This window comes from Centropristis striata, chromosome 9, assembly GCF_030273125.1.
Source record: "Centropristis striata isolate RG_2023a ecotype Rhode Island chromosome 9, C.striata_1.0, whole genome shotgun sequence".
Taxonomy (NCBI): domain Eukaryota; kingdom Metazoa; phylum Chordata; class Actinopteri; order Perciformes; family Serranidae; genus Centropristis; species Centropristis striata.
Genome location: NC_081525.1, coordinates 39,581,517 through 39,653,605, shown reverse-complemented (window position 1 = coordinate 39,653,605; position 72,089 = coordinate 39,581,517). Strand labels below are relative to the sequence as shown.

The following is a 72,089-nucleotide window of genomic DNA, read 5'->3' as shown; positions in this document are numbered from 1 at the left end:
TGAGAAACACATCATGTGTAGCAGCTGTCACGGTTTCCAGCGGAGGTATTCCCCAGCCTCATCACCACCAGCAGCCTGCTGCTCTCCGCTCTGCTTCATTTGGTTGCAGAGAAAAAATGTTGTTGTTGTTTTTATAGCTGATCTCATCAAAGATTACTGAGGGAAAACTTTTGGCGTCGTGTCGGTGCCTGTTAGCTGTTAAATGGCCACAAACTGACAGACAGAAACAGTATGAAGAAGCTCTCTTTTCTCTTTTCTTTTCTCTGTTTTCCTCTTTTAATGAAACCGACTGATATGTTTGTGAACTTTCCCCCTCGTCCTCACCCAACCTCTCCTGTGTTGACTGTCACCCACCACCCAAATTGATTTAGCCACCCCTTCCAACAGACTCCCCCCTCCTCCCTCCTCCCTCCCCACCAGTCACATGGAGGTTAGCGGTGACCCGTCGCTCCCTCCGTGGTTTTGTGCCAGTCGCTCTCTAGTGCGCCTTGGAGACGAGACGAGAGGCGGAGCGCGCTGAACCGCCTGGGCGCGTCGTTTGTTTTTATATCTAACTGCGTTTTATTACATCTATTCTATTCCCACGGAAACATCTCCTCTCCGGAATCCGCTGAAGCCGCTGGTAACCGATCCTCTCTCTAACTAAACGGGTTATTTTTAGTCTCCCACCGCAGCGATGAGTGGCTGGAAGCCGGCCGTGAGACCGAGTCGTGCCGCGCTGTGGTAAGAAAAGCCCTCCGGGCTGGTGATCTGCGACGATGAAGTCAAGGCGAGATAAACTGAAGATCCCCTCTCTGACTCTGGAGTAAGTTCCGCTTTTATTCTCTTCTACTGCTGCAGCTGTCAAGCTGGCATGTGAAACTGTTTTTAAAGTTATAATAAGAGTGAAATGATAGCATGTATCATGTGGTCTTGATGTTTTTTTAAACACTAAAGCTGTTAGATCAAATCAAGAGTTGAGTCTAGTGGAAATGCAAATAGTCCATGTTTCCTCTGCAGTGTGCTGACATTAGCCTGAGGCTTCATTATCTAGTTAACAGCTCATGTTTGCAGGGCTGCATTGAGGAGATGAGAGATGTTACAGGTGGCCCATCATTCCCTGGTTCTTTTTATTATCAGCACTATCAGTAAAACTTGGGCTCAACTCCGGCTGTTTCCCTGCCTGCCTGTTAATCTTTAAACTAATTCACCTCACCGGAGGGAGAAAAATCCAGTTTCCCAGCCTCTTAAATGTAGCCTAACAGTGTTTGGACAATCCATGGCTGGTTAAACTTGTAAAACCAAACTACTGACTGAAACAACAGAGAACTTGAGTTATTTTGTCTAAAGTTTTTAGGCAGTTCATTGTGATTGCTGCTTCTGTTCTACAGATCTAATCTCTTAGTTTCAGAACAACAGCTTCATGCTTCAATGTGAATCCAGTCCTCATGTTTTGGTTTCCTGTAGCTCTGTTTTCTCCTTTTTTTAAACCTCACATGAAGCCCACAGTTCCTGCATGAATCACACGCTCCCCCTCACAGCACCAAGACAGAGAAATGGCTCTCAGTCTTCAGTTGAACAGATATTTGATTTCTATATAATTGCCAACCTGTGAATCCTCTCTCCATCAAAGGACATGGCTGCAGTCTTATATCCGCCCACTCTTCCTCTGGAGTGAATGCACACTCTTTTTTTTTTTTGTGGGGAAGGAGGGGGGGGGGGGGTACCTGCTGCCCACTTGATGCTGATCCATAAGGCGTAGGAGCTCCCTGCTCACATCCCCATTCTCTGATCCATCCATCTGCCTCCTCCGTGGATCATCTCAGCAGAGCATGCGCTGTTTTTTTGTTTCATTTTCATCTTACTGAGCTGCTCCCGCGCAGATATACAGAGGAGGTTTCACGCTCGGAGAGCAGGGAGGGGTCCAGGGTCTTACTGGAGCATCAGTCCAGACACACATCTGCTTGAAACAGATCTGGCCTTTTCATCACAAGTAGTGCAAAAATATCAAGCATGGCATACCATTTGTTGTGCTTTGCAAGTATTCAGGTGCACAATAAACTTTTTACAAGATGTTTGGACAGAGTTCTTGTTTAGAGATTTTTTCTTGACAATTTGACTCTCTGGTGCAAGAATATGACTAAAATATCTTGGCATATGCCGATTACTTCTCAAAATGTTTTGCAGTGATTGTTATTTTCGCTCTAAACACGGTGCTTTCCTGCCACTGCTCTTCATATCAGAGTCTACTTGAACGACCTGAACATCTGCACAAATCAGATCTGTAATTTTCACCAATGAGTCAGTCTGAGGTGTTCTCCTGAGTTCACACCCTGGACAGGAGTGTCCGTAAAGTGGCGACAAAATGGAAATGCGAAATGGAAATGACGGAGAGATTACTCACTCGAGCTCCGTGGAGAGCTTCGGTTCAGGGGACTGAAGGAGAAAATGTGTTTGAGATGAAACACACCGTAATGAGTTGTGCATGTGTGTGTAATTATGAGCCGACACTACAGGATGAGGAGTCTTTTTGTGCAAGGAGTTGTTTTTCCTACCATCCTCCCTGCATTACTATGACAACACGTTCATTAGTGCTTTGGTAGTCGCTGCTGTGTTTAGCAGTGAGAAGCCTCTGCAGCACTGAGACAATAGCAGCACGGTGGAGCCCGAGGCAGAGCTCACATCTGAGCAGCAAAATCAATAGAAAACAGCTCCAGCGCTGGGTCAGCATCAGGGAGACGTAGACCTCAGGATGGCTGAGCGTGCATATTTTGATGCAAAGATAGTGCATGAACATGGTAGACAATACAGGACTTATTTAAATAAGTTACGTCTGAGGATTTACTTTGTTGTTCTTGGGGGTTTAAAGTTACCAGTATGATTTATGGTGTGGTGCCAGATGTCAGACACTCCCTCACACTGTTCAAGGTTGCATCAGATCAGTGGCGGTTCTACACAGGGGCCTCCAGGGGCCACTACCCCTGTGAAGAAGCCTTTGGCCCCTGCTGTGGCCCCTGTGTCAAATTGTTCAAACAATATCTCATTGTACACAAAAGGAACCCAGAATGTTACATTGTATAATAGTTTAACTCTATGGAGTCTCATAGGGCTATTTTTATTTCCATTTTTGAATCCTTTTCATGTCTTTACTTGTCTTTGTATGTCATTTTGTGTCTTTTTTGGTCATTTGTGTCTTTTTGTGTCTTTTTTGTGTCTTTTTTTGGTCATTTTGTGTCTTTTTTCGTCATTTTTATGTCTTCTGTGGGGTTTTTTTGTTATTCTGTCTTCTCATTTTGTGTCTTTTTTGGTCATTTTGTGTCTTTTTTCGTAATTTTTATGTCTTCTGTGGGTTTTTTTTGTTATTCTGTCCTCTCATTTTGTGTCTTTTTTGGTCATTTTGTGTCTTTTTTGGTTATTTTTATGTCTTCTGTGGGTTTTTTTTGTTATTCTGTCCTCTCATTTTGTGTCTTTTTTGGTCATTTTGTGTCTTTTTTGGTCATTTTTATGTCTTCTGTGTTTTTTTTTTGTTATTCTGTCCTCTCATTTTGTGTCTTTTTTGGTCATTTTGTGTCTTTTTTGGTCATTTGTGTCTTTTTGTGTCTTTTTTGTGTCTTTTTTTGGTAATTTCGTGTCTTTTTTCGTCATTTTTATGTCTTCTGTGGGTTTTTTTGTTATTCTGTCCTCTCATTTTGTGTCTTTTTTGGTCATTTTGTGTCTTTTTTCGTCATTTTTATGTCTTCTGTGGTTTTTTTTTTTTGTTATTCTGTCCTCTCATTTTGTGTCTTTTTTGGTCATTTTGTGTCTTTTTTTGTCATTTTTATGTCTTTTCAAGACATTCAAAGATTTTGAATGCTAATGTGCCCCTCTGATTAAACACTGGCCCCTCCTTGGCCCCCACAGTAAAACTGGTCTAGAACCGCCACTGCATCAGATGTTCAGTAAACACATGTAGGACGCTATAACTTCCTTTCTCATGTGTTGACACCCAGCTGCCTCCTTCCTGTGGTGTAAGAGCTCATTAGAGGTTAGGAGCCGACTAATCACATGCACCCAGTGTTGCATCCAACCAGCCTGCAACAAACGCTGCTAACAGACGAGCAGCTTTATCACCCGGTCGGCGAGTGTCTGTCACCGTCGGCTGTTGATGTCTGCCCACCTCCAGCCCTCCACCGGAGCTCTGCTGGTGACTGATGACAGACGCTGTTGTGTTGAAGTGCTGTGCATTAATTTTATTTACAAAACCCTTGTTGGTCTCACACCCCCCTATCTGCATCACCTATTGCACCCTTTGTCTGTCACACACAATACCCGGTCCTCACTCTACATCAAATTAAAAATACCAAAAACCTCCACCTCCATTGGTCTCGCATCCTTTCAATTGGCTGCTGCCGTTGACTGGAATGCTCTGCAAAAAACCCTCAAACTGGACCAGCTCATGTCCATCCCTGCCTTCAAAGCTGCTCTCAGACCTTCTCACTGACTCCTGCAACTGTTTTTCTACCATGTAATACCACCTAGATAGATAGATAGATAGATAGATATACTTTATTTATCCCAAGCTGGGAAATTACAGTGTAGCAGCAGCATTACACACAGAGACAATAACAACACAATTAAATAAAAAGAACAACCTAGGCATACTACAAGCAATAAAATATAAAAATACAATAAAAATACAATAAAATATAAAGTGTCTAAAGAAGGAGTAGAATAGAATTCCAGTGCAGAATAAATATGAATATACAGTATAAAAATGTTGGTGCTATGAAACAAATAAGGTGCAATGAACAGTGTGCATAAAAACACATAAAGTGCATAGACAGTATGTAATGAACCAGATTATTATTTGTTATTGTACAGTGTGATGGCATGTGGCACCTCACCATTTTTTCTCCATATTTCTTTTGTTGACTGCTGTTCGTCTGTCTGTCTGTCTGTGATATTGTTGTAATTTTATATACATGTATGTGTGTGTGTATATATATTTTGTTATTTGTTATTGTTGTTACTGTTGTTGTTGTGTTTTTACGATCCTTACTGTGTTTTCCTCCCTAGCCCACCTCCCCTTCCCTCAAGTGGCCCTTGTCGCTTGTCAGGCCGCCATTGTAAATAAGAATTTGTTCTTAATGACCTGCCTGGTTAAATAAAGGTGAATGAATGAATGAATGAATGAATAATCCATGCCAATGTGTCTTGCCTTACAGTTTGTCGCCCACATGCCAGAGCCCCACTCTCCTGAGCCCCTGCAGCCCCTGCAGTCCCTGCAGCCCCTTACAAACCCTTCATCCCTGGAGGTAAGACACCCAGACCATTTCTATGGACTTATTATGCTCAGCGCCTCTAAAAAGAGTCTTTCGTCAATGAGTCAGTTCACCACAAAACCAATAATTAACTGATCCACATAACACCTATCGCCTGTGTAGCTAAAACTATTTTTGTCCAGAAACTATTAAAAACACATAAATGAGCCACACTTTTGTAATCGCTTGACAAGTCCATTCATTACCATGAATCCAGTCCCACATACACCATGCTGTTGTCGCACATACTCATTAGAGCTCCAATCGTGTATGAATTCGCTGCTGAAAATAGCCCTCAACAAATTAACTGTTTACTCCTGTTTGAGGGACGACAGTGCCCAGCTGTTTCACTTCCACATTATTTGCAATGTTGCAAAATATGAACGGAAGTTATAAGAATTTGGTCCTTCAAGTCCTCCAAACCATTCGAACACACATGTTGTTGTTGTTCCTGTTGTTGTTCATGTTGTTGTTGCTACCCTCCTACTGTCCTCATATAGAAATGTAGCAGTCACTGTTTTAAACATGTGGTTAACTAGTGAAATAGTTGCAGTTTTGTGAGGTTTAGGCCACAAAACTACTTCCTTAAGGTTAGGGAGGAAAAAGTATGTCATAGGTGTTACAAAAAATTGTTCAGAAAAATAAAAAGAGTGGACGTAACTGCCAAATGTGTAACACACAGAAGTTTAGTCATGTGACTTCACTTAACAACATAGACGTTTCAAACAGGAAAATTCATCATGAATATCATAGTTTTGAGTCACGGATCAGATCATTTTTGTAGATCAGAAAAAAAGGGACTCAATCTTTTTTCTTTCTTTCTTTTTAGGGTGAACGTTTATCTGCTTATTATTTTTGAATGTCTGTTTGGTATAAAAATCCTTAAATATTATTAAAAAAACATCAAACACTATATTCACGGTCGCTCATAAAGTTGGAATAAAATATATTTTTAACTCTTTCTTTTAAATTATTGTGAAAATGTGATTTATTGTTGAGAGATGAAGTGTATATTTTCTCAAAACTATATTAATTAATCTCCGACAAACATATCACAATTAAAACGAAACCACAATTAACAGAGGATTGTGTCAGAAAAACTAAATTATTCCAACTTAATGGGCGACCGTGTATATATGTGACCTCCTGGTTGCTGCCTACGTTCTATTCTTATTTTTTGCAAGAAATAGCCGCCTTCCACAACACTCTGCAACAGTGTGTGTGTGTGTGTGTGTTTGACAGTAATTGTGAGTTTGCACTTGTTAAACCCCCATATTATAAAATTATTATTATTCATTCTTTACTGATTACAGATCATACAGTATTGCTTCTTAAAAAGTATGAATTATGAATGGGATAACAATGGAAAGAAAGGAAATCTGCAATAAGTCAGAGTTGTTTTTGGTCTATTAAGGTGCTCCTGTTTCACCAGTGAACACCCATCATTTATTAGTTGTCTCTAAGTCTGTGTGGGTTGCTTGGCAACGGTGCTGGGTGCTGTGGAGGAAGGCAACACTGCAAACAGAGGCGGCTGCATCCAGCATGTTTCTGGATGTGTGAGCACTGCGAGGCTGTCACACCACACACCGTACAGTAATGAATCCCATTTTGCTCCGTTGAAAAATGAGCAAATGTTTAGTGGGAATGCAAAAAAAATCAAATGCTATAAACATGAATTCCCGAACACACAAACACAGTATGTGTTTGTGTTTACAAAATAATCTGATGCGACAGAACGGCAGATTGCACATTTGTTGGCATCATTCTTCACAGCGTTCAGCACTGGAGGCTGCCCCTGTGTTGTTCCACCATCCAGAAACATGTTCACTCTCTTGCATCAGATTCTATATTTGTGTGCAAGTAAATTGCTTCCCGGCATCAACCTTTGATTCTGACACACGGGATATGTTCAGGTTTGTGCTGCCTGGTGATTTTATTATCATGGCACCTTCATGTAGCAGATGTCTTAAATAAAAAAGGCATTAAATGCCCTTAAAAGACCCTTATGACGCGGTACCATGAAGAACGGTGTACCTCGCCCGGCAAGGGTAAACCAGGGCCCCCTCCTGGAGAAAGACCCGGGAGGGGAGCACGCAGACGAGCGCCTGGTGGCCGGGCCTTCATCCTCGGGGCTCGGATGGGCTCAGCCCGAAGGAACCACGTGGACCCGCCTGTGGAACCTGTGGGCCCACCACCTGCAGAGTCAGGCGTAAGGGTCGGGTGCGCAGAGAGTTGGGCGGCAAGAAAGGCAGGGACCTGGGCCTGCTGACCCCCGGCTCCAGAGGCTAGCTCTGGGGACGTGGAGCGTCACTTCGCTGGCGAGCTGCCTGAGCTTGTGCGGTAGGGGGACCGCTACAACTAGAAATAGTTGGGCTGGAGAGAGGCTGGACTCTCTCCTTGTCCGGAGTTGCCCAGGGTGAGAGGCGCTGGGCGGGTGTAGGGATACTCACAAGCCCCTGGCTGAGCTCCGCTGTGTTGGAGTTCTCCTCGAGGAACGAGAGGGTCGCCTCCTTGCGGCTGCAAGTCGCGAGGAGAAGGTCTCTGACTGTTGTCTGTGCCTATGCACCGAACAGCAGTTCGGAGTACCCGGCCTTCTTGGAGTCTCCTGCAAGAGGTACCACTCAGAGACTCTATAGTTCTTCTGGGAGACTTCAACGCTTACGTGGGTAACGTTGATGGTACCTTGAGGAGGTGATTGGGAGGAACGACCTGCCTGATCTAAACCCGAGTGGTGTTCTGTTATTGGACTTCTGTGCTAGTCAGGGATTGTCCATAACGAACACCATGTTCGAACACAGAGTTCTTCATAAGTGTACCTGGTACCAGAGTACTCTAGGCCAAAGATCGATGATCGATTTCATTATCGTATCGTCAGATCTATGGCCACATGTTCTGGACACTCGGGTGAAGAGAGGAGCAGAGCTGTCAACTGATCACCACCTGGTGGTGAGTTGGATCAGGTGGCGGGGGAGGATGCTGGACAGACCTGGCAACCCAAACGTGTAGTGAGGGTGAACTGGGAACGTCTATCGGAGGCCCCTGTCTGCAGGGTCTTCAACTCACACCTCCGGAAGAATTTCTCCAGCCTCCCGGGTGAGGCTGGGGACATGGAGTCCGAATGGGCCATGTTCAAAGCCTCAATTGTTGCAGCTGTTGCTGTCGCTGAAGCAAAAACTCGGGTACGGGAGGAATTCGGGGAGGCCATGGAGGAGGACTTTCGGTCGACCTCAAAGAGGTTCTGGAAAACCGTCAGGCGACTCAGGAAGGGAAAGCAGGGCTTGGCCCAAGCTGTGTTCAGCGGGGGAGGAGACCTGCTGACCTGACCCGGGGATGTCCTCAGACAGGTGGAAAGAACACTTTGAGGAACTCCTTAATCCAGCCAACACGTCCTCCGTAGAGGAGGCAGAGTCTGAAGACTCAGGGGAAGACTCACCAGTATCCCTGGCAGAAGTCACCAAGGTAGTTAAAAAGCTGCCCGGCGGCAAGGCGCCAGGGTTGGATGAGATTCGCCTTAAGATGCTGAAGGCTCTGGACACTGTTGGGCTGTCTTGTTGGCACGCCTCTTCAGTGTCGCGTGGGGGTCTGGGACAGTGCCAGTGGAGTGGCAGACTGGGGTGGTGGTTCCCATTTTCAAAAAGGGACTGGAGGGTGTGTTCCAATTACCGTGGAATCACACTGCTCAGCCTCCCCGGGAAAGTCTACTCCAGGGTGCTGGAAAGGAGGCTCTGGCCGATTGTCGAACCTCAGATTCAGGAGGAACAATGCGGCTTCCGTCCCGGCCGTGGAACAACGGACCAGCTCTTTACCCTTGCAAGACTCCTGGAGGGGTCATGGGAGTTTGCTCATCCAGTCTACATTTGTTTTGTGGACTTGGAGAAGGCTTATGACCGTGTCCCTCGGGGAGTCTTGTGGGGGGTACTGCGGGAATATGGGGTACCGGGCTCGTTGCTACCAGCTATCCGGTCCCTATATAACCAAAGTGAGAGCTGTGTCCGCATACTCAACGTCAAACACGTTCCCAGTGGGTGTTGGCCTCCGCCAGGGTTGCCCCTTGTCTCCGATTCTGTTCGTGGTTTTCATGGACAGGATCTCAAGGAGCAGCCGGGGGGAGGAAGGGATCCGGTTTGGTGACCTTAGAATTACATCTCTGCTTTTTGCAGATGATGTGGTTCTTTTGGCTTCATCAGACCGGGACCTCCAGCACTCAGTGGGGCGGTTTGCAGCTGAGTGCAAAGCGGTTGGGATGAGAGTTAGCACCTCCAAGTCTGAGGCCATGGTTCTCTGCCAGAAACAGTGGACTGCCCCCTCTGGGTGGAGAGAGGTACTGCCTCAAGAGAAGGAGTTCCAGTATCTGGGGGTCTTGTTCACGAGTGAGGGTAGAACAGAGCGTGAGATGGACAGGCGGTTTGGTGCGGCGTCGGCAGTAATAAGGCCATTGCACTGGACCGTCACCATTCAGGAAACATCATTTGACGGTAACAGATTTCAACACAACACCTGTATTTAGAAGTTTGGCCACACGAGTTAGTACTGTAGGTAAATATGGTTGTTTCTCCTGCTGTCCTAGTCATTCTCTGTAAAGTCGAGCCGTTTACACACGTTCTTTTGGGCTTTTTAGTAGTTTAGATATTTTAAATCCTGCTTAAAATGAACATTCAGCGTGCTGTTCACTGTTTGTTTACATCCCAGTACTTCCAATATGGCCGACATCCGGGTAACTGGCTACAATGCACTGTGTAAAACACTCTAAAAAGTGCCGATCAGAGCTGCTCTGATTTTCTTTTTTTAATAAAAGCCTCCTTCAAATAATAGCCTGCCCCTATTATTAGCCAGGTCCCAAACTGATTTTTTATTAAAAGAAGCCCCGGCTACTATTTGAGGAAATACGGTATTTTCATTTTCAGACACGATCCTCTGTTCATTCCTATTTAAATGCATTAGTAATCACTTTGAAGAGATTGATTGATACAGTTTTAAGAAGATATACACTTTATCCGTCAAGAATAAATCACATTGTCACAATCATTTCATGGAAAAATATTTTATTCCAACTTTGTGAGCAACAATGCAATAAGCAGTTATCTGATGGCCTCAGTGTACAGCTGGGCGATTATTCAAATCTTTTTTTCAATTCAAATTTTAACTTCCAACGATCAAGAAATCAATGTGTGAATCGTGCTAAAATTGTTATTATATTATTGATCTATAATTATCTATAATTTTATCTAATTTATTTTTATTTATTATTATTTATATGCTTTATTAAAATCTACATTCTTATATATTATTTATTATTTATTTTATTATTATTATTATGATTACAATTTTTTTTTACATTTATTCCTTATTTTTCTTTTTATTTTTCAGTCGAACTATATTTAAAGTTCAAGAAAGTCCACTGTGAAAAAGTAAATGCATTCTGTTTCCAAAGGGAATGAGTAATCGTGAACAAAATCAGATGAACATGAGTAATCCTTTCACTCTGGGTTTGAGATCACGATCAGTATGTTTGCAAAATAGGAGTGAACCAGACACTTAAAATGCCAGTCAAGGCCCGGTCAAAATAAACGTCTATAGTTAGAAGTGACCGAGGGCGAGGAGACTATATTCTTTCACCTTTGAACAAACAAACAAACAAACAAACAAACAAACAAGTCTGACTAGGGTAGAGGTTCTGTTTATGTTGGTTTTTTTTTTGTCTTTTTGTAGTTGTTACACATCTCTTTTTGGTTTTATGCTTCTTTCTGGTCGTTTTGTTTTGTGTGACTTTGTAATTCTTTTGGTCTTTTATTTCTTTTGTTTTTTTATATGTTTGTGTTGCTCTTTTTTGCAATTATTTTGAGTTCCTTTGGAGTTGTTTTGAGTCTCGTTGTTGTGGTGGGCACATTCAGTTATCTATTTACTTGTGAGAGTAATGCAGATAGTATCAAATAAAAGGCGTTCTGAGGGAGCAATGCTTTTTCTTGCAATGTTAGCAAAAGAGAAAAATAATAAGTGTATCCACCCCGTGGTTCAGACCTGCTCCAAAATGTAATGTGCTGAAAAATCTGTAGTTTTTACAATCCTGCTGACTAACAAATAAAGACAAAGAACTGAAAACATGACATCCTCTGTGAATAATGAATGTTACAGTGTTTTTAAAAGGAAAGTGAACTCCACAAATGTGTTGCTTTCTCATAAAAATCATCACCCAAAGCACACATACAGGTTATATGCATAAAGGTAGACGACATAATGTATACTACCTTTAGTTGTAAGTATTACAATTACATTATTATTATATCTACATTAATTCCAAAAGCATAACTATGAGAATAGACTCCTTGCAACTTATTAACAGCTAACACTAACTCTAACTCTAACTTTATCAAATCTACATCACTTGAAGATTATTAGTCTCAATTAAATATGTAAATGAAACATATTTTTTTAGCTGTAACAGACAGATTTGAAATTGAAATACTATACATGCACTCTGGTTATAAATAGGCTGCATACAGTGTGAACATGAACACTAGCGGTACTATGTGCAGTGGAATGTACCACTGTTTAAAAGTTTGGCTGATCCTCCCTCCACCAGACTCCTCATGGTATCACCCAACAACATCTTAAGCTGCTTTCAGGTGCTGTAGGAAACTGCAGCAATGCTCTGAATTCACACCAAAGAAGAGAACGTTAAAATAGTGTTTCTATGGCAATGGTTCAGACTATTATTAACTTTGACTAGTTAGTCTACAGGTTTACAGCAGAGCCAAACATTACATCAGGAATCACATTTTAAAAAGTGTATAAATTGCTTTTAACACATTCGTCAGGGTCAAACAAACATTTTAATGTCAAGTAAAAAAATATGAAAAGTGAAAAGTTATTATTTATATATTATCTTTGTAATCGTTTTTAGTTATCAACTTTTTAAATGTCTAAGATGAATGTTTTAACAGTTGTATAAATGTGTATTTCCTTATTAATAACCCGTGTGGTGACCTTTATCGTCAAACTAATGCAGCTTAAACATAATCAAGGTGTTAACTAGAGAAAATGCTTCATTAAAGGCTCGGTATGTTCAGCTTTTAGTAGTTTCTTACTTGTAGCACTGGAGCAACGTAGGAGTCTGTGGTGTGGAGTTTAGTTTCACACCTACAAACCTTCACAGCCTACAGTTTTTTGGTCTGCTCTCTTTTACTGTGTAACAAATTCTGTTACTGTCTTTAGAAACGACTTCGCTGCTGCTTTAGATCAATGAGGGATAGCACTCATACACTCAATATATTAAACAAAACTGAAACGATCAGTTGATTAATCCATGGAGAGAAAAAAATTGTGTGAACTGCACTATTTTTGAGTGTTTTTTTTGTTAATCACTGAGTATTGTCCTAATAAAAACTCATTTATAAAGTAAGGCTGGGAGATATAGAGAAAATAACTTAATATCAATACTGACATGAGGCTAATAATAATTAATAATTAATAATAATAATTAAGGCAACAACACTTACCTGTAATGTGGCCTTTAAAAACAGGAAAAGACAACACCTATGCTATGCTACAATATTACAATATCCAAAATCTGAGTCTCATATCATGAGAATAGATACATCAATGTATCAATATATCATAACAATGCTAACGACTACATGCTACAGAAACATCCTCTCTGCATCTGTCCAAATTTAATAACTTCTATTACGTGGGATATATTCAACCAAAACTCAAAATTGTGCTTTCTGGGCAAGGCAACACTGATGATTTTTGATATTCAATTCAAGTCATTTATCAAGCAGAAATGCCAGAAATTGCCAGAAGTATTGCTGTTTTTGTTGTTGCTGCTGTTGTTGGAAATTTCAATTGTTATAGAGTAAAAAAAATGGAGAAAAAAAAGGATGATAAATTGAAATAAAACAAGACAAAAATGAAAACAAACTGAGATTCTGGTACTTAATCCTCCAAAAAAGAAAGAAACAGAAATAAAACAAGACAAGACAAGACATAAATATAAATAAAAAAAAATTAAATGGCTATATAAAAAAGACAAAAATAAAATAAAATGGTTTAATACACTATATACAAGATAAAAACAAGACAAAAATAGAATTAAAATAAAATAAAATAAAGTATGTACACTATAAAAAAGACAAAAATAAAATAAAATGTATATATACACTCTTTACAAGAAAAAAACAAGACAAAAGCATAAAATAAAATGTATATATACACTCTTTACAAGAAAAAACAAGACAAAAATAAAATAAATACAAATAAGATAAAATAAGATGGCTATATACACTATAAAAAGACAAAAATAAAATAAAATGGTTTAGTTCATTATATACAAGATAAAAACAAGACAAAAATAGAAATAACATAAAAATAAAAAGTATATATACACTATAAAAAGGACAAAATTAAAATAAATTGGCTATATACACTCTATGTAAGATTAAAATAAGACATAAATAGAAATGAAATAAAATCTATATGTATACACTTTTAAAAAGACAAAAATAAAATAATAAAAAATATACACTACAAGAAAAAAGCTAGACACATTTGGCTAACTGTATCATGAGACTGATGATATAATATTGTTTTTCTTTTGCAAAAGGAAAGTCAGTGAAACCAAACAGCATATGTTCAAAGCACAGGGACAAATGAGGTTCATCAAACAAGAAATCAGGTTACAAATATCGGTAACGCTTTATAATAAGGTCCTTAATAACCATTAATTAACAAGTAATAAGGCATTGTTCTCGCTTTAGATCCGGTAGTTGCAAAAAGCATAGTTAACTTATAATAGATGAGCAAGAAATGATATTTGAATATCAATAAGCAAACAAAATAAGATTAATAAAGGCATGGCAAAGACATAATGGGTGGGTCATTACTCACCTGTAATGCCATTATTAACACTTATATAAGCTTATAAACACACAATAATGTTAATAAACATCTTGTAAGGACTTACAAGGGCCTTATTACTTGTTAATTAATGGTTATTACAAGGACCTTCATATAAAGCGTTACCCAAATATCTTCCCATAATTTAGTTGAAAAAGGGCAAGACCAAAATAAATGAAAAACATCTTCAGGGTGTCCTTCACCAACTTCCAAAAAAAATTATTATAAAATTTCTTCAGATTATGTTTATTTAGTCTACTTTAAGACAAAAAAACCCCACTCCAAACATTATTGACTTAACTGGCATCATAATGCGTCAGTGGCGGTTCTAGACTGATTTTACTGTGGGGTCCAAGGAGGGGCCAGTTTTTAATCAGAGAAAAAGAGCGGCAAAGATGATATTTAAGCTTTCAAAACCTTTATTTTAGCTTCTTTAATCATAAAAATATAATTTAAGTGTAATTGAAAGATACAAATACATTGATTGAAACAATAAGACTTACCAACAATAACAATTATTTTAGTATTTTTGTATTATTTTTGTATTTTTCACATTTCTCATTTTGTGCACAATTACTTTTTTTATTTTGAAAGTGCAGTACAGTGAGAATTATCTTTTATTATATTTACAGAAGCGTTTATTGCACAATTAAACTATTATACAATGTACACATTCTGGGTTCCTTTTGTGTACAATGAGATATTGTTTGAACAAAAAATAGGTTAGAATTGTGCCTTCGTTCATTATTATAAATTGATCATTTAATTATTAATTTGACACAGGGGCCACAGCAGGGGCCAAGGGCTTCTTCACAGGGGCAGTGGCCCCTGGAGGCCCCTGTGTAGAACCACCACTGCATCTAGCCTACGCTGTTGTAGTTTATGTTGTTTATTTTTTTTCGGTTCGAAAAGAAGAATTAATAAAATGAAAAAAAAATGAAAGAGCAGTTTAAGTCTATGTCTTTCTTAAAACGTTATAAAAAAAACGTTAGACAGGCAGCTGTGGACTTCAGCAAGCTTTAGCAGCAGTGAGAAGCCAGAGGTTCCGAGCAGCACTTGAACGCAGCATCAGGCTCCAGCTTGCTCACACGGACACACGCAGCAGCAGCAGCAGCTTCTGTCGGACTAAAACTAAAGTCAACCTCCGCTGCTGTTACCGGTACAACACACACCAACACCCCGACATGGAGCCGCTGTTTGGCGGGCAGAGAGCCGGCCGGAGGATGTAACGGAGCCCGGAGCCGGAGCACCGCACGAGGCAGACACAATACAAAAGGATCCGCCGCGAGGAGGAGGCGATGGTGGGGAGAGGAGCAGCAGGAGCAGCAGGAGGAGCAGCGGAGAGCTTCACTTTTTTGAACATTAACTTCGGAATTATGTTATAAAAGCGAGAAAATCGTCCAGCATGTCGGATCCGAGTCACTGTTCTGCGGTGCCGAACCAGAGCAGGTCCCGGTTTGTTCCGGGAGCCTTGCTGAAGCGCTCCAAAAGGTAACTGGAGGTTAAAGCTGAAGCTGGTTTAACTCTTTATTTCGGTTTTTGTTACGTTACAATCTTCTCCTATATATAATAGTATTTGTTGCAGTTTATTTAATGTTTGGCGGTGTGTTCAACCTAAGCCAGCTGGCTCTCAGAAAGCCGATTGCTCCAGTTCACGTTAATCCTCCTGTGTTTGTGTTGATTTTGGTCCAGAAATGACTTTAAAGTCACTCACACAGTGTGCTGGAAATATTAGTTATTATAACATGTGCATCCTCAAAGACAATGCCTCCAATATAAAACACAATATGCAGCTTTTTTTGTTGTAATTAGATGGAATTAACATGGAATATCCTGTTAAAATCACTCAAAACAACACAAGAAACTTCACCAAAAGTGTAACATATGACATTTATTGATCATTTCACTCAAAAAGGATGTAACAAAGGATGGCTATTGGCATAGTAATAACACTGTGTGTAAATTATGTTATTTAAGCCTTTTTTGAACATGTCTTTGTGGCTTAAGCAAGATATGGTAACACTTTATTTTGAAGGAGTCTACATAAGAGTGACACAAGCCTGTCATAAACATGACATGACAAGTATCATGAGCATTAATGTTACTTCAAATTGTCAAAGAAGTGATGATCTTAACCATAGGTGGCTATGAGGAGACGATTTAGGCAAAAAAAACAATTTTGAAAAAAGTGTGATGTTATATAAGTTATACTCAGTTGCCACTTTATAAGGTACACCTAGCTAAAATTAATTCAGTCTAATACAACAGTCTTAATAAATACCTACTTTATGACGGTTTATATTGTTAAATATATCGTCACCCTGTTAAAATAATCGCCTATCTCATTTTTTCAAGTTTTGCAGGAAACACAAAAAACTTCGCCAAAAGTGTAACATATTATTATTTGTTTATTTAAAAGGGGACAGTGCAATTTCATAAAACATATGATAATTTCACTCAAAAAGGATGTAACAAAGGATGGCTATTGGCATAGTAATATAATAACACTGTGTGTAAATTATGTAACTTAAGAGAAATAAATGACTTAGGCAATTTTTTGAACATGCCTTTGTGACTTAAGCAAGATATGGTAACACTTTATTTTGAAGGAGTCTACATAAGAGTGACACAAGCCTGTCATAAACATGACATGACAAGTATCATGAGCATTAATGTTACTTCAAATTGTCAAAGAAGTGATGATCTTAACCATAGGTGGCTATGAGGAGACGATTTAGGCAAAAAAAACAATTTTGAAAAAAGTGTGATGTTATATAAGTTATACTCAGTTGCCACTTTATAAGGTACACCTAGCTAAAATTAATTCAGTCTAATACAACAGTCTTAATAAATACCTACTTTATGACGGTTTATATTGTTAAATATATCGTCACCCTGTTAAAATAATCGCCTATCTCATTTTTTCAAGTTTTGCAGGAAACACAAAAAACTTCGCCAAAAGTGTAACATATTATTATTTGTTTATTTAAAAGGGGACAGTGCAATTTCATAAAACATATGATAATTTCACTCAAAAAGGATGTAACAAAGGATGGCTATTGGCATAGTAATATAATAACACTGTGTGTAAATTATGTAACTTAAGAGAAATAAATGACTTAGGCAATTTTTTGAACATGCCTTTGTGACTTAAGCAAGATATGGTAACACTTTATTTTGAAGGGGTCTACATAAGAGTGACACAAGCCTGTCAGGAACATGACATGACAAGTATCATGAGCATTAATGTTACTTCAAAGTGTCATTAATGTTCATGACACATCCCATGTCATGTTTATGACACGCTCATGTCACTCTTATGTAGTCACCTTCAAAATAAAGTGTTACCAATATTAGTGTCAACAATAAAACACTGATAAACTAAACTGATAACTTGTCAAAGAAGTGATGATCTTAAAGGGGTAAAATCACATGATCTGATCAACTAAGGATGGAGGAGATTATACCATAGGTGGCTATGAGGAGATGATTTAGGCAAAAAAACAACAATTTTGACAAAAATGAAGATTATTTTAACAGTGTGATAATATACTCTAAAGCTAGCCTGTAGGTGTAGTTGTTACATAAAGACAAATGATCTTCCATATGAAGAAAGCCAGTGGTTCCACTCTGTTTGTATTGGAGTGTATTGGTGTGGTGACAGTTAGTGAGTGGAGGTCACAGTTAATTGTTTCTAGTGTTTACTGTTAGATGACAGGAGATAAACCTGCAGCTGTTCTGTCTGATAGAGGCCCTGACTCTGGAGGTCTGGATAAACAGACATGCAGCCTGCTCATTGTGGACTAAAGATTAAACTAATGATTATTATCTTTTTGGTTAATACTCTATAAACTTTTAGAAACTAGTGGAAATGCCCATAAAGTATAAACTCCTGGAGTCCAAGGTGAAGTGTTTAGATTGCTAGTTTTCTCTGACTCTGACTCAAAGATACTCAATTTGCAGTTTTATAAACGAGAAACAATAGCAAATCCTCACATTTGAGAAACTGTAAATATTTTTACAATTTTAGGGCAACCAATATTTTTCTAGATCGGTTAGCTGATTATTTTCTAGATACATTTTTAGATATAATTTTTAAATGTGGTTTATAAAATGTAGAAAATAAATATATAAGAAATAATCTGATCATACGTAACATGATACTGTGATACTCAGCAAGGCAATATGTTAAAATATGTTAATGTTAATTTTAGGAAAACTGTCCTAGTATAAAGAAAACACCATCATGTGCAATAAATATTACTAAAAAATGCTCTTTCTTTATGTAATCAGAATGGTGTGACCTGCATCTATCACAGTCAACATCCAACATCATAGCTTTACTTTTTGTGCAATCTGTCAGCAACAATTCTATACCCAAAACTATTCATATAAAATGAATAATGTCTTTGAGAATCAATACATTATCATAAAACATATTGCAACACTGAAGTGAATTGATTTCTCAGGTCCTGAGGTTTTTCTTGTTTTATTCAACAGTAGAACAAAACATATTAGACATAAACTACTGGTCAAAAGTTTTAGAACACACCAACTTTTCCAGAATTTAATTGAAAATTATGCAGTTTAATGTCTCAGTCTACTCTGAAATTAATGCACATTTAAAATTCTTTATTGAGCATGAGTGATTTGAAAATCAAAAAATCAAAATCACATTTTATGTTGAAGTAAAGGACTAAAAAAAGACACAAAATGACCAAAAAAAGACACAAAATGACCAAAAAAAAGACACAAAATGACCAAAAAAAGACACAAAATGACTTACAAAGACATGAAAAGAATTCAAAAATGGACAAAATAGCCCAAGACTCCATAGAGTTAAGTTGTTAACCCATTTCTTGTTCCCTGAAAAAGGCCTACTTGTATAATTCTGAAATGTACATTATTTTCCAGTTTTGGTTAAGCTTACCTTTTTTTATTTACCTCTGGCAGTTCACCACTTACCTTTGGACCCTTTCAAGCTGTTCATTTGACTTGAACTGCTTGAATTTCAATAAAAACTGGAAAAATTGGGGTGTTCTAAAACTTTTGACCGGTAGTGTATGTGCAACTAAACAAAGAACATTTGCAAATATTTAAGGCTCTGGAACCTGTTAATGTTAGAAAATAAACAAACGAGTGATTGAAAATCAGAATAGTTAGTTAATTTAATCTATTGAGCCGGTGTCACAGTGAAAATCTGCTCAGTTGAATGTTATTGGTGGAGGCTTGCCCCTTCTTTTCAGGACCAGAGGATTATTTAACACTCCCTCCCGCCCTTTATACACACACACACACACACACACACACACACACACACACACACACACACTGATGCACACAAAGACTGACACAGTCTTGGACATCTGTAGCTCTAGCTGGGCCTGCTGTTGCTGCTGCTGCTGCTGTTGCTGTTGCTGTTGCTGTTGCTGCTGCTGTTGCTGCTGCTGTTGCTGTCGGTGCACACACTCCCTGCAGCCTTGAGTCTGTCGACAGCAGGTTTCCTCTTTGTGTTTTGGCTCTCATCAGTTCTCTCTTCAGCTGACACGGCCATGCTGGTGTGTCATGCATTTGCTTGCAGATTAGAGTTGTAGTTACATAAACATCTCTGAGGGCAGAGCTGCTCTGAAGGCAGAAATAATCTCATGGCTGGAGTTAAATCTCAGTGGGCAGAGACAAAGAAATCTCAGTTCTACTTGCTAAGTATCATCTGTATCGGACCATGAAATGTGTATTTATGGTAACTGTAGAAACTGTAAGTGTGTTGAAAGGATTTTCAGAAACTTTTGGGCTGCTTGCAGTTGATAAGTGAGATGAATGAGCAACAGTAAGTGGAGCTGAATGTGATGATTTATTGGGTTATGGTTAGAGGTGCACCGATCGATCGGCCGGCCGTTTAATCGGCACCGATTTCCTTAATTTTGCGGGATCAGTGATCGGCCGATTCTTTTACGTCAAACCGATCTAATCTAGCGATCTTATCTACCTCCACAAAGGTCTATTTGCTATTTATTTTAACATTTGAATAGATCACAAATGAAGTGAGGATGGTAAACAGTAGCACACAGAACTGGACTTCCCCGCCTGTTTCCACCACTCCCAGTTAGAGTTGGTGTTCGTCTGGTTGGCACACAAACAAGGATGTGCTGTCATGTTATTCAGGTTTATTCAGTTACAGTTACAGCTTAGTGATCACAGTCTGTCTGTTCCTTAAGAGGTCAAGTGTCTTCCTGATCTGCCGGTATTACACTGAATAAAATGTCTTTTGTTTCCTCAAGCTGCTGTTCAATATACACACACACACACACACACACACTTAGATATAAACAGAAGCTGGAGCGTTGCATGAAGCAAAAAAAGTAATTATAGGTGTAGAAACCAAAATGATTCCAGTCAGCTTAATAAAGGAACACACTGAGTTTCAGTTTCACTTAGATGGACCATTTTGTGATAAAAACAAGTGGTTTTCTAATATCAACTTAAAGAAGAAGTAAGAAAATGAGAACTTTTAGTACTGCTTGTTAAAATAAAAGCGCTGGTGTTTTTAATGGTTTATGGCTATAGAGCAATTACTCTGTGGAATAATCTGCCTCACTACCTCTGTTGCACTGAAAGTAAACAGGTATTTAAAAAGAAACTGAAATCTTATTTTATACAAGCTGTACATTTTTAAATGTTCCTACCTTTTCTTTCCTTTTTAGGTTAATTGTGATTGACCTTACCTGTAAATGTTTGATATGTTGAGAATATGTTTTGCTGTATATTCAGGAAGACTAGCTGGTTACTAAGGAACCAGCTAATGAGGATCCTTAATAAATAAACAAATAAACAAATATTCCACTGTGATGTAAAAACAGATGTAATTTGCTCACATGCCATGAAAACTACAACAGAGACATTTTCATATGAATAGTGCTGAGAGATGCGGATGTGTGATGAGTCTGGTTCACACCAAGGTTATAATAGTTTTGGATTTTTCATTAGTTTTAGTTTTAATTTCGTTGTGAATTTTTGTTTTCAAATTCAGTTAGTTTTAGTTAGTTTTTAGAGTGAGTTTTCTAGTTTTGGTTTAGTTTTTATTAGTTTTAGTGTTAGTTTTATTTTTTTTGTAATGGGCTATGTGTTGGGTGCCAGATTCAAAGAGGTCATAATAAATGTTTCCTTTATTTCCTTTGGTTTATCATCTCAGCCCCAATAAGGTTATTAACTCTTACAGTTCTGGGTGTTTTGAATTTTGGTTCTAGTGTAAACATCCCAGTCTCAGTAAACATATTCACCATGTGTTGATGTTCAAATAGAAACACTGAATTATGAATGAAAAAAGTTGACAAAAACAAAAACTAAGGACATTTTCACTATAATTTTAGTTAGTTTTAGTTAGTTTTGTAACCACACAATACAGTTTCAGTTAGTTATCTTTTTTTTAAAAAACTCTAGTTTTTATTTCAGTTAACGAAAATGTTTTTTCAATTCTAGTTTTTGTTATTTCGTTAGTTTTCGTTAACTATAATAACCTTGGTTCACACTCATTTTCTCCTGTTTCCCCTCCAGCTGTCGCAGCAGCAACAGGAAGAACCTCGGTGTGGGGACGCCGTCGCCCACGCTGTCCCGACCTCTCTCCCCGCTCTCACTGCACACCGGTAAGATCTCCTGCTATGTTTGGTCCCTTTAATCCCAACAGGTTCCAACAGGAGTGCTGCTTGAGCTGCAGTGTCATTGAGCAAAGCACTGAACTGGCCAATCAACCTCACTGCAAAAAAAGAAAAGTTGGGTGAACTCTAACTAAATTTCAAGGCAACAGACTTTGATAAAATTTGGTTGGACAATTAAACTAAATATTTTAAGTTTTGTTTTTGAGTTTGCTTAACTCTGAATTCAGACTTTTGTCAAGTCAACTGTAAGTTGTACTAACTTATAATTTCACATTGTAATAACTTTTAATCCTTACTTCTGCTAACTTCTGCAATGTGCTGAATTGGCACGATTGTAACGCCGCTATGAAATGTCAGCTAATGTTGCGACCACAATTTTGAGTTAGCATTGATACGCTAATGGCTACTCTTGTAGCTGTAACAAGCAGCACCGCTAGCATCAGTTAGCCGCTAGCATCAGTTAACCGCAAACATCAGTTAGCCGCTAGCATCAGTTAGCCGCTAGCTTTCGCTAATGACCGAATTTCACCGCTTTCCTGCATTTCCCAACAAAGAAATAAGAGTTATCAGAACTATTGTCCCTTGTTGTGAACCCCAACTTAAAGATATAAGTAACAACAACTCACCAACTTGTTTTTGAGCAGACAACTGGCTTCCTTTGTTGTGCTAACTTAAATTATTGCCCTAAATGTCAATCATTTATATTTCCAAGTTTTACCAACTTAAATCACTGTTTTAGGCCAAAAAATACAAGTTGACGTTGAAGTTTGTTGCAGTGCTGTTGCTGGTGCACATCAAAGCTAAAATACCTGCGTGCATTGTGCTCGTTTACATTTAATCTGTTGCAGAATCTTGCTACCTTGGTGTTTAATTACCTTTAAACTTGACTTTCTGGTTTGTATTTTTAATTGTGCCCTGAAGGAACATGTCAACATGAAGGCAGCTCATTGTGTTGTCAGACTGAATGCTTTGTCAGAGATGTTTGTGGCAGCAGGTGGTTGTTGGTGAAACCAGTCTGCTGCCAGCTCTTCTTATTTTAACTCAGCAGGATGGATTCATATGTGCTGTACTGCACGTCTCTACTAGAACAGATAGGAATACTGCTTTGAATCAGTCAGGATCAGTGTCAGCGTCTTCCTCATTTGTTTAGGTGCCTTGGTATTAATAGGTAGATTTAAATTGGAGCAGTTTTACTGTGGGGGCCAAGCAGGGGCCAGTGTTTAATCAGAGGGGCACTTTAAAAACCGTAAAGATGATATTTAAGCATTCAAAGCCTTTATTTGAGCTTTTTTTTTTTTTTTTTTTAGGCAAGGCAAGGCAAGTTTATTTGTATAGCACAATTCAACACAGGGTAATTCAAAGTGCTTTACATACACATTAAAACAGCAACAACAGTCAATTAAAACAGGGAAATATAAATTAAAATATAAATAAGATAAAATAAGATACAGCAGGATAAGAAAAGAGATAAAATAATAAAAAGCACAAGTCAAACATTGCGTAGTTAAAAAGTAAGGGCAGTAGAGTAGAGCAGATAAGTGTTAAAGTTAAGATACGCTGCAGTAAATATTAGTGTTTTTAGTCCTGATTTAATCTCATTGAAGTATATTTGGAAGATACAAAAACATTGATTGAAACAATGAGACTTACTAACAATAACAATTATCTTTGTACAGCAATGACATTTCTCATTTTTTTGCACAATTATTTTTTTTATTTTGAAAGTGCAGCACAGTAAGAATTATGTTTTTTTTATATATATATATTTATATACACAAGCTTTTATTGCACAATTAAACTATTATACAATGTAACATTCTGGGTTCCTTTTGTGTACAATGAGATATTTTTGGAACAAAAAATAGGTGAGAATTGTTCCGTCGTTCTTTGTTATAAATGGATAATTTTATTATTAATTTGACACAGGGGCAACATTTCACAAACTTTGTGAAGTTTGACTCTTGGGCAGAAAAGTCTCGCTGAAACATTTGTGATTTTTTTTCCCATTAACTTCTTGTAGGGTCTGTCTTTGGTCTTATCATGCTGTTTAATGCTAAATTCCTTGAGCACCATGTTCTTCATCCAAAGGTCTGATGGAGTCAAAGTTAAACCATTTTTCCTTAAAACCAAAATTTCTCTGAAACCAGCAGCAGCAATCTTTTCCATAGTGGCTTTTTCCATCCCACTTAAACATTAAACAGCCAAGTTGTCCAGTGAAATTGCTAACTTTATCTCACAAGAGGTTTTTTGAGGACCACCATTGGCTGTGGCTAAAATGATGTCATTCTCACCCGTCCAAACACTCAAAATGAAATTGTGAGCTTTAAACAGGCTTGATGTGAACCCATACACAGGACAAGAACCTCTTCACAGTTATATAAAACCCAGATGTTTAACTGATAAACTGTTTTTGTAAATATACACTCTGAATTCTGAATTTGATACACAGCAGCACAGGTGTTTTATTAATGACTCCTTAAGGAGTAGCAGAAGAACTCATCACTGCTCCTCATGTATCAAGCTGCTGAAGTATCAGCTTCTCTCATGGAGCTATTTGTGAGCCGGAGGGCACCTTGCCCTGCCACACCAGCACTAATACAAGATTAAGCTTGTTCAACTATAACTACTAAGCTGCACCATTGGCAGGTTCAGGTTGGCACATATTGAGACGCGTTCAGATTAACGGGGGTCAGTAGCCATTACCTGAGTCATTAAAATAGGACACGCAGGTTTGTCAAAGACACTCCTATATAAATACTGGAGCAAGAAAAAGTATGTGAACCCTTTAAGTTACCTAGTTTTCTGCATTCATTTGTAATAAAATGTGATATAGAGCAGTAGTTCTCAACCTTTTTGAGTCGCGACCCTCAATTTAATATGTATGTTGTCCGCGACCCCCGCTCACTGAACCGAATCTCACATGCACAGTTCAGATCACCCAAAAAAGAAACAAAATGACCAAAAAAAGGAAACAAAATGACCAAAAAAGACACAAAATGACCAGAAAAGACAGAAAATGACCAAAAAAGGAAACAAAATGACCAAAAAAGACACAAAATGACCAGAAAAGACACAAAATGACCAAAAAAAGACACAAAATGACAAAAAAACAAACACAAAATGACAAAAAAAAGACATTAAGTGACCAAAAACACATTAACACATGAACACTTTAACACAGTGGAGACAGAGCTGACTTCCAAAATGATTTGGCGACCCCCAGAAATCATCTCGCGACCCCAATTGGGGTCCCGACCCCAAGGTTGAGAATAGCTGATATAGAGTATAGAAAAACACAACGTGCTTTACCTAATACCACACAAACAATTATAATAGTTCATGTCTTTATTGAACACATCCATTACATAATTTTAGTGCTGGTGGAAAAAGTAAGTGAACCCTTGATTATGATTAATGACTCCATTCAGAGTTAATTGGAGTCAGGAGTTATAACAAAACATAACCTGTTGAGCTACTTTGACCTATAAAAAAAACGCCCAAATGTGATCTGCAGATCAGATCACATTTTATGAGATGAGATTCAAAAGAGATTCAACTTTATTTGATGCTGACATTACTATTATTATTACTATATACTGTAATATACTACTATTATTATTATACCGGCCTTATTTATTATTATTATTATTATTATTATTATTATTATTACTATTACTATTATTATCTATCTATCTATCTATCTATCTATCTATCTATCTATCTATCTATCTATCTATCTATCTATCTATCTATCTATCTATCTATCTATCTATCTATCTATCTATCTATCTATCTATCTATCTATCTATCTATCTATCTATCTATCTATCTATCTATCTATCTATCATCTTTAAAAAAAAGGAGTTTCAAAGGGTTCACTATACTTTTCCAAGTTCTGAACATTTGTTGCTGCAATTGAAAGTTTTACACTCAAATTTGAAGAATTTGAAGATGCATGATTTACTATTTTAATAGTAAATTAAATGTCACTCAATTTGTAGCTATGTATTTATATGTAGTTAGATTTTCTTTTGCAAAGTTAGAAAAGCAATATTTTTTGTCAAGCTGTTGCCCTTCACTTGAAAGAATATAAAATTAATATTGTAATGGTACTCAGTATTGGGAGGTACCCAAAGCCCAGGTATCGGTATTGGGACTAAAAACGTTTGATTGATGCATCCCTAGTTTTTAATTCATCAGTTTGGACTTGGAAATGTTCCGAGTGAATATCAGATTGAAGGATTCTCTACTCCTAGAGAAAGGGTTAACATAATGAAACGGTTTGTGTCCTCCAGCTTTGTGAATCAGTGGTTCAGACAGCCTGCAGCCCTTTAATGCCATGAAGCAGCTGCACTCTATGAAAAGAGTTTTTCTGAAGAGCTCCTCATAGCAGCAGTATGTGGTTGTGCTCCCTTTTGAACTCAATCATGGCGAGGATTATCTAATCACAGAGTGCAGTCAGGATCTAATTGGGTCTCTCTTGTGTCTTAATTGGTACTCAACCACTTGGATGTAAACGAACCTCAGTCTCTGGTGGAGCCAGACCTCCAGACTGAATTACTGCTGCTGGCTGATCGGTGCTGTAATGTTTGGAGAAGTAATACCAAGATGATATGCTGGAGCTGTGTGAGCTGCTGGGTAATGCTGCAGTGATTGAGGGTTACTGCATAGACATGATGTCATAGTTTCTGGAACGTTTTCACTTGTAAATGCAACCATGTGGTCTTCTCGCTTCTATTTTCACAAGTTTATTGTTTCAGTTGTGAATGGCATCATTAGAAACTTTGTCTTTTTCCTCTTCCAGCAGCCAGCAGCCCTCTGGACAGCCCCCGAAATGTGTCCACCAGTACCTGCCTCAACTTTCCATTTGCCCGAAGGTATGTCAGCACTGTTGGCTTCAATGCTTTTCACTGTGGAGACATAAAATAGTTTAGTCACATCTAAGGCATCTAAAGCAGGGGTGTCAAACTCAAATATACAATGGGCCAAAATTTAAAACTTAAAATTTAAAAATAAAATCGCAGGCCAACATTGAACAAATAAACCTTTTAATATATACCAAACATGTTTTGCTTTAACATTAAATATGGAACCAGCAACGCTTATAAACATACAATATATAACTAAATAGTGCAGACATGCAAAATCAAATTTCAAATAAAAAAACAAAAATCAATGTCATTAATTTATTAAATAAAAATTAAATAAAAATCGTATGCCTCTTTTCCATTTGCATCCTTCTGATTTTAAATATCAAAATAAAGTTTTTTAACAGGTTAATTCATTTAAAAATAAAATAACAATATTAAATCTTGTATTAGCGGTAAATGCGGCATATAATACCGGTGGGTCAGCTTTTATAGTACAATAATAATATAATAATTTGATATTGGCTCACGGGCCAAATAAAATTACACTGCGGGCCAGAGTTTGCCACCCCTGATCTAAAGGGAGTGGGCAATAAGATCAAAACATCCATTTTAATACTTAATGATAACTTAATGGTTTTCTAATGATTATCTATAAAGTTTCTCTGAGATCAATATGTTATTGGTTTCTACATACAGGGTTATAGGGTTATCCTATAAAGAGAAGTACTACTTTTTTTTTAAGGCTTAAAAAGTGTTTCATTACATCCATGGAGGAGCTTGAAGTTGGCATTAAATTTAATCCTAGGTGATATTAAAAAGGTTGTAAAACCTCTTGGGGCACCCTGTTAAAACTTAGTTTTCATTTAATATTCATATATAAAATCGGAAACTTTATTTTCACATTTATGTTAAACTGTACTGTGTAAATTTCTCATTTTGCATGTGCACCTGACCTTCTGTGCAGCTGAAAAATGAGGTTAGACTGCAGGAGCAATTGTATGAAATTAATTATTTTAGCTAAACCGTGTCTCTAGTTTCCCTGTAATTAATTTATATTTACCCTATAAATAAATATAAAAATAAAAAGCTACTTTGAAACTAAATGAAATTAATTTAAATTAAGTCAAATAAAGTGTTAAATTACAAAGAGTTTAGCTTTGTTACTTTCGTTGTTTTGCCAAATTCTGAAGTTTAATTTTTTTTTTTTTTTTTTAAACAAACAGCAGCATTTAGTTTTTTGTTTTTTTTTACCCCAAACTGAGTGAGTACACACAGAGAGCAAGGAGATCATGAACTTGAACTACTGGCTGCTATTTATTTGTTTCTTTCTCTGGCCGCTGCTAACAAAATACATTTTTAGGGCCCTGTACAAAATGTTGGTGTCAATTTACAGGAACTAAGTTAATTTAGATATAAGAGCACACTTGGGATTTCCTAAATCAGAGCTGTTCACATCTCAATCAAGCAGAAGTTTCCTCTAAAGAAACTGTGACTGTTGGTCAGATTTCTGTGTGTTTATCAAAACATGTTTGATGTATATTTAAACTGCTATATGTCAGATATTTTAATACATCTTCAAATTAATTCCACGACAGTAGCTCTTGTTTACACACTATCAACCACTGTAATTTGACTTGTGAACTCAAATGAAAAAAATCAAAATAAAAAACCTCTAAAATGAAATGAAGCTAATGTGTAATCACACTTCCTGGGAGAGTGTGTGTGCTGGGCCAGAGGCAGAGAACCAGGTGACTGTAGCTGACTCACACCTGCAGGTAGACAGAGGGTACCCCCGAAGCCCACTCACACATCGCTCCACCTGGTTGCCATGGTAACACGCTTGTGTCGCTCCAGCCTAGAAGTGAGGCAGCACCTCGAGGAGCCCTAAGAACAGTCGTTAGAGACTCATAAGCAGTTCAGCTGCTTCATCCTTTAATTCCATATTGGAAGAAACACAACACGTTTTAGAAAATTAGTGTAAAGCACATCATATTGAATCCTTAAAAAATGTTTTCCCCGACGGGCAAGTGGGCCAGAAATCTACTTGCCTAAAGTCAATGTTTACTTGCCTCTACACACATATTTTCTTTTATTCGTGGTTATCAAATAACAACAAAGACTAAAGTTAATTGTCATGTTTAATCTGCTGCCACTGTGCATGTGTAACTCTCAACACAGACCAGAAGGAAGTGATGTGGCCTCAGCTTATTCCTTCATCAGCTCTGGAAAAACAGACTTTAAATTCATTCTTACCACTGAGATGATAGATTTAGGGTTGTCACAATACTAGAATAAAAACTCAATATGGATAACCGGGAAAATACTTGATACTCAATACCTTTTTCCGATACCATGAGGGTAAAAAATGTTTTAAAGAAACATTAAAACAATACAAACAATAACATCAATGACAATGTAGTGTAAAAAAGACAGTAACATAATTGTAAAGTATGATAAAAATATATGTGAAAAACGAAAAAGACGACAATATTTTTAGGTTATCTGACTCTTGGGTAGTGTTAAAAAACCCAACATAAACATTATTTTTGACAACCCAAGCCACGAGCAATCTGGCAACCCTTCTTTTTGAGCCGTGGATCACCTGTTGTGCTAAGGAACATATATATAATATATATAACATAATATAAAATTGTTTTCATCACAATCTTCCTCAGGTGTCCATCATCTGTAGTTCTGCAGCAATTAAGACTCAAAGCTTTGCAGAAAGCCTGTATTTTTTTAATGTTTTATTTTATATGTCAGTGTTGAATGAGACTCTTCTGTTTAAATGATCATGACCAAACCTTTTCTACTGAGAGTAGAAAAGGTTAAGAAGAGTTTAAACCCTCATTGAGGCCTTGATTTATTGAAGTTGTCCTCATCTATTTAACAAATCGGTCTTTCAAGATCTTGATCATTCTGTCTGTCACAGCAAATAGATTTAATTTAGAATATTCTGGTGCTGTTGAGCTTTTATTCAGCCTGTGAGTGTCCATGTTCATATGTTCATAACTTGATCCTTTCCTCTGCTTGCAAACATGACAAATGCTATAACACATAACCTTTAGTTGCTTTTTTCTTTCCACCTCAGCCTTGGTGTGTGTTTTATCTTTTATCTTTGCTGTTGCAGAATCCAAACTGGAGAGAAAATCCCTTCTCTGCTCTGCTTTGAAGTGAAGATTTGTTTCTGTTATGTAAACTATATCCTCAAATTAATTTAGTGCACTTGCTACTCCTTGTATCTGGGCAAATGAAAGCTGGCATGGAAGGCAACATTGTCAGTTCTAATCCCTCAGCTGAATGCCAGAGGTCACAGGATCACTTCCACAAGATCCCAAACTCACTGAAAACTAAAAACTCTCTTCTGCTTTTCTCTTTCTCTGTTGCTGTCGTGATCTCAGTCACTTGGCTCGGGCCGACAGGTAGCTTCTTTTAATATTCCTGCACCCTGTCTGTTGTTTTATGTTTGTTATTCACACAACAAATCCTCCTCCTAGATAAGGTGTTTTTTGATGTGGTGCTATTAAAGAGCGTCTCTGAACAGGGGCGGTTCTACACAGGGGCCTCTGTGTCAAATTAATAATAAAATTATCAATTTATAACAATGGAACAATTCTAATCTTTTTTTTGTTCAAACAATATCTCATTGTACACAAAAGGAACCCAGAATGTTACATTGTATAATAGTTTAACTCTCTAAGTCATTTTGTGTCTTTTTTGGTCATTTGTGTCTTTTTTTGGTAATTTTTTTGTCTGTTGTTGTGTCTTTTTTAGTTATGTTGTGTCTTTGTGTTTTTTTTTGTCATTGGTGCCATTTATGTGTCTTTTTTGTGTCTGTTTTAGTTATTTTGTGTCTTCTTTTTTTGGTCATTTTGTGTCTTTTTGTCATTTTTATGTCTTCTGTGGGGTGTTTTTCTTGGTTATTATGTCTTCTCATTTTGTGTCTTTTTTGGTCATTTTGTGTCTTTTTTGTCATTTTGTGTCTCTTTTTAGTCATTTTGTATCTTTTTTTTGTCATTTTTGTGTCTTCTGTGTTTTTTTTTGTTATTCTGTCTTCTCATTCTGTGTCTTTTTTGGTCATTTTGTGTCTTTTTTGTCATTTTGTGTCTCTTTTTAGTCATTTTGTATCTTTTTTTATCATTTTTGTGTCTTCTGTGGGTTTTTTTTGGTTATTCTGTCTTCTCATTTTGTGTCTTTTTTGGTCATTTTGTGTCTTTTTCAAGACATTCAAAGATTTTGAATGCTTAAATATCATCTTTGCCATTTTTTCATGTGCTAATGTGCCCCTCTGATTAAACACTGGCCCCTCCTTGGCCCCCACAGTAAAACTGGTCTAGAACCACCACTGTCTCTGAACCAAGTGAGGACACAGAGAGTCCTGTTATATATGCTTAGAATAAAGAGACATTAATTTCATGCTCTCGTAGTCACAGGACTCCTCCGTCGCCTGTTATGCAATGACTTTCACATATGAAATGCTAACTAATGCCAGCTCTTCTGAGGCTTATGTAACACACATGTCTGTTTCTCTCAGAGCCGAGGGCCGGAGATGGTCTCTGGCATCGCTGCCCTCGTCTGGCTATGGCACCAACCCGCCCAGCTCCACCGTCTCGGTAAGTAATCCCCCACCGTGTCAACATTCTCCCCCGGTCGATGATGGCGGCCAGGCGGCTCTAACACCTCGTTCAGCCCAAATAGCACATTGGTTTATGCAATAAGGGACGGCGGATGATGCCAAGCCCGAGATGACAAACCGTTAATTGTTTTCCTCCATCATCTGCTAGAGTGAGTCATTCTCTCAGTCTGTGGAAGCAGCGTTAGAAGTATTACACACAGTCTGTGTGGATGCATGTTAATGAGGGAGATAAAGCAGTGTGTGTGTGTGTGTGTGTGTGTGTGTGTGTGTGTGTGTTTTTTGGTCATTTTGTGTTTTTTTTTTGTCATTTTGTGTCTTTTAGTAATTTTGTGTCCTTTCTGGTCATTTTGTGTCTTTTTTGGTCATTTTGTTGGTAATTTTGTGTATTTTTTTTGTAATTTAATGTCTTTTTTTTGTCATTTTGTGTCTTTTTGGGTGATTTTGTGTCTTTTTTCGATCACTTTGTGTCTTTTTTTGGTAATTTTGTTGGTAATTTTGTGTATTTTTTGGTCATTTAATGTCTTTTTTTGTCATTTTGTGTCTTTTTGGGTGTTTTGGGGCTTTTTTTGGTCATTTTGTGTGTGTGTTTTTTTTGTCATTTTGTGTCTTTTAGTAATTTTTTGTCTTTTCTGGTCATTTTGTGTTTTTTTGGTCATTTTGTGTGTGTGTGTGTGTGTGTGTGTGTGTGTGTGTGGTTGTGTGTGTGTTTGTGTGTGTGTTTGTGTGCTGTTTTAATTTTCCGATTAAATACTTAAAATGACATTATTTTATGGCAACTCTTCAACAAACCTCACAGCATCACATATTTGTCAAATTAACAATTGACAGACACCATGTTTTTAAAAAAAAATATTGTTTAATAACCCTTTCTGGGTCGGGATTTTTACCCTGAATGTGAATGTTTTGAAATTAAGATTAATTTTAAAATTGAGATTAATTTTAAAACCCACTTTTATTTACTGTTTTTTTGTTTTACCCAGCATGAGACTCGCTTTGTTTTAGTTGTTTTTGCTTGTTCTTTGTTTTTATTGTTGTTCTGTCCTGCCATGTACAGCACTTTGTATCAGCTAACGCTGTCTTAAAGGGCTATATAAATAAAGTTGATTTGATTTGTTTTTTCTCTAGTATTTGAAAAGCTGATTTCCTAAATTAAAGCTTTTTCTGCATAAAAGTGTTTTTTTGCAGAGCAGGAATTAACTTAAAGTTAGTTTCTTAATTGTCAAAAAGAGGTTTATGGGAATGTATATATCAGAATAAAGCTGTAATTTTACTGGTTTAACCAGTAATGCAATGAAGCAGCATTGAAATGAACAGTCTGTTGTGGGTCTGTGCTGCGTCTGTGGTGAAAGCTGCCATGTGCAGCTATTATAAGCCAGTTTATGGGGTAGACCGGCTCAGACCCAGAGGTCAGAGGTCACTGGGGACAATAGGGCTCTTCAGTGGCCCTCACTGCCCTCTTTATACTCCGGCAGTAGAAAGAGGCTCCACAGATGCCGTCCCTCTGGCCCTCTTCTGTTCTCGACCCACGGGTTGCACAATTAAACAGATTGCAGCAACATGCACCATGTCCAGTTTACTTTGAAAAGATTTCACCCGGCAGACATAGAAAATAACTTGTTTCTGTAAATAGCGGTGCCTCTGTGGGCCTCGTTATTGTTTACGTCATTGCTGGAAGAATGCTTTAATTATTAGCTGGAGAGTTATTAAGTCCATCTTCTCTTCTAAATTCACACACTTCATTTAAATCCTCCACAGGTGTATTATATTATCAGTTGTTCAGGCTTATGTTGGCACAGAGTGCACTGTGCTGCTGTCGTCACAGACTAGAAAGTAAATATGGATATGTGAGAGAAATGTTCCAACAGCCCAATGCTGGTTTAAAGGTGCTATATGGAGTATTTTAACATCCATAAATAATTACCCAAGTCATTTAAATACTGTTAAAACCCAGCTTTATTACTTACAGCCCAGACTTGGTTTTAATACGTCTTAAATGATGCCGACTGACAAATAACTTCCTCTGTGCAAAAAATAGCAGGTTTACTCAGAACTGTGATAATGAGTAGCACAAAATGCTACATTTAGCTCCTTTTTAAATCTGCCAGTTACTTAACTTGTTGTCATCAGCTTAGCTTAAATACTTCCTTAAATGTTTCTGTGTGTCTTTCTGTCTCCACTTGGCCTTTATAGTCTCTTTATTTTAAGGACTGTATAAATAAATATACAGAATTATGAATTATCAATCACTTCTATTTAAAGTTTTACAACAGCACACTGTCACAACAATTAATGTTATTCTGGGTCATTTAATATTAATATTTCTTGTGTATTTTTTTGGTCATTTGGTCGTTTTGTGTCTTTTTTGGTCATTTTGTGTGTTTTTTAATAATTTTGTGTCTTTTCTGGTCATTTAATATTTCCACAAAGGAGTTTCTTCTTTTCACCTCATATGCTTTTATACTGGCAGTCCATTGTAAACACTGCAGTGTGGCTTTATTATTATGTATGCAATCATCAAAAAAAATTGTATTTTTTGGTCATTTAATGTCTTTTTGTCATTTTGTGTCTTTTTGGGTGATTTTGTGTCTTTTTTTTGGTCATTTTGTGTCTTTTTGGGGTGATTTTGTGTCTTTTTTTTGGTCATTTTGCGTCTTTTTTAATCATTTTGTGTCTTTTCTGGTCATTTAATATTTCTACAAAGGAGTTTCTTCTTTTCACCTGATATGCTTTTATACTGGCGGTCCAGTATAAACACTGCAGTGTGACTTTATTATTATGTATGCAATCATCAAAAATATGTGTATTTTTTTGGTCATTTAATGTCTTTTTTGGGTGATTTTGTGTCTTTTTTTGGTCATCTTGTGTGTTTTTTAATCATTTTGGTTCTTTTCTGGTCATTTAATATCTCTACAAAGGAGTTTCTTTTTCTCACCTGATATGCTTTTATACTGGCGGTCCAGTATAAACACTGCAGTGTGGCTTTATTATTATTATTATGTATGCAATCATCAGAACAATGATCTCAGGTTGTCTGAAGAGAGGATAAATAATAGGATGAATAATGTTCTCTCCTGATGGCTCCTCTTTGTGTCTGCAGTCGTCCTCGTCCTCCCAGGAGCGTCTCCACCAGCTTCCTTTCCAGCCGACTCCAGACGAGCTGCACTTCCTGTTCAAACACTTCCGCAGCACCGACAGCATGACGGACGAGGACGGGCGGCCCTCCACCGTCATCCGGCCGCGCTCCCGCAGCCTCAGGTAGCTGGAGCACCTTGTGTTGGAATCAGTCTGGTTGGCAAAGAAATTGTTTCCTTCTGGAGCTGAAAAATAATAGAGAATTGTAGCGAAATCACACTATAGACTAGCCTGGCTAACACCAGACTAATCACAAATGAGATTAGTCTGGAAACCAGCCGTTTATTTCTCCATAGAGGAGGCATGGTTTACGATCCTCCAGAGCCGTTTATTGGGCGCTACGAATGTCTATCAAAGCGTCTGTAGGTAGCTCTTAGCCAATCAGATCAGTTATACCAGATGACGTAGTAGAGCGACAGAAATTGATGTTTACATAGCCAGACTAGCCCATCTCTACTTTGAGGCTAAAATGCTCAATTCTGCTTCTGCAACGTTTTTCTGCAGCATGTTTACATTCAGCCACACATCCACTGATTTTATGGGCAATAAACAAGCTGCTGCGGGTCTCTGGGGGCTCCGCTGTCCCCCGGCTCGTAGCCAGATCACTGGCGCTAGTAGCGGGGCTAGTAGCGGTGCTAGTAGCGGGGCTAGTAGCGGCGCTAGTAGCGGGGCCAGCAGCGGGGCTAGTAGCGGGGCTAGTAGCGGGGCTAGTAGCGGCGCTAGTAGCAGCGCTAGTAGCGGGGCTAATGGCGGCGCTAGTAGCGGGGCTAGTTGCGGCGCTAGTAGTGGGGCTAGTTGGTAGATTAGTAGATTAGACTTTTCCCAAATCCTGTAGGAAGCAAGGCTAAAACATCCTTTTTCGTGGTGAAACAGGAGTCTGCTGCAGCCATGTTGGATCCGTAAGAAAACTACAAAACTACAAGCTTTCGTCTGCCGAGTAGTACGCGTCATCGTCTTGCCGTCCCTCCCCGTTCTGTGATTGGATCCTAAAACAGGGCTAAGAAACGGCCCTGGTTGCCAGACTGCCTGGAGGTTTGAAATGAAATTCGAGCGTGCAAGGCAGTCTGGGTATACCCAGGCTAAATATAGACTAGTTCAAGGCAAAAAAATACATAATAAAAAATAAAAATTCTACATAATATCATCATGAATATCAGTCAAAATAAATGCAACAAGATATTATTTACAAACTATTCACCCCTATTTCCTTCTTTAATTTTAAGGAAAAAAGAGCTTCCACTTTTATTACTGCTCAGTATATGAAATGTTTTGATTATTACATCTTACGTAATAATGTAGGTCTCTAGTGTGGGATAGCCTCTTGTTTTGATGCTGAATTTGACCTTTTTAAAGTTTCTATTATTACCTTCCCTTTTTTTTACATTTTGTTATGTTGCAGCTTTGTGCTAAAATGATTATATATATATAATATATTTTCCCCTCATCAATCCACCATAATGACCATAATTTACCTTATTTATTAAAAAGGCTGAAACATCCCAGTCTTAACCAAGTTTAAACATCTCTTGTAAGTAATCTTTGCCTGCCATTAAATTAATGAAATTAATATTTCTAGAGAATAAATGCAGCAATCCTCCCTGTGGGATTAATTACAGAAATCAACATTTTAGATGAAGTTTGCACAGCGGGTGCATGTTTTACACTGTTTGAGTGTCATTATGTGCTGCTAGACTGTCAGATGTCAACATGTCAGAATGAACCGAGACATTCACGAGCAAACACACAACATTTGGCGTCTCCGATAGATTTCCACATGGCTGCTGGCCGGCAGGCAGGTGGAGATCTGACTGCAGAGCTGTGTGCTTTTGACAACTTTTGTCTGTTGGCTCTGCTGGGCTCTGTTTGTGCTCTGTGTTCTGGCACCATGGTGTGCCGTGCGTGGGCATGCTAGCTAACAGAGCGCCTCGGGGAGCTAGCTGATGAACTGTAGTCGAGGGGTGGGGGTGGTTTAGTGGGTGGGTGAGGGCTGATGCAGAGCTGCAGCAGTGTGTGTTGGGCTGCAGCCATCCAGGCTAACAGAGGCGTCTTTCATCACAACAAAACGTCTTCGGGAGCCTGTTTGCATGTGATAGGTTTTCCCCTCCATCTGCTCTGTTTGAAGCTTCGAGCAAGATGTTTTTGCAAAAATTACACCCGTCTCATCGGCCTAAATACAATATAATTGGAATATATTTCCAATTTCAGTGGGGCCATCCTGCATAACAAGTTATTTTGTGTCTTTTTGGTCATTTTGTGTCTTTTTTTGGTCATTTTGTGGTAATTTTGTGTATCTTTTTTTGTTATTTTGTGTCTTTTTTTGTCATTTTGTGTCTTTTTTTGATCCCTTTGTGGTCAATTTGTGTCTTTTTTTGGTCATTTTGTTGGTCATTTTGTGTATTTTTGGTCATTTTGTGTCTTTTTGGTAATTTTGTGTCTTTTTTGGTCATTTTGTTTCCTTTTTTTGGTCATTTTGTGTATTTTTTGGTCATTTTGTGTCTTTTTTGTAATTTTGTGTCTTTTTTTGGTATATGTTATGGAGATGCAAACAAAAAGGAAAATAGTTGTTTGTTTTTATTTATTATTGATTTATTCTGATTTTGTGACTTAAAAACAAATCTGACAAAAATGTATTGTTAACAGAGGTGTCTTTCATCACAACAAAACGTCTCCGGGAGCCTGTTTGCATGTGATAGGTTTTCCCCTCCATCTGTTCCGTTTGAAGCTTCAAGCTGGATGTTTTTGCAAAAATTACACCCGTCTCATCGGCCTAAATACTGAAGGAGTGTTTCAGTAAATGACTAATTGAGTAATGCTGATGATTCACACTGTTTGGCCAGAAGAAACCCTGCTGTCGGTGTGGAAACATCAAAACCTGACAGTGAAATCCACTCCGACTGTAGCTTTACCACCTAAAAGAGCTCCTGGAATCCAATGTTGGCTCATAAAAATGCTTCTGGCAAGTTGAGATCAAAAGCACAAGCGACCTCAAAAAGCCTCTTTGAGTCCGATCCAAACGACGAGCTTAGAGCTGATGTTTGGGTGTTTGGGTGTGCTCTGAATCGACTTCTGGTCATCTCTAATGACATAACCACTTTCACATCCCATCCTAGTTTAGCGTAGAGTTGAATAACCCAAATCCAAAAAAGTTTGGATGTGGTTTAAATTCTAAATAAAAGCAATATGCATCAAATTCAGATGCAGGATTTGCATATCATTGCATTCTGTTTTTGCTACATTTTTCACAGCTTCAGTGTTGCATTTAATTGTGTATTGTAAAAATCTAAATGCATTTGTTGCTGGATTAAAACATATTGATCTGTTGTTGTGTTTGTGTTGCAGCCCCGGGCGGTCCAGTGTCTCCTTTGATAATGAGATCGTCATGATGAACCATGTTTACAGAGAACGTTTTCCAAAGGTAAAACTGGAGATCATTTGTGAAGCAAAGACATTATACTTTACTCTTTGTCTAGTTCAGGGGTGGGCAATTAATTTCCCCAAGGGGCCACATGACCAATACCACGAAGGTTGCAGGGGCCGGACCAAAACTCTGAACTAAATTCTGCTCAATATTAATGTAATCGCTTTATAAAATACAGTAAATTATCTGGTTTTGAGCTGCTACTGATAGGAACACATGTTATGATAAGACTGTTAATGTGGAGTAAATCAAGTAAAAAGTAGTAAATACTCCCATCACTATATCACTTTAACATTTATTTTAAACACAACTGTAAATGACCTTTAGCAAGGTTCCTATTGGTGTTTTTGTATTATTTAGCTTGTTTTTCATGTTTGTACATTTCCAAGGTGTTTTACAATGTTGTGGTGCTTTTATTTTGAAATGGTGCCGCCCAGTGTGAAACAGGTGCTTTAATTTTGAAAGGTAGTGACAGGAAATAACAGGTGGAACGGTTCAATGAAAAAACGAACGGTAAATAATAACGAGTGCGTCGTAATTCATATAAAGTTGATATAAAGTATGAAAAAGGCTTCTATAGTGGCTGACTGACAGGACACAAGGTTTGTTAGAGTTTATTTTATTCTGTCATATATATTAGTGGCTATATTTGTTGTCTCAACTATAGTAAAAGTGCTTGTTAGCTCTAGTGCTAATGCTAATGTTTGCTATTTTTTTCAAAATAAAAGCACTGCGGTTATATTCAGGCAGCTTAGCGAAAAAAAAGGGGACACGCTGGACAAAAGCACCAAATTTTTTCCACATGCTCTCTATCACCATAGGTTTCAATTTTTGGTAGGAGCCACTTCATCAAGGTTCCGGAACGGATATGGCACCCATATAAAGTCTATGAGAACCAGTATATCTTCCAAGCCACTTAAATGGTCAATGTTGGTGTCAAAAATTACATTTTCTGGGTCAAGGAATCATTTAAAGCCCTTGAGAATATCCCTAGATGATTATTTGATCAAATAGATATGATCATTTTGGCCATGTATTTATGTAATTTCCAACTCACTTCCTAAGCAGTCAAAAATCTATGAATATAGGTCAAATACAGTGCATGTATTCTGAAAAATGGATAACGTGAATACATTTAATTGATGAAACGTAACTTCAATTATCTATTACATTTGCAACTAGGGGTGTGCCATATAGTATCGTTCACGATAATATCTGTATTTTTTTATTCATGGTTAAAAAAAAAAATGCATATCATGATATTGGCAACATTTCTACTTCTTGATGTCGTGGTTAAAGTTGTTTTAATCACAAAAAGCTACTTACTTTCTGTTGCTAAACACATGCAGATTTCAAAATAAGAGCACGGTGTGTTAACAGAACCCACCACAGAATTTACAAGAAGACTGTCAAAATAAGATGCCTTAAATAAAACATACAAGAACCTTTATTCTCCTTTACAAAATGTCATTAAAATATGCCCCCGGAACCCCTAAATGGTTATTTTTATTATTTGCTCATACTCTAGAGTCAAGAGTAAACGTTTTGTATTTGGCAACTGTTGAGATTTGCACTTCACACTACATTTTAGATTTTTATTTATTTATACAGACTAAAAAAAAAAATAATATTTTCTATATCTTTTTAAGCATTTCGTAATATCGTCAAGAATATCGTTATCGCAAAAATAGCCTGAAATGTCGTGATATTCTTTTAGGGCCATATCGCCCAGCCCTATTTGCAACTACAAAGATCTGCACAATTCCAGTGTGCCTTCCTAATATGACTCCACCAGCAGAAATATTATGCACATTTGGTGCTGGGTGAAGTAAAACTCATAGTTTCTGCTCCATTAAATTATGCCCTAACTCTTTGTTTGTCTGCCTGTCCTCCCTGCAGGCCACAGCCCAGATGGAGGAGCGCTTGTTTGAGATTATCACCCACTGCTCTCCAGACAGCTCCCTCCCTCTGGCCGACGGGGTGCTGGGCTTCATCCAGCACCAGTTGGTGGAGCTGGTTCGAGACTGTCTGGACAAGTCCCAGACCGGCCTGGTGACCTCCCGCTACTTCGCTGAGCTGCAGGAGAAGCTGGAGAAACTGCTTCACGAGGTGGGGAGACAGACAGCCAGCTGATGTTGGCTCCAGCTGCACTGATTCAGAGAATAAAATGCCAAAAAGGCTTTAATATTTGCACCAAAAAAAAAGAAAAGTAATTGAATTGCATAACAAGGTTATTATAGTTAACGAAAACTAAGGAAATAACGAAAACTAGAATTGAAAAAACATTTTCGTTAACTGAAATAAAAATAAAAACGGGAGTTTTTAAAAAAATGATAACTAACTGAAACTGTATTTTGTGGTTCCAAAACTAACTAAAACTAAATAAAAAATTAGAGTGAAAATGTCCTTCGTTTTCGTCTTTGACAACCTTTGTCATACATAAACCTTTTTGGTTGATATGAAATCTATTTCATCTATCTGGTTTTATGACTTAAAACTTAGTAAACTTATTGGGGCTTAGATGGATCAGACAAAGGAAATAAAGGAAACATTTATTGTGACCTTATTGAATCTGGCACCCAAAAAATACCCCATTACAAAAAACTAAAACTAATAAAAACTAAACTAAAACTAAGCATTTTCCAAAAAAATAAAACTAATCAAAACTAGCAAACTCACTCTAAAAACTAATTAAAAGTAACTGAATTTGAAAACAAAAATTGACAACGAAATTAAAACTAAAAGTACCGTATTTTCCGAACTATAAGGCGCACCGGAGTATAAGCCGCAGCAGCTAAATTGAATGATGTGTATATATATAAGCCGCACTGGACTATAAGCCGCAGGTGTTTTAATGTTTAATTACCATATGTAAGGGTTCTATAAAGAGATGGCTGCTTGAGGAAGCTTCTTTTACAGCCAGATTGACTGTTTTTAACTTAAAAGCTGCATCATATGCATTTCTACGGTTGTTTTCCATAATGAGGGTTTGTACATGAAAACTTCCTTTGCACAAACTATCTCGCTCTCGTTCTCTCTCGTTCTGTCTCTCGTTCTGTCTCGTTCTGTCTCTCGTTCTGTCTCTCGTTCTGTCTCGTTCTGTCTCTCGTTCTGTCTCGTTCTGTCTCGTTCTGTCTCTTTCTGTCTCTCGTTCTGTCTCGTTCTGTCTCTCGTTCTGTCTCTCGTTCTGTCTCTCGTTCTGTCTCTCGTTCTGTCTCGTTCTGTCTCTCGTTCTGTCTCTCGTTCTGTCTCTCGTTCTGTCTCTCGTCTCTCGTTCTGTCTCTCGTTCTGTCTCTCGGTTTCACTTTTACTTTTGCGCGCTACCTGTTTCACTCTTTTCCGGCGCCCTGCCAGATTGGCTCGGGGTCCTTCGTCTGCCGCTGATTACGGCACGGCGACTCCGACAAACTAAGTAGCTTTCGACACAAATACACACAGACAAGTGAAAAATAGCTTAAAAGTATCTGAAGGAGCCCGAGCCGATCTGGTACGTCCACCTGCCTCCAGCTTCTCCTGCTGGAGCCCGCCGCTCCTCGCATTTTTTACTGTTTCTTTGCAAAAATTCCCAGAGATCATCATCTTTTTTTCTGTTTTTTTTTTTTTTTTTTTTATGAAGTTTATGTAGATGATCAGGGTAACAAGGGAAACGTCCCCCTGCTTATCATGAACTGTCTGATGTAAAGGTCAAAGCGTGGAGCTGTTGCACACTTTAAAAAGGTTGTTTTTCATAAAGATTAGATCAAGAGGCAGCACAGTGCATTAGAGTTGTTGTTGTTGTTTTGTTTTTTCCAATCTTTGCTGCCAGAAGCATAAAGCACAACCAGATAATAAAATATAAAAAAGTTAGAAACAACAAATTGAAATATCATGACATTTGTGACATGACATGACATGTTAAACTTTGCAATTCCTTCAGTTGCTGCACAATTTGTTGCACTGTGAAAATATATTTAAGTAATTTTTTTTTACAGACAGACTCCCGCTCACTGAACAGAATCTCACACGCACAGTTCAGATCACCCAAAAAAGAAAGAAAATGACCAAAAAAAGGAAACAAAATGACCCAAAAAGACACAAATTGACCACAAAATGATCAAAAACGACACAAAATAATCCAAAAAAGAAACAAAATTACCAAAAAGACAGAAAATGACTAACCAAATATGGTGCAATGTTAAACTTTGCAATTCCTTCAGTTGCTGCACAATTTGTTGCACTGTGAAAATATATTTAAGTAAATTTATTTTATAGCCCATAGAGTTAAAGTTGGTGGACTGTAACCTGTAAAATCCATAGATTTAGGAGGTAACCTAGTGGCCGTTAGCTGTTAAAATCCATAGATTAGCCGCACCGTTATATAAGCCGCAGAATCGAAAAATGGGGGAAAAGGCGCGGCTTATAGTCTGAAAATTACGCTTTAATTTAGCTTTAAGAGCTGAAGAGCTGCTGCTGCATGTGGACTCTCGATGTGATGAAGTTATGAAAGAGAATCGATCGATCGAGCTGAGGGGAAATGTGCAATCAGACTCGTCACTCAATAACCGTCTGATCGCTAACGGCACACACAATAGATCTGCTAGTGGCTGTCAGTGATTCTGAGAGGTGCTTTTGTCACAGATCTTATCTGTGTTGTGATAAAATGTTAGTTTCTATAGCAACCTCCTCCCCTGTTCCTCTGCATGCTGTCAGACAGAAGGCATGGCGGACTCTCTGTACCTCCAGCTGAACTGATAAGTCTGTTCCCATACAGCGGAACAAACGCAAACACAGCTCACTTTGTGTGCCGAGGCCATTTTGTTTAAAAAGTGTAATAGTTCCAAGGATAAACTTACATTTTCAGTCATTTAAAATTCTATTTGGTATTTAATTTTGTAGTAAAACAAATTACTTTAGTTGTTAAATCTGCAGCATTTTTTGTCCCTTTTGATCATTTTGTGGTAAATTTGTGTCTTTTTTGGTCATTTTGTTTCCTTTTTTTGGTCTTTTTCTTTCTTTTTTTTTAGTCATTTTGTGTATTTTTGGTAACTTTGTTTCTTTTTTGGGTCATTTTGTGTCTTTTTTGGTCATTTTGTGTCTTTTTTGATCATTTTGTGGTCAATTTGTGTCTTTTTGGGTCATTTTGTTTCCTTTTTTTGGTAATTTTCTTTCTTTTTTGGGTGATCTGTTCAGTGAGTGGGGGTCTGTCTGTAAAAAAAAATTACTTAAATATATTTTCACAGTTCAACAAATTGTGCAGCAACTGAATATTTGGACAAAAATGTCATGATATTTCAATTTGTTGTTTCTAACTTTTTTTTATATTTTATTATCTGGTTGCACTTTATGCTTCTGGCAGCAAAGATTGAAAAAAAAAACCCCAACAACTCTAATGCACTGTGCTGCCTCTTGATCTAATCTTTATGAAAAACAACCTTTTTAAAGTGTGCAACAGCTCCACGCTTTGACCTTTACATAAGACAGTTCATGATAAGCAGGGGGACGTTTCCCTTTTTACCCTGATTATCTACATAAACTTCATAACTTCATATCATTTTGTGTCTGTTCTGGTCATTTTGTGTCTTTTTTGGTCATTTTGTGTCTTTTTTGATCATTTTGTGGTCAATTTGTGTCGTTTTGGGTCATTTTGTTTCCTTTTTCTGGTAATTTTCTTTCTTTTTTTTAGTCATTTTGTGTCTTTTTGGTAATTTTGTTTCTTTTTTGGGTCATTTTGTGTCTTTTTTTTGGTCATTTTGTGTCTTCTTTAGTCATTTTGTGTCTTTTTTGATCATTTTATGGTCAATTTGTGTCTTTTTGGGTCGTTTTGTTTCCTTTTTTTGGTCATTTTCTTTCTTTTTTGGGTGATCTGAACTGTGCGTGTGAGATTGTGTTCAGTGAGTGGGGGTTGTGGACAACATGCATGTTAAATTGGGGGTCGCGACTCAAAAAGGTTGAGAACTACTGCCCTAGAGGGTGAAATGATAACATGAGGACCATGGTTTTCTTAACTAGTGGAACTTTTTAGAAAGTTAAAAGAATAGTTTGGTGGTAGTAGGTCTTTATGCCAAGCTAAGCTAAGCTAAGCTATCCACCCAGCTCTCTCCATCTGGTCATGGTCCAGACTGTACATGCACATGACTTGAGTATAGCATGCAGTCAGTGTGAGACTCGTACTAACTGTCACTCCGGGCCACAACATAAAGGCCGTGGATGATTCATGAGACTTCACCAACCCACTCGGTGATTATTCTAATAATTCCTCTTGGGTTTAAAGTGATGTCTTCTATGACGCATTTCTGTCAGACAGCATCTGTTTTCCTATTACTGTTAATGCTGCTTTAACCCTTTATCAGGCAAAGAACTATATTTGGTAGTTAGAGTCAGGTAATATTTCGAGAAAAAAGTTGCAAATTTACTAGATTAAAGTGGCAAATCTACAAGAGAAAAAGTCGCAGATTTAAGAGATTTAAAGTGGCAAATCTGTGCGAAAAAAGTCGCAGATTTATGAGAAAAAAGTGGGAAAAAAGCTACTTTTTTCTCCCAGATTCACCACTTTAAATCTCATAAATCTGCATTTTTTTTCTCGTAGATTTGCCACTTTAATCTCGTAAACTTTTTTCTCAAAATATTATTTTCGTATGTTTTTTTTTACACATTCTAACAGTATGTAATATCCTCCAATATTCTCTAGGTTTGAAATTTGGAATTTGCAAGTATTTCAATGAGTGTCCTGTTAAGGGTTAAAGTGGTGAATCTGGGAGAAAAAAGTTGCTTTTTTCCACTTTTTTCTCCGAAATCTGCGACTTTTTTCTCGCAGATTTGCCACTTTAAATCTCTTAAATCTGCAACTTTTTTTCTTGTAGATTTGCCACTTTAATCTAGTAAATTTGCAACTTTTTTCTCGAAATATTACCTGAAGTTACCAAATATAGTTCTTTGCCTGATAAAGGGTTTTATGTGTTTATAATTCCTGTGTCAGTACGAAGCAGAGCCTCTGAAACAATCCTTTCCAGGGTGGAGGAAGTCTCACTCGGGGTGGAAATGTTTACCTTTACCTCTTTTTGATCAATTATTTTGCACTGACACAACTAAACCCTTATGACAAATGAGGATTACATCACTTTGGCATACCCAGAATTTTCTTCCATGCATTTTATTTTTTATTTTATTTACTTAAGATTATTCTTGATGCATACATGTTATCTTCTCCCCAAAATGCTGCAGCATTTAAATAACCACATCCCCTTTGCTACTTGCCTCTTTTATTTCCTTTTACAACTATTGTCATCAACTATTCCCTTTAAAATTTTTTTACTTAAATATATTTTCACAGTGCAACAAATTGTGCAGCAACTGAAGGAATTGCAAAGTTTTGCAAAACATTGCACCATATTTGGACAAAAATTTCATGATATTTCAATTTTTCTGTCTTTTTGGTAATTTTGTTTCTTTTTTGGGTCATTTTGTGGTTTTTTGGTCATTTTGTGTCTTTTTTTTGGTCATTTTGTGTCTTTTTTGATCATTTTGTGGTCAATTTGTGTCTTTTGGGTCATTTTGTTTCTTTTTTTTGGTAATTTTCTTTCTTTTTTGGGTGATCTAAACTGTGCATGTGAGATTGTGTTCAGTGAGCGGGGGTCTGTCTGTAAAAAATGTACTTAAATATATTTTCACAGTGCAACAAATTGTGCAGCAACTGAAGGAATTGCAAAGTTTTGCAAAACATTGCACCATATTTGGACAAAAATGATATTTCAATTAGTTGTTTCTGACTTTTATCTGCGTTGACGTGTTTTTTTCCTTGTGGGTGTTTTGTGATGAGGCTGTTAGTTACATAAATACATTTAGCTTTATGAGGTCCCATACTGTTTTCCAGGCCTACGAGCGCTCTGAGAGCGAGGAGGTGAGCGTCATCATCCAGCTGGTGAGGAAGATCCTCATCATCATCTCTCGGCCGGCTCGCCTCCTGGAGTGTCTGGTAAGAAGAAAATCTCTTCCTGATTGAAAACAGGATTACTACGAATGAAAGGAGTCGATGTTAAAGTCGCTCTGAATGAGATTCTGACCTTGATTCTCTCTTGGAAAGTCAATTTGTCACCAAAACGTGAAGCTGAGAGTCTTTGAAGGAACACAATAATACTCAACTTTACTAAAGCCTTTTTCTAGACACACATGCTGGCTCACTTCAGTTTGACTTTCAGTGTCAGAACAGCAGCTCAGGGATTAACATCTCCATCACAGCTGGGCTTCCTGCTTCAAGGTGTGTCTTTAATTAATGGCGCACTTGTTTTGAGTCGATGACGTTTAGAAGCAGCTGGCTGATCCATAACATTTCATTCTGTCTGCAGTAACTCATCATTACTCCTTTACAGCTGAAAGTGAACATAAGATTCAGGAAAATGAAGCAGATATCTGAAAGTAGAAACAGGGAAGTAGGAGAGAAACTGAACTTTAAACTAGAGTGATTCAGTCAGAAGCAACAAAGAGCTGAGACTTTTCAAAACATACTTCTGTCTGGTCTCCTGCCCAAGAGTGACAAGAGTTGAGATCTACACACACTTGTTTGAGGGGGAGAAGTTACGGGATTGTTACGGGTTGGCCGGGGTCGACAATACGTCTCTGCAACTTGCATGGAGGCAGGCTTCGGTGAAATGAGATGGTCAATAACTTGGCACAACTTGGGGCCCTAAAACGGCTGTAAAATCTGATAAAACCCCAGCATATCTGCATGTTTAACCCTTTATCAGGCAAAGAACTATATTTGGTAATTTCAGGTAATATTTAGAGAAAAAAGTTGCAAATTTACTAGATTAAAGTGGCAAATCTACAAGAAAAAAAGTCGCAGATTTAAGAGATTTAAAGTGGAAAATCTGCAAGAAAAAAGTCGCAGATTTACGAGAAAAAAGTGGGAAAAAAGCAACTTTATTCATTTTGTTCTTTTGTTTATCTTCCATACACTGATAGTTGGATAAGCCAAGTGAAAGTGATTTTAACTGTGATAGGCCGAAACATAACCCGTGCATGTTGGATTCTGTTTCCAGGAGTTTGATCCGGAAGAGTTTTATCATTTACTTGAGGCAGCAGAGGGTCACGCCAAAGTGGGTCAGGGGATCAAGACTGACATCCCGCGCTACATCATCAGCCAGCTGGGCCTGACACGGGACCCGTTAGAAGGTAAAGTGAAGCCCCGCCCCCTCACTGCCACGTATGTTGTTGTCATGGCTACCATTGTCATGATGTGTTGGTTTATTGGGTCAATTATGTGTATGATCGTCTTGTTATTGTGTAAGATGTTGTTCTGTATCACATCAAACTATATTGTGTGGTGATGTCTCCCATCCCCCTGTGTCACAGGTGTCAAACTCAAAAAATTTGTCCCGCAGTATAATTATATTTGGTCCGCAAGGCAATACCAAATTATTATTATACAGCGCAAATAATACTACAAATCCCAGAATGCTCTGCTGGTGTTGTGGCTTGAACACAGTAGATCAGTGTGGAGCAAACTGAGCAACAATTAAAGTTGTCTTTATGCACTTTTTCTTGCTAGTCCAAGGCTTGAATGGCTGCACATTCATTGAAGGATATTATTATTAGTCATTTGGTTTATTATTGTTATTTTATTCTCACATTTATTTTTAGCCTGTGGAAAAAGATTACTGTTAAATTTATTATTTGATATTCGATTTTGCATGTTTGCAATATTAAGTTATATCAAGCTTTGCTTGTTCCATTTCATTTGAACTTGTTTAGGTCAATTTTTTCAATAAATATCAATGTTGGCCCGCGACTTTGTCCACGTTTTAAATTTTGGCCCATTGTCTATTTGAGTTTGACACCCCTGGTTTAGTGTATTTGTCTCTCATGTCACCTTGTTTGTTACGTCATTTCACCAATAAAAAAAAAAATAAAAAAAGAAGGTAAGTGAAGCGAAGCCTTACACTCTGTGACTGGAAATTCAGGTTCAGTCGCTTCAAGAACTTCATTAAAATGTTTCTGCCTCTTACAAAAGCTGCAGAAACCTGTTTCTGTTTGTGTCAGCTAGATCAGATTTAAAAACACGACAACACGCTCTAACAGAACATCAACAACAAGTTGTGTGACATAAGAGTAACAGACGGAGGAGGAAGAGTTAATGGTGGGAGTTTAAAATGCTTCGCAGTAATAAAAACTCTTTCTTTCTCTTGATTCTAGACATGGTGCAGCTTGAACAGTACGAGGCCACTCCTTCAGTAACCGTGGAAACAGATGCTCACGTGGAGGTAAAACTTTCACTTTTAACATCACTATGATAAAATATTTTTGATATTGGAAAATTAAAAGAACAGATGCATTTCATACACATTTTAACTTTTAACCTGTCCCCTGTTGTAAATCGTTTTTTAGCCACCTGAGTGCGTCTTGGGACATTTATTTTTTTGTGTGTGTGGTTTCCAGTGACCCCTTTTATTGTGAAAGGATGTCATAAATATTTTAAATCTGACTACAGAAAGAAATCTATCTCTCCAAATTAAGGTTTTCATAAATGATAAATTATTCATGTATTTGTTTATGTAATCTATTTATTTTCCCCCCAATTTTTTTTTTTTTTTGTAAATATGTATTATTTAAATATGTGTTTAAGGAAAAAAATACAAATAAAAGTATGAATTGAGTAGTGGAGAAGGGGAAGGTTTAAATAAGCATATGCTTCATCCTACTCCTTTTCGGACATGTTGCGTTCACATTACAGCTTTTGTTTTGACTATTGCTATTTTTTTTTTGTTTTGATTATTCTCATTGGATGTATTTGTTTTTGAGTTTACTTTGTTGTGTTACTTGCACATGTTCGAAATAAAAGCTGAACTGAAGGTTATAGTTAAATTGCCTCAAATCCCTAATTCATTTATATGGACAGAATGTAAGTTGCAGAGTATATTTAATCTGAGACATAAATCATTCTGTAATAATTCTGATATCAGTGTTGCTTCTTTTGCATCTATAGAACAAGGCCCCTCAGACGCTGACACCGACTCGAAGGAAACCGTTTGAGAGTGATTTCGAAACGATCAAACTCATCAGTAACGGAGCTTACGGGTAAGAAGTCATGGAATAGTTCAACCAATACAGCTTCATTATAGCCACTTATTATATATAATTAGCTTATAATTATCCTCCTTTTGATCAAACATCCGATATATTAATTAGGTGGCTTTCAACTTATGACGCAGCAGCTTACTGCCCTCTTCTCATTAAAGACGAGAGGTTTCATGACAGAAAACAGCTCACAGTTAAGTGAGTCCTGCAGTTATTTAAAACTTTATCATCTCTTTCTAATGGTTGTGGTTTGATTTGACACAGCAATGGCAACTTCATGCAGAGATTAGATTAGATTAGATTTTTATTTGTCATTGCACAGAAATACAACGAAATTCAATGCACTCAGGTACTGGACTCATAAAAAAAGCATAATAAATAGTCAATAACAAGATACATTCTTATCATCTCATCTCAATAAATAGTAAATAGAAAAGATACATTCTCATTCTCTCAGCACTTAGGGTAACACTTTACAATAACCAACTAAATAATGTTTATAGATGGTTTATAAACCAATTATTAACCATTTACAAAGTGCTTTACATATTTAATCGTTAAATGTTTTCAACCAATTTATTAAAGGTATATGAATCATTTCAAAATCATTAACATACTTAATATGGAGTTAAACATATAAAAATGGGTGCAACTAAAACTATTTATAAACAATTAATTATAATTTAATTGTTTGTTAATGGTAAAGTAACTATAAACGTACATTAATAGACATGTTTATTTATTACATGTATGTTTATTGTTAAATATACATCTATTTGCCATTTATACATGATTAAGTTAGTTAAACATTAATAAATTATGTATTTACCATTCTAAATGGTCTATAAACAGTTTATAAATGATGATTAAATATTAATAAACTATCTGTTTACCGTTTATAAATGATGGTTATTGTAAAGTGTTACCGCACTTAGTATATTCATGTCATTCTTCACTGTACCATCAATTTAGTGCCATTGTATGCATTAAAACAATACTGTAATTATATAAATATATAAAGTGCAGAGCATTGTGTTAGGTGTGGATGTATCGATTCAGTTGTGGGTTGAATTAAAATAAAACAAAGGAAATCTCTTCTCGTAGCTGCAGGGAGCCAGTGTCAACCCGGGTCTTTCCCATGTTTTCAATCAGAAGTTTTCTTGACGCCTTTTTTTTTTTTTTTTAACTTAGTTTTTATTTAAGTTTCATTCACAATCGTGTACAGAATCATATTCAACATATCTGCTGTTTCATACACATGGTAACACTTATGGTACATCTAAAAAAAATACAGAGACTATAATGACAAAGAAAAATATAATTAAAATGGAATAAAAGAAATAAAATTATATCAGTATACCCATAGCAGGGCTCCACCTTTTAGTGAATATATGTTTTTGAAGTCTTAAGGAGTATGTTATTTGCTCCATTTGATATATTTCCTTTATTTTTTCAGACCACATACTATATGTTGGGGCTTCAACCACCTTACTGTAATGCATTCTTGAAGCCTTTTTACTGTTGAGTGTGAAGATTATCAGTCTGATGTGGTTCATGTGGTGTTCAACAGGGCCGTGTATCTGGTCCGTCACAAGGAGACCCGCCAGCGGTTCGCCATGAAAAAGATAAACCGCCAGAACCTGGTCCTGAGGAACCAGATCCAGCAGGCCTTTGTGGAGCGAGACATCCTGACCTTCGCAGAGAATCCGTTCGTCGTCTCCATGTTCTGCTCTTTTGAGACGCGTCGTCATCTCTGCATGGTCATGGAGTACGTGGAAGGTAAGACTTAACATTTGGCTCTATCTGGTCCAGAGCAAGGTTATTATAGTTAACGAAAACTAACGAAATAACAAAAACTAGAATTGAAAAAACATTTTCGTTAACTGAAATAAAAATAAAAACTAGAGTTTTTAAAAAAACGATAACTAACTGAAACTGTATTTTGTGGTTACAAAACTAACTAAAACTAACTAAAATTATAGTGAAAATGTCCTTAGTTTTCGTTTTTGTTAACTTTTTTCATTCATAATTCAGTGTTTCTATTTGAACATGCAACACATGGTGAATATGTTTACTGAGACTGGGATGTTTACACTAGAACCAAAATACAAAACACCCAGAACTGTAAGAGTTAATAACCTTATTGGGGCTGAGATGATAAACCAAAGGAAATAAAGGAAACATTTATTATGATCTATTTGAATCATGCACCCAACATATAGCCCATTACAAAAAAACTAAAACTAACACTAAAACTAATAAAAACTAAACTAAAACTAAGCATTTTCAAAAAATAAAAACTAAACTAAAACTAGAAAACTCACTCTAAAAACAAACTAAAACTAAGCATTTTCAAAAAATAAAAAATAAACTAAAACTAACTGAATTTGAAAACAAAAATTCACAACAAAATTAAAACTAAAACTAATGAAAAATCCAAAACTATTATAACCTTGGTCCAGAGTGGCTTACACACTTAGTGCTATAGTGGAGCAAGAGATTAGCAGTTATTAGTCTGAACAACATGAATGAAAATGACATAATGTTTCTGTTTCCTTCAGGTGGAGATTGTGCCAACCTGCTGAAGAACATGGGCCCGCTGCCTGTAGAAATGACCAGACTCTACTTTGCTGAAACCGTCCTGGCCCTGGAGTATCTTCACAACTATGGCATCGTGCATCGGGATCTAAAACCTGACAAGTGAGAACAAAACTTCACTCCTGTCCTTTGACATGTTTAGTACAGACTAGCACCTTTTTACTAACACTGGCTTCTCTTTTATAGATTCACTGAGTATGGCCCAATACTCTAAAAACATACTCTAAACATCAGTAAATTACCAACCAGACATGATCTGATCTGTGATTATTCACCTAGAGCAGTGGTTCCCAACCTTTTTCTTGAGGGACTCACATTTTTACCATTGTAAACTTTGGCGACCTGTGTTTACTGCAGGAGGGATGTTACACATGTCCTTATTCTTGCGATATAGCCTTTATTTTTATACTTTTCTATAGTGATTTTTCTATTTAAATAAATTAATAAACGTTTAATGTAGCCCTTATTTAGTTGTTTTTGTCCCACTAATGAATTAAATACTGACTCATCTATATTAAACACATTAGATTTATTACATCCCTTAAAATCAAGAGGGCTTCACGACCCCCCGTGGATCTTTGGCGCCCCCCAGGGGGGGTCGGGCCCCCCCTGTTGGGAATCACTGACCTAGAGAGTCAAGATTTCTTTAAGCTGCAGCAGGCAGGTTGCTTGGCCAGTCAATAAAAATGCCCAACCCTTTGGTGGCCACAAATTTCCAGTTAAATTAGCCATGGAGAAGTGTTGCAAATGTGTGCTTGTCGTCAGTCCTCCTTGCTTTTTTTCCATCTGGGTTCTTGCAGAAGTTGTTGAACATTCAAAGGTTCAACTGGAGGAAAACCTGCAGATGTTGATGATGGATGGTTTTGTCTTTTTCCACCTGACAGTTTGTTGATTACATCTATGGGCCACATCAAGCTGACTGACTTCGGCCTGTCCAAGATCGGCCTGATGAACATGACCACCAACCTGTACGAGGGTCACATGGAGAAAGACACCAGAGAGTTTGTAGATAAACAGGTGAGGCTGCTGCCAATGCAAGATACAAGACGTATTTTTGACATGTGAGGCTATGGAGCAGCTGTTCCTCTTCTCTTTGACTCACCTGTGTTGTTTCTGCAGGTGTGCGGCACTCCAGAGTACATTGCCCCCGAGGTGATCCTCCGGCAGGGCTACGGGAAGCCTGTGGACTGGTGGGCGATGGGGGTCATCCTCTATGAGTTCCTGGTCGGCTGCGTCCCGTTCTTTGGAGACACTCCCGAAGAGCTTTTTGGACAAGTTGTTAGTGGTGAGTGCTGAAATCAGACATCAGTCTCTTATTTTATCATCTTTGTAGGCATAATTCCACAACTTGGTTAGCCTGGGTATACCCATACTGCCTTGCACGCTCGAATTTCATTTCGAACCTCCAGGCAGTCTGGAAACCAGGGCCGTTTCTTAGCCCTGTTTTAGGATCCAATCACAGAACGGGGAGGGACGGCAAGATGATGACGCGTACTACTCGGCAGACGAAAGCTTGTAGTTTTGTAGTTTTCTTACGGATCCAACATGGCTGCAGCAGACGCGAAACTCTCTTTGGCTGTAGATGGTGTTTTAAATAGTTTAGAGCGAAAGTTGATTTTAAAAGAAGAACAACGTTTGACTTTACACTCCTGTTTCACCACGAAAAAGGATGTTTTAGCCTTAATGCTTCCGACAGGATTTGGGAAAAGTCTAATCTACTAATCTACCAACTAGCCCCGCTACTAGCTCCGCTGCTAGCGCCGCTGCTAGCGTCGCTGCTAGCGCCGCTACTAGCCCCGCTACTAGCTCCGCTGCTAGCGCCGCTACTAGCCCCGCTACTAGCTCCGCTGCTAGCGCCGCTACTAGCCCCGCTACTAGCCCCGCTACTAGCGCCGCTACCGTAACGCCGAGAGACCTGCAGCAGCTTGTTTATTGTCCATAAAATCAGTGGATGTGTGGCTGAATGTAAACATGCTGCAGAAAAACGTTGCATAAGCAGAATTGAGCATTTCAGCCTCAAAGTAGAGATGGGCTAGTCTGGCTATGTAAACATCAATTTCTGTCGCTCTACATACGTCATCTGGTATAACTGATCTGATTGGCTAAGAGCTACCTACAGACGCTTTGATAGACATTCTAAGCGTCCAATAAACGGCTCCGGAGGATCGTAAACCACACCTCCTCTACGGAGAAATGAACGGCTGGTTAGTCTGGTGTTAGCCAGGCTACAACTTGGCATCATTGCATTTTCTTTCTTTGTACTTAAAACAATGTCATATTGTTTGCCATAAGATACAGAATTATTAAATGCCAGCAGAGATTGTAGTTGAAGTAGAAAAATGATTTTGTTTCAAGCAGTGCAACACCTTCAGAAGCTATGTTCTTTTTTTCCTGCTTTTATTTGTGATCATCTGTCAAGCTTGTTTTCTCTGTTTTTGGCAGATGAAATCATTTGGCCAGAAGGAGACGATGCCTTACCGACTGACGCTCAGGATCTGATCACCCGCCTGCTCAGACAGAGTCCTTTAGACCGACTGGGAACTGGTACTGCTCAGTTTACTGCTGATTAACACATTAAAAAGCTGCAGATGGTGTTTGGTACAGGCTGATACTGAAAAATATGGCTGGTAGCAGAAAAATAAATTAAAATGGTGACTTGGACATTATTATATTATTGCAATTATAAAGTACATATGTAAAACCAGAATCTAAAAATGACATTAAAAAAAATAATCATTTTAATTTAAAGGAAAGATAAAAACGGAGGGTAAAGTGAGATTCTGTATGTGAGAATACAAATATGAATGACCTACTTTAATAACCTTAACTCAGGGGTGTCAAACTCTGGCCCGTGGGCCAAATTTGGCCCACAGTGTAATTTTATTTGGCCCACGAGGCAATACCAAATTATTATCTTATTATTGTCTTATAAAAGCTGACCCGCCGGTATTATACGGCTCATTTCCCACTAATACTACAAATCCCACAATGCCCTGCTGTTGTTTTGGCGCGTCAGTCAGGACAGGACCCAGAAACGCTCCTCTGTGACAGTCGTCATAGCAACCTCAAGCTAGAGCTGTCTCCCAGCTACACCTTCCCAAAAATGGAGAAAAGAAAGGCAGAATTTATTAACCTGTTGAAAAAGTTTATTTTGATATTTAAATCAGAAGGATGCAAATAGAAAAGAGGCATACGATTTTTATTTAATTTTTATTTAATAAATTAATGACATTGATGTGTTTTTTATTTGAAATTTGATTTTGCATGTCTGCACTATTTAGTTATATATTGTATGTTTATAAGCGTTGCTGGTTCCATATTTAATGGTAAAGCAAAACATGTTTGGTATATATTAAAAGGTTTATTTGTTCAATGTTGACCCGCGATTTTATTCAAGTTTTACATTTTGGCCCATTGTGTATTTGAGTTTGACACCCCTGCCTTAAATCATGAATTAAATACGTTTTGCCTCTTGAGTGTTACAGAAGTCACAGTGTTTGATTGACTATAATCGTGTGGTTGCAGGTGGAGCCTCTGAGGTCAAGCAGCACCCTTTCTTCCTGGGTTTGGACTGGAACGGACTCCTGAGGCAGAAAGCTGAATTCATCCCTCAGCTGGAGGCGGAGGACGACACCAGCTACTTCGATAGTAGGTTACATCCTGACTTCAGAGCCGCTTTGATCCCACATTTAAAACACACTCATCCAAATTACTGCAGCTACTAGTTTGAGCAAAGAACAGCAAAATAACAGAGTTCGTGGTGGCTGTTAACAGCGCTCTTGTAATTAAAAAAAAAGACAATTGACAAATATAAACTCTTAAGACTCTCTATATCTCCTTAAAGCAGTTTCTCTGAGTTTCTTAAAAAGTCTCTTTGTGTTCCTGTTTCAGCGCGGTCAGAGCGTTATCATCATATGGCGTCTGACGAGGATGAAGAGACCAACGATGAAGAGTCTTCTTTGGAAATCAGACAGTTTGCTTCCTGGTCCCATCGCTTCAGCAAGGTAAGGGCTCCATGTGTTAGAGTTCATAAAGGGGACAGGCCTTCAGAAACCAGGTACAGAATCAACCTGCAGTGTTATCCCTGAGGATATTTGAACTGTTTTTATTTGTGTTTAAGTGTATCAATATTCCTACATGAAAATATGTTATTATGACTGAACACCTCAGTCTTTGACAGAATTGGTAAAGGGTTACTATTGCCACTCTATAATACCGTTCAGACAGCAAAGAATTCAGGGTCTCCGCTAGCCTGGGTATACCCAGACTGCCTTGCACGCTCGAATTTCATTTCGAACCTCCAGGCAGTCTGGCAACCAGGGCCGTTTCTTAGCCCTGTTTTAGGATCCAATCACAGAGCGGGGAGGGACGGCAAGACGATGACACGTACTACTCAGCAGACGGAAGCTTGTAGTTTTGTAGTTTTCTTACAGATCCAACATGGCTCCTGTTTCACCACGAAAAAATGTTTTAGCCTTGCTTCCGACAGGATTTGGGAAAAGTCTAATCTACTAATCTACCAACTAGCCCCGCTACTAGCCCCGCTACTAGCGCCGCTACAAGTGCCGCTACTAGTGCCGCTACTAGCCCCGCTACTAGTCCCGCTACTAGCGCCGCTACTAGTCCCGCTACTAGCGCCGCTACTAGCCCCGCTACTAGTCCCGCTACTAGCCCCGCTACTAGCCCCGATACTAGCCCCGATACTAGCCCCGCTACTAGCGCCGCTACTAGCTGAGAGACCTGCAGCAGCTTGTTTATTGCCCATAAAATCAGTGGATGTGTGTGGCTGAATGTAAACATGCTGCAGGAAAATGTTGCAGAAGCAGAATTGAGCATTTTAGCCTCAAAGTAGAGATGGGCTAGTCTGGCTAGGTCAACCATAGATGTAAGCATCAATTTCTGTCGCTCTACATACGTCATCTGGTATAACTGATTTGGGAAACGTCTAATCTACCATCTAGCGCCGCTACTAGCCCCGCTACTACCCGCAGCAGCTTGTTTGTTGCCCATAAAATCAGTGGATGTGTGTGGCTGAATGTGAACATGCTGCAGAAAAACGTTGCAGAAGCAGAATTGAGCATTTTAGCCTCAAAGTAGAGATGGGCTAGTCTGGCTATGTAAACATCCATTTCTGTCGCTCTACTACGTCATCTGGTATAACTGATCTGATTGGCTAAGAGCTACCTACAGACGCTTTGATAGACATTCTAAGCGCCCAATAAACGGCTCTGGAGGATCGTAAACCACACCTCCTCTACGGAGAAATGAACGGCTGGTTTCCGGACTAATCTCATTTGTGATCAGTCTGGTGTTAGCCAGGCTAGATCTCAGTCCTCTGCTTCACAGCCTCTCTCCTTTTCAATGTTTCAGGTCTACAGCAGCACAGAGCATCTGGCAACACCGTCCAACCTGAGCTTCTCGTCTGACCGCAGCCACAGCGAGGACAAGGAGGACCGCGGGGACGCTGGAGGACTCGGTCCCTCCCCGAGCCCAGCAGACGGCAGCGCAGAGCGCAAACATGCTGGACGCATGGCCAGGTAGGCAGAGTGGTCAGAGGTTTACTGGAAGCTGCTTTTAGGGTCCTATCAAAGCTTTTTTGAATGCTTTGAATTGATCTTATTTTTATTTATTTTTCCTAGTTGATTTCATCTTTATTCAGGACTTACTGTCGGGTTACCACGAGTGCTGGCTAGCTAGCTAGCTTGGTTAGCAGGCTGCATCTGTAACTCACATGAACCGTTAGGATGCTAACTTTGTCTTTGTTTTCAATTGAATCTATGTTACACAGAATTACCAAATAATATCATTGCCTTTTAATTGTTAACATCCCAACTTTTTTTGGAATCAGGGTTGTGAAACTGAACACTGAAACAGATATTTTTAGGTGACCAGAATGTTACAATAAAGTTTTATGAACTGAAAATGTGCAGTGAGACAACTCAAACAGACCCTCAAAGGGGAAAAAAAAAAGTTCAAGGCTATTTAAGCATACACAGTGCCATAGATACTAAATACTAGATACTAGAGGCTATCTCTCTATCCTGTTTGACAGCCAAGGTAGCCACAAGCTAACTACGTCCTGGAGAACACCTGCTTTGTTTCCTATTTTACTCTAAATTGGACCTTAATTTAAGTCAACATCATGCTGTAATGTAAGTAGAGGTAATAAATCAAGTGAGACGGACATTTTCTCATAGACTTCTATATTATTAACTTAGTTTTGCATAATTAATAGTAAAGTAATAATAAAGTGTAGTCGCCCTCATTGGCTTCACTTTTGAGACCCAAAGGCTACGTCCACTTTTATGCACTTTATGGTTATACTTAAAATTACTGCTGGAAATTGTAACCAGCTTCATAAGCATTCTTTAGTTTCAGTGTTAACCCATTGACGCCTAAAACGCCTGTAAAACCTCTGGGCGATTTTAAAATAAGCCCCTAAAACCTGAAGTTTTTCTGGAAATTCAACAGAAGTGTCAACTCTTCCTACTAAATAATAGATTTTTCAGCCTCTGTAGCAGATAGAAATGAAAATCAAAAAGTATTTGAGAGTTTATACAAATACTACAAAACGACTTATCTGCTTTCCAGGCTTCAGTGGGTTAAAGCAGCATGGTGTCGTGTTGTGTGATCATTTGGACACTTGTACCAGTGGAGTTACCTGTTGAACTGGTCTCTGTCTGTTTGTAGCCTCCGGCCCCGGGCCTCCTCCAGCTCCTCCCAGTCTGAGAGGAGCACCAGTCCTCTGGTGATGAGCAGCACCCACAGCCTGGAGACCATGCCCCGCTTCGCCCTCTCCACCGACGATGAAGGTGAATCCAGTTTTCTGTATCGCTGCTTCTGTTAGACCAGGGGTGGGCAATTAATGTCCCCAAGGGGCCACATGACCAATACCACAAAGGTTACGGGGGCCGGACCAAAACTCTGAACTAAATTCTGCTCAATATTAATGTAATCGCTTTATAAAATACAGTAAATTATCTGGTTTTGAGCTGCTACTGATAACAATACATGTTATGATAAGACTGTTAATGTGGAGTAAATCAAATATATATATATATATATATATATATATTTTGAAAGGTAGTGACAGGTAAATAAGAACGAGTGCGTAGTAATTCATATAAAGTTGATTTAAAGTATCAAAAGGCTTCTATAGTGGCTGGCTGACTGGACACAAGGTTTTTTCTTCTGTCATATATATTAGTGGCTATATTTGTTGTCTTAACTATAGTAAAAGTGCTTGTTAACTCAAGTGCTAATGCTAATGTTTGCTATTGTTTCCCACCTCGTAGCTCTTGCGGTGGATTCACAAGGTGACCAAGGAATTTATTAACTTGTTAATTGTTAATTTATTAACTTTTTAGGTGTTTAATAGGCGTTTTTGACAAGGTACATCGGTAACTGGGGTAACTTATACCTAAATCGCCTTCAAAATAAAAGCACTGCGGTTGTATTGATTTCTAATTTCTGGGTAACCTTGCGCGGGCCGGACAAGGACAGCCAACGGGCCGGATGTGCATGTTTAAATCTAACTTCCAACCCTTGGTACCTGCAGCTGAGGTGGTCGTGTCAAACCTTCGGAGGATCAGGATCCGCAGCAACAGCACCGGGGGCAAACACTCGTCCCCCAAGGACCCCGCCGCCCCACGCCGCTTCGGAAACCAGCTGGAGACGCCAGACAGACAGAGACTTCCCTGTGGAGGGAAAGTTCCCAAGTCAGCCTCCGTCTCAGCCCTGTCCCTCATCATCACCACAGGTAGGCCTACATCAACACCTCACACACACTATCAACATATACAGACAATTACATGTACTGACATAAATGAACAAAATATCTTTTGTTTGTTGTCATGAAAGTAAAACTGTAGCAGGAACTTACAGTACAGGCCAAAAGTTTGGACACACCTTCTCATTCAATGCGTTTCCTTTATTTTCATGACTATTTACATTGTAGATTCATCAAAACTATTAATGAACACATGTGGAATTATGTACTTAACAAAAAAGTGTGAAATAACTGAAAACATGTCTTATATTCTAGTAAGCAAAGGGTGGTTACTTTGAGGAATCTAAAATACAAGACATGTTTTCAGTTATTTCACACTTTTTTGTTAAGTACATAATTCCATATGTGTTCATTCATAGTTTTGATGAATCTACAATGTAAATAGTCATGAAAATAAAGAAAAACGCATTGAATGAGAAGGTGTGTCCAAACTTTTGGCCTGTACTGTATGTGTGTGAATATACACATAAGAAGCAGCTTTTTGTAGAGGAAAATATTCACGGCTCTATTAACATTTAATTCACAGCGTAAGAACTTGTTATAAAAAGCCTTTTCCAACACAGGAAGCTTGTTCTGGTTCCTGTTCTTGTTCTTGTTCTTCATTTATAAAGTCTTGACATGCCACCAGACCTCAGCTCTTTATTAAACTGGTCACATAGTAACGATCCAACACGCTCTAGTGATTAATGCTTAATGCTCAGTGTTCTTCGGACAAATACTGAATTTGGAAAAACTGCTTTCAATTTTTCTGCTGCATCTAACTATTCCTAAACATTTAATCCAAATGGCTATAATTTAATGGTTTGATTCTTCAAACTGTCTTTTTAATTTAGAATTTACCTGGAACATCTGACAACATTCACTCAAACTCAACACAATTATAACTATGGGCCAGTTTAAAACTATGATAATCAATAACTCTGCCTTTCACTGTAACTGTTGTTAATGTTTCTGCATGTGTTTTCTCTGTACTCTGTTTCGTGTTTTCTCTGTACTCTCGACATCATTACAAATGAGGGGTTGCCCTCAATGATTCCTGGAGAAAATAAATAAAGGATAAATGAAATTGAACTGGACAGTCAGAGTAAAGTGACCCTGTGTGTGTGTTCCAGATGACTCCCCCAGCGGCCTCCAGCCGAGTCCCATCTCCCCTCGCTCCCTCTCCTCCAACCCTTCGTCCCGGGACTCCTCCCCCAGCCGGGACCTGTCGCTCAGCCCGGCCAGCCTGAGGCCGCCCATCGTCATCCACACCTCGGGGAAGAAGTACGGCTTCACCATGCAGGCCATCCGCGTCTACATGGGCGACAGCGACGTCTACACGGTGCATCACATGGTGTCGGTGGGTTTAACAGGCTCCTGCACAACCTTCAAATATATTCAGATGCATTCAGTTTATTAGTCTGAAGATAAGGCCTTAACCCTTTATCAGGCAAAGAACTATATTTGGTAACTTCAGGTAATATTTTGAGAAAAAAGTTGCAAATTTACTAGATTAAAGTGGCAAATCTACAAGAAAAAAGTTGCAGATTTACGAGAAAAAAGTGGGGAAAAAGCAGCTTTTTTCTCCCACATTCACCACTTTAAATCTCATAAATCTGCACATTTTTTTCTCGTAGATTTGCCACTCGAAGTGATATGCAGACAAATGTTTTCTTACTTTTCCTGTTTTTTTAGAAGTAGAGCTTAACCCTTTATCAGGCAAAGAACTGTATTTGGTAACTTTAGGTAATATTTTGAGAAAAAATGTTGCAAATTTACTAGATTAAAGTGGCAAATCTACAAGAAAAAAAGTCGCAGATTTAAGAGATTTCAAGTGTCAAATCTGCGCGAAAAAAGTCGCAGATTTACGAGAAAAAAGTGGGAAAAAAGCAACTTTTTTCTCACAGATTCACCACTTTAAATCTCATTAATCTACGCATTTTTTTTCTCGTAGATTTGCCACTTTAATCTCGTAAACTTTTTTCTCAAAATATTATTTACGTAGTTTTTTTTTACACATTCTGGCTGTATGTAATATCCTCCAATATTCTCTAGGGTTGAAATTTGGAATTTGCAAGTATTTCAATAAGTGTCCTATTAAGGGTTAAAGTGGTGAATCTGGGAGAAAAAAGTTGTTTTTTTCCCACTTTTTTCTCGTAAATCTGCAACTTTTTAATTAATATAATTGGTAACCATTTACCAAAAGCCTCTCACATTAAAGTCAAGCAGATCAGGATAACAGAACCAACATTCATATTATGTTTCTGGTTGAGATGCTTAGAGAAGAGGATATGTACCTTGTATTTCCATAGTGTGCAAATTCAACAAAAAATTTACAAATTTTAACCAAGATTTGAGAAAAATGGGCATAAAAACTCACCAAGAAAAGAAAGTCATGTTTTATGTCACAATAGACATTTGGACAAAATTTCCCTAATACCAATTATTTGACGTTGCTTCTTGGTTTTTTTTCTCCTTCAATTTTGTTGATTGGAAAATTGGTCTTAAATGTAATTCCAAGTTGCATTAAAAGTAGTCCTAGTGTAGCTGTAGGAACCTTTTTAGCTCCTCAGGCCTGTTGAATGTCATGTGTCCACATCAAGTAATATTAGTAGTATAATGTGTTTTACTCTGCTGACACACGAGAGAGTTATAAAAGACTTTGGTTATGTAATGCTGAAATTAAACTCCTCTCCTCTGTGTTGCTGCTCTGACAGAGTGTGGAGGAGGGCAGCCCGGCTCACCAGGCCGGACTCCGCACCGGAGACCTCATCACCCACATGAACGGAGAGTCAGTCCAAGGCCTGGTCCACCCGGAGATGATGGAGCTGCTCCTCAAGGTACAGAATCTTTAAGGTTTTTAAGGTTCTTTTATTAGTTTTTAAATGTCTTAACGGTCTTGGGCCATCTTATCTATCGGATATGCTTTTATCATATCAACCCTCGCGGGTCCTGAGGTCCTCTGGTACCGGCCTTTTAATTATTCCAAGAGTTAAAACTAAAACCTCGCCTATGGAACAGCCTGCCAGAGGACATCAGGACTCAGAGACTGTTGATGTTTTTAAAAGGAGGCTCAAGATCCACCTGTTTGGTCTAGCTTTTAACTGAATTTTTTACCATTTATTTAGTTATTTATTTATTTCCCGTTGTATTTTAGTTTTTATCTTTTATTTTCTATCCTGTTGTCTTTTAGTTTTTATCTTTTATTTTCTATCTGTTGTCTTTTAGTTTTTATCTTTTATTTTCTATCTGTTGTCTTTTAGTTTTTATCTTTTATTTTCTATCCTGTTGTCTTTTAGTCTTTTAGTTTTTATCTCTTATTTTCTATCTGTTGTCTTTTAGTTTTTATCTTTTATTTTCCATCCTGTTGTCTTTTAGTCTTTTAGTTTTTATCTTTTATTTTCTATCTGTTGTCTTTTAGTTTTTATCTTTTATTTTCTATCCTGTTGTCTTTTAGTTTTTATCTTTTATTTTCTATCCTGTTGTCTTTTAGTCTTTTAGTTTTTATCTTTTATTTTCTATCTGTTGTCTTTTAGTTTTTATCTTTTATTTTCTATCCTGTTGTCTTTTAGTCTTTTAGTTTTTATCTTTTATTTTCTATCCTGTTGTCTTTTAGTCTTTTAGTTTTTATCTTTTATTTTCTATCCTGTTGTCTTTTAGTCTTTTAGTTTTTATCTTTTATTTTCTATCCTGTTGTCTTTTAGTCTCTTAGAAACACTCAGACTGCTGTGGCAGGTACTCGCTAATCAGTTGATTGATTGATTGTGTTTATTTCGAACATGCAAGCAAGTAAAAAAACAAAAAACAAAAAACTAGTTTAAATATTAATAGATGAATAAATAAAAAACAAAACAAAAAAGCAAAAAAAAAAATTGAGAAGACAGACACTTTCTGCAAGCTCGAAAGGGAGTAGGAAGAAGTAAAAAAACGTATCGAGTCCTACCCCTTAACAGGTCTCTATATCTATATACATATATATATATGAATAATCAATATAGTCACATACAAATATTATAAACAATTATATATATATATATATATATACTATAAACAATTTATATTACATTGTGAATACCTATACATGTATAGTGTAAATTACTATATAAATATAAATATTATAAACATAAACCTTTTTCATCCTTAACACAACTAATAATTGTTTTCTTCCTGTGAAATGTGCAGAGTGGCAGCAAGGTGGCCATTCAGACCGTCGCGCTGGAGAACTCCTCCATCAAAGTGGGTCCAGCTCGAAAAACCAAACACAAAGGCAAGATGGCTCGACGCAGCAAGAAGAGCAAGAGGAGAGATAACTACGACAGGTGAGAGTCTGAGGATGGTTCCTGCAGAGTTACTCATCGTTGTTTACTCTGTGAGGTTGGTAACAAAGTCTCTGTCTCCCCCTAGTGGTAGTATTTTATATTCCTAAAATTACTATTTATGTTTGTAAATGTTTGTTTTTGTTGTTATTAATTATCTAAATGTGTACCAAGAACCTACATGAATAAGTTATGTACATAAATTGCCACAAATTATATATTTTATATATAATAAAAAACAATAAATGAATGGTAAAATCCAAGATGCATGTTGATATTGACAGAGATTCCTAAAACCCCTCCAACCCTGCTCAATCCACTAACCTACAAAATGGATATGATGAAGTCATATTCCATTTAATTTCTGATATTAAATTATATTCTGGGACAACTTTAGGTGCATTAAATGTTCTTGACCAAACAATTACCCAGCTGTGCTAAATGATGAATCCCACCTCGGCATAATTGTTTAAGCTCTACTTCCTAAAAACCAAGAAAAGTAATAAAACCATTTGTCTGTCTATCACTCGGAGCATGAACATCTCATGTCTGACTGGTTCCTCCTCCTGCAGGCGGCGGAGCATCTTGAAGAAGTTGTCCAAGCAGAGCACCGTGATGCACAGCAGCCGCTCCTTCAACTCCGGCCTCCACCACTCGGTTTCCTCCAGCGAGAGTCTTCCAGGCTCCCCGACACACAGCCTCTCCCCCGGGCCCTCCACGCCCTGCCGGAGCCCCGCCCCCGACCACCAGACCTTCGGTGAGCTCAGTGGGACTCCAGAATAATTCATGACGATATTAAATGGTCGTGGTGTCAACAATAATCGATTCGGCAATGCATCGCAATGCGGGGCATGCACGATTCAGCATTGATGCGGCAAAGTGCCGTAATCGATTATGTTTATTTCCTGTCCTCCAGTGGAAAGTTGTGGGGGACAGGGTGGGAATTTCACACTCTGGCCTTGATGCCCTGTGAAAAAATGTTCAATTTATGGCCCAGGTGGCCTTTGCGCCCCTGTCAAAGTTCCAGTAAACACAACGCTAACCCGACCCACTCCCTGTCCTTGGAGACGTGTGCATCAACACATGGCTCATTGAATATTCTAATGAGCCATGTGTTGATGCAGCACAGGTAAGCTAGTGGGACAAGCTGTTTTGATATGTTGTGACTGAAGTATGTGGTAGTATTTGACAGGACTTAACATTTATGTTTTTATAGAAAGTACTATTGATAGGTAATCACCATTGCATTTGCCTATTTAAAGTCAACTCGTTAACGTTACATTTTTGCGTCATGAAAACTAGCGATAGCTAGCTAGTTGGGATAACGCTAACGTCTTCCCTAGCTCAGGAACAAGGGCTCCACATTTAGCTGATGTAGATTTCACCTCAGCAGGTTCCTTTTTATGGCAGGAGGAGGCATTTCTCTTTCCTTACTCTTAGATGAACTCAGGCAGGAGATTCATTTTGCCATCTTTTCAAAACAGGTTCATTTGTCATTTTCCAAAAAGGTCCTTTCTAATATATTTAACATATTGTGCATTAATGTTTCTTGGTGAATGAGAAGGTTAAGGTATTAATCTGAAAGGTAAAACCAGCGTAATTTAACCAAACAGCCTTTATGCCCTGTCATGTGGCCTTTGTGCCCTTAAAATAAGTGTGAACAGGAAGGCCAAATCACCTTGCCCCTAAAATGACAAAATTCCAAGCCTGGTGGGGGCAATTGCTCTGTCGCTAGTTTGAACTCCCAACTACAACTCCAGTTTAAAACTGTGTTAAACTCCAAACTAGTGACAGAGCAGAGTGGATGATACACACATAGCAGCCAATAAAATCTATTGTTATTAGGCCTATCTGACTGCTTCTATTGCCTCATGACTGACGAAAAATGTCCCTTGTTGTGTGCAGTATAATTGTGATGCATCGTAGAATCGAATGGAATCTAATCGTTACCTGGTGAATCGTAATTGAATCGAATTGTGAGGGCAGTGCCAATGCACACCCCTAGTAAATGGTTCTTGTGGACACTTAAACATCTGAGAGCAGGTTTCAGTCGAGGCTTTATATTTGTGTCAATATTGTAAAATGTTGAGATTTATTCTAACATTTTCCCTCTGCTTTCCAGAAACTAACTCTCCTCAGAGCACGTCTCCCTGCTCCAGTTCTCCCAGTTCCCCCGCTGCCCACATCAGACCCAGCTCCCTCCACGGTCTGGGCTCTAAACTCAACACGCAGCGCTACACCAAGGTGGGCCGCAGGAAGTCCACCAGCAACATCCCCCCGTCTCCTCTAGCCTGCACCTCCTCCTCCTCCTCCTCCACCCAGCCTCTCTCCCCTCAGCGCTCCCCTTCTCCACTCTCCGGCTTCGCCAAAAGCCTCCACAGCTTCCACGGTAAGACGCTGTCCCCGCCCACCATCGTCAGACACATCGTGCGTCCCCGCAGCGCCGAGCCGCCGCGCTCTCCGCTGCTGAAGAGGGTCCAGTCGGCGGAGAAGCTGTCGGGAGTTTATCACGCCGATAAGAAGTCGTACACGCCGCGCCGACACACGCTGGAGGTGCCGTTCTACTGCGAGGGGGACCTGCTGGGGGACCCTGAGGGGGAGGGGCCCTGTGGAGGCTCCTACATGGGGGGCTACATCAGCAGCCAGAGGGTCGAACGCTCCGAGCAGCTGGTCGTGATGCGCAAGCTCAACCTGTCGGAGCGCCGGGACTCCTTCAAGAAGCAGGAGGCGGTGCAGGAGGTGAGCTTCGACGAGCCGGAGGAGAAAACCAGCACCACGGTTACCGTGACGACCACGGCTCCGGGAGCCCAAACACAACATCAACATCAGCAGCAGCAGCACAGGATGGCGTGGATGGACGCTCGCCTCCAGAGCAGCGTGGAGGTGGAGCTGGAGGTCCCGGTGGTCCGGAGGTTCACGCTGGTGCCTCAGATCGCCGTGCAGGGCTCCACGGAGAGCGAGCAGGACGAGTGGGAGCCGTGCTCCGACGGAGAGGAAACCAGCGAGACGCCTGAGCTGGAGGTGGTCGTCACGTCAGCTCCGCCCCAGCAGGCAGGACGTCCTGCTAACGCCAGCTGCAGCCAGGCAGCAGGACGTCCTGCTAACGCCAGCTGCAGCCAGGCAGCAGGACGTCCTGCTAACTCCCAGGCAGCAGCAGGAGGTCCTCAGGTGGAGACGTCTGAGTCCAGAGAGGAAACGCCTCCTAAAGCGCCTCAGAGGAAGTGACGACTCACCACTACTGCTCATATCTTTTCTTTCAAGTCTTTCAAAACTGTTTGTAAGCTCATTTACAAACTAGTCTGGGCGACAGAGCGTGGGAGAAGATTTTACTTGAATTTTTTAATTGTATATATTTGCCTGAAGGCATTGCAGACGTTCTGGTCTTATTTATTACATTTGTAACTTGTGACACAGAAAGAGGGAAGTTCTCATTGGTTGAATAGCCAAGGCTCAACATTTTTGTATTCATAAAATGTGGTTTCATGTCTTTTGACTGGATTGTTTTTTGTATAAATGTGTATTTTTAAATGAATTGTCACCGCACAGAGTCGTTTGATAATGCTGGGAATAATTGTTGTAGGACCAAAAGGTACGAGGAGTCATCTCAGAGCTCAAAGTGTTTTTGTTCTTTTTTCTTGGTCAGTTTCGATTTGAACAGTGCAGCTTCCAACCGTTTATTACTGCTGTTATATTAACCTCTGAAAACTGAATGGATTTTGGATCAAACATGGTTGACGTGTAATTTTCTGATCAGTTGTCAGCAGTTATATCTGTAAGATACAGAAAAAACTACCTTGATCCATTCGTTAACTCTCTTTTCTCTCATGTGTTTATGACTTAAGAACAGGTGAAAAAAAGGTTTTTGACAGGATAATCTTTCAAAGGTATGTAAACCCACTGTATTAACAACAACAACAGGTTGTTTAATGCACTTTGTTTTCATTTAAATAAACATTTTGCCTTTTTTTGTCAGGCTGAAGTGCCTCAGGCTCACACAGGTGGTTTCCCTTTTGGGTCAGAAACATTTTTTTCCTGTTGTATTACTGTATTTCCTTGAAGCAAACATGAATTATTTCAGTTTGATTTAAAACACGGGGTACTGGTGCACTAGCACCTCTTGTGGCTGAAATGAGTATTACAACAACAAAACACAAAAAAAACAGTTTTTTCCCCCATGACATTTTTTTGGTAACTTATAAAATCTTCCTGAGATCCGGATTCTTTTTACCCATTCTTAAGTCATTTTCTAGATCTACATTCTTAAAAAAAAACAAAGTTGAAAAGTGGAAGTAAAACTTTTCACTCGTCAGACACAACTATAAAATCAGTAGAGAAAGAAGCAGCCCTGACATATTTTTCTTACATTGGTCTAACAAAAGACTAGCTAGTTAGCTAGTTATTGTGACCCTTGTTTCTCTAACAAATTGGTCAGATTTGCCGTGAAATAAATGTTCTTCCGTTCACTTTTTGATCATGTTCCCTGCAGAGTGAATTCATGGTAACAGCATCTGTTTTTTTTTTTTTAAATCTGGTCAGTGCAGATTAACGTTGCACACTAAAAGTCCAATCTGTTGTGAAGTCACGATGAAGCCAACTTTGAGAAATATTCCGTGCCATGATATGAGAGCTGTGTCCTCTACGTCATGTCACTGATGGCAGAAATGTCAGTTTAAATTGATTTTAGTTGTTTCTAATGTCAACATGAACATGTTTTAAAGTGTTTTTTCTGCAGCAGTTATCACAATCTAGACAACATCTCATGAGAAAAATTGAGGCTGGTACAGAACATGACACTCTGTTTTGTTTCTACTTGGTATAAACTCATTTTTGTCACTTTTTTTGTAAACACTGAGCGAGCACGGCTGCAACAACGTGTTGTACTCAAAGCATGCAATTTGCAGGAAAAAACATTGAGCAGCCAAATTGAAGTTTTCTCCAGAGCCTGGAGGGAAACTTATTTTGTTTTTGTCATTCTTTACGTATTATAAGACGACATTTTGTACCTGGAATAATGTTGCATCTTGTGTATTTTTTGGAGTATCTTTTCCTGAAACTGTAGCTTTGTCTTTGTTTTTTTTTCACAAGCATGTAAGAAACACCAGGCCTACAAGAGCTGTTCCTACTTATTGACTGTGTCGTGATGTTTACATCAAGGGAGGAAGTGCACTAATGTATTTTGAGGGGAATTATTCATTTTGAAGGTGAATTGAAATCATAAGAGGGAAATCCCTTACGTTAAATCCAAACCCAGGGCTTCTTTGAACAAATGTTTTATGTCTTTGTATTGTACAAATATTGATGTATATTTTGATAACAAAGCTTGTGTATTATTCCAGATATGTTGAAGGACTTGATATGCACAATGACAATTTGAGGCAACAGGATTTTGGGGCCTTGAGGGAACAGGCTGTTAGTATTTTGGACGTACCTCCAGAGTTTTGACGTTTTATCGTCTTTTTTTTGTCCGTGACTGTTGCTGGCTTTTGTACCGACTTTCTCCCGAGTCTTCTGTTTCTAAAAGCATCAGAACTGTCGATACTTAAACTCCTCTTCCTCCTTAAATCTCATGATGACGATGTTTTACAGGATGCTGTTGTCGCTGAATGGCTCGTTATTTTTGCAGTCTGACAGAATTGTTTACAACGGACAAACATGCGATGTACTGTACAAACGTTTTCTATCCTGTGGCTGTGAACCATGAAACTACCCTCTTTGATACCGAGAAAGAAAACGAACACTCGAACATATCTGATTTTTTTTTTTCTTTTCTTTTGAACATGTTCAGAAAGAGTCATTTAGCACCAAGCTGAGAAGCATTTAGCCATTTTACATGCACTTAAGTAACTGGTTCATCAGCAGCTTTTTGAAAATACCTGTTTTCATAAACATGTAAAGAAAAAAACGCTGGTCTGTTATCAGGGCTCAGGAATGAGAGGAGACCTGGTTAAAACAACAAAAATATAGTCATGGAAAAAATTAACAGACCGCCCCTTTTATTCAATTTCTCGTTCATTTTAATGTCTGGTACAACTAAAGGTGCATTTGTTTGGACAAATATAATCATAACAACAAAAATATCTCATAAGAGTTTAATTTAAGAGCTGATATCTAGACATTTCCATAGTTTTCTTGATAATAACCAAAATCATAATCAAGAAAACCATGGAAAATGAACAATAAATTGAAGAAAACAACGGTGGTCTAATCATTTTTTCCATGACTGTAGTTTTATAAAGGGAAAGTAATGGTGAAGAGGGATGGATTATTATTATTATTATAGGGAAAATTATTACTCTTAATGTATATTCATGTAGATAGAATAATAGGATGCAAATTACACAAACTCAAACAGCTGGTTTAACACTAAAGGTTGCAGAGTAAAAGTAAATTTCATGCAAAAATTATTGCATCCAAAAAAAAAAAACGACAGACGACAATTGCATGTAAACCTGATATCTCTGAATAACCTGGTTTCTTATGTGTATGTAAATGATTTCAGTGATCTCCACTCGCTGAAGGCTTTAATTCTGTTCTGCAGAATTAAAGCAAAAACAAAGAGAGTTCAGCCGCTGGAGGTGAGCAGAGAAATGATTCTCAGCTGGTGTTAAAGTTTCTCTTCAGGAACCACCTGGCAGGTCAACCTGTTGTACATGTGCATGTGTTCCTGTGGACTCTTCTGTTCAGTGCATGCTGCATGAGACAAGCACACATCTGTGATACTTGACTGCATGGTAACCGGCGCTGTCGCCCTCTACTGTGTTTTCTTGTGCAACAAATAAAATTTGTATTTCTCTTTGACTCGTCCTTTGTCTCAGTCCTCTGGTGTTTTATGCTCTTTGTCCTTGTTTTCACAGAGAGTGATGCTGAGTCACATGCAGTTTGGAGACGCAGCTTTAGAAAATAAACAGAAATGCCGGCTGACACAAGTTTTTTTTTTTTCAAAATATTTTTATTGTCAATTTTCAGAGTGACAAATAACATACATATACAAATAATAAAGATAATAAAAGGAAAATAAATAAAAATTAGACACAAACTATGACATATCAAAACAAAGTATACACAATATAATGTCAGAGTCGAATGTCCACTTAAGTGTATCAAATTTCACAATAGGTACATTTCAAGAATACACGATAATAGGCTGAAACAAGTTTGAGAAGGTTTTTTATAAATGTGGTGATGCGCAGCCAGCCACACACTGTTAGACTTCTTTTATGTCACACTTTTTGTTCAATTTATTTAATTTAATTTAAAATATTTAATTCATCCAATCCAATCCCCTTTATTTATATAGCACAATTTTAGCAAACACAAGGTTTCCAAAGTGCTGCACAAACAATAAATACATAACACAATACAAAGAGATGTAGTAAACAATAGATCAGCAAGATGCAATAAGATAAAATAAATTAAAAAATGGGATAAAAATAAATGAAATAAAATATAAAGTGTACTGCCCGCACAAAATAAAATATGCATGTATACAAATAAAAACAAAAAAAAATCTCTTTATTTATGCCGAAGAGGTTATTCCTGAGGCAGGAATAGTCAAGTCAAGTCAAAGTTTATTTATAGAGCACATTTAAAAACAACCTCAGTTGACCAAAGTGCTGTACAGTTATTAAAATAGAATAAATCATACACAGATAGGTATAAATAAAAACAGTAAAACAATAAAATAGTAATAAAAACTCAGTCCAAAACAGAGTCAGAGATAAAAAAGACAAATAAAAGGGTAAAAAAAAGTAAAAAGAAAGCCAAGGATTCTTGCCTAGCTGGGACTGAACGCCAAGGAGAATAAATAGGTTTTTAATAATGTTTTAATAGTAAAAGATAAAACAGAACATGTAAGCACCATGCGGCAGAAACAGTTCAAATGTCCAGCAGTAATAATACTGCTAAATAAAATGATTTAAATTGACAATAAAATAAATAAAAGTAACTAAGAAAAAGATAATAAATAATTTAATAATATGCAATAATCTGACAAGAGATATTTAGTTATTATTTATTATTCTACTTATACAATACATTTTGCAGAGACATTACAATAATCATGTCATTCAGATTACAGTAATGTAACATTTTCAGGAACAGCAAACTATAAACTGCTGCATCTTCCCACCAGCAATTTGCTTTTAACAACATTCAAGCAGATTTATTACTGACCTAACTAATTTGACATTATTATTTAGTTATTGATATTACTTTTTTTTTTTTTTTTTAAACAACTGGAAATACTAGCATCTGTTTACAATGTAACTGACTTGTTGCCAGGATATTTGCCTCGACAATAAATAGAAACACTGATCTAGGATCAGTCCTGTAAATGTCCACTAAATTAGTTGTTTATGAGTTTATATTCTTTATGAGAGTCTGTAAAACTGTGATGCTGCAGGTTTTTTTTTTAAACTTTATCCAAGTATTCAATTTACAAATTATGTCAAACATTAACACATAACACAATACATA

The 72,089-nt window shown here is 38.1% G+C and overlaps 1 protein-coding gene across 2 annotated transcripts; it reads left to right on the top strand.

Annotated features, from left to right (window-relative positions):
* The first annotated feature begins 15,477 nt into the window (after positions 1-15,477).
* On the top strand, positions 15,478-67,307 carry mast3b (microtubule associated serine/threonine kinase 3b). Of its 2 annotated transcripts, XM_059341319.1 has the most exons (27): positions 15,478-15,665; positions 21,726-21,814; positions 26,631-26,703; positions 30,099-30,119; positions 31,232-31,310; positions 34,431-34,588; positions 37,805-37,880; positions 39,783-39,992; positions 45,733-45,834; positions 46,898-47,030; positions 48,051-48,118; positions 48,841-48,932; positions 50,503-50,711; positions 51,494-51,632; positions 52,415-52,547; positions 52,650-52,815; positions 53,973-54,074; positions 55,056-55,178; positions 55,422-55,534; positions 56,901-57,067; positions 58,221-58,342; positions 59,089-59,289; positions 60,432-60,658; positions 62,016-62,138; positions 63,481-63,617; positions 64,187-64,371; positions 65,737-67,307. In XM_059341319.1, exons 1-27 carry the CDS (start codon positions 15,580-15,582, stop codon positions 66,837-66,839), a joined length of 4,437 nt encoding a protein of 1,478 aa, XP_059197302.1. In that variant the 5' UTR covers positions 15,478-15,579; the 3' UTR covers positions 66,840-67,307. The 2 variants fall into 2 exon arrangements, with proteins under 2 accessions (XP_059197302.1, XP_059197303.1); XM_059341320.1 differs by lacking the exon at positions 30,099-30,119.
* The last annotated feature ends 4,782 nt before the right edge of the window (positions 67,308-72,089 follow it).

What these genes read in the sequence shown, in the direction of transcription:
- mast3b (XM_059341319.1), top strand. Translation starts at nt 15,580, where the DNA reads ATGTCGGATCCGAGTCACTGTTCTGCGGTGCCGAACCAGAGCAGGTCC. An exon ending in CCGCGCTCCCGCAGCCTCAG is followed by an intron (nt 34,589 to 37,804) that starts GTAGCTGGAGCA and finishes TTTGTGTTGCAG; the next exon opens with CCCCGGGCGGTCCAGTGTCT. An exon ending in AGGAGAGATAACTACGACAG is followed by an intron (nt 63,618 to 64,186) that starts GTGAGAGTCTGA and finishes CTCCTCCTGCAG; the next exon opens with GCGGCGGAGCATCTTGAAGA.